Genomic DNA, 67551 nt, shown 5'->3' on the forward strand with positions numbered 1-67551 from the left:
TTATTTAGTAGGACTGATTTTTTTTCAAGAATAAAATAAAATTTTTGTTGAGAAAATGCTTCGCTTCAAAAATTTTTGGCAAAACATTGAGACTTTTTAACCATGTCGTGCACATTGACTTTCCATGATCAGTGAATTAGATCTAGCAATAATCAAGGATGTACATTCACTCACAAAGGCTATTTTTTTGAGGGTATGAAAATGGAAGAAATGTAAATGTTGAGGATTCATTAAAAAATGTTTGCCTTTTTTTTAACTTTGCAAATTTATATCTGCTTAATATGTGATACACTCTGACTTAAACTAAGCTCAACTTTTATTTTATGTTATTTTGGTTTCAGAATCATTTTCTTTTCTTTCTTTCTCTTTTTGAAAGATTATAAATTATTCAGAATAAAATATTTGTTTTATCTTCCTTTTTTTTAAACCCAGTAATAATTAAGAAAATAAGTTTAAGGAAAATTTTAATGTTAACAAAATAAATCAATTTTATAATAAATTTAACTACTAAGGCAAAGAATGAAAATTAGGAAGTTTTATGTTATATAAACCCTGCATGATTTAGAAATACTAAGTACAGTAAAAACACAAGAATTAAAAATAAATTTTTATTGATGGTAATTTTACAATGTAAAAAACAAAAAAAAAACAAAGACTAGACCAATGTTACAAATTTCAGAATACAAAATAGCTTTATACAAGCCATAAAATAATACAAATTTAAAGAAAAAAATAATAAATAAAAACTGTTCTACAACACTAAATTATTCACATATAAATATGGTTCAATGAATAATGAAATAAAAAATTACTCAGGGTGCGATGCCAAATTTCTCACCAAAAAATACACATCTTTTAAGCCCTATTGGGCACTCTGAATATTTTTTAGCTCTAAAAATAACTTGCCCTTAAAGAATGCACGCTGTTATAGTGCAAGACAAAAGTCAAGTTAAAATCAATGTGAAGGTTTAAAGCTACACACAATAAACTTTTTTTTACCACAAATTAATCACTATCTTCACTATCAATTATTCCTTTAAGACGTGAATACTTAGCCAAAGGAACATCTGAGTCGTCGTCATCATCAATGCAATTTGTAGTGTCAAAACAAGCTGTTCTTTTTGGACGACCTATATTGACAAAAATTAAAATTTAAAAAAACTTTTATAATTTTTAAAAACTTAAAAAATTTATGAAAAAATTTTTTTTTTTTTATATTACAGAGGTAAATGCTAAGATCATTAATTTCTTCCCAATTATAATTTAAAAAAAACTATAATAAGAAATGTGACTAAGTAATAAAGGGCAAACAAAATATGTTACTACATACTAATATATCTGTGACTTCGGCTCACCGAGTTACAATTTGAAATTTGTACATCTTCCCTCTTTACAGGGTGTCCAGTGAGAAGACATTTTCAAATTCCCTGAAAATCCTAGATTTTTCCCTAATCAGGCAGATGATATTTAATATTAAATTTTATTTTAAAAACTTTCTTATTTAAATCAGAATAAAATTAAAAACAAATATTGATGGCCAGTTTAATTTTAATATCATAAATAATCTCTCTGTATTTGAAAATAAGGTAGGTTTCATCCTAGATCTTAAAAAGGGCATTATATCCCTCTAAAAAAGAACATCCATCACAAAAAGGAAAACAAAAATTGGCGTCGCTTTCAAGAAATCCAAAATATAGAAAAGTCTATAATTTTATCATCAAAAAAAATTTATTTTTAAAAGGATAATTTAACTTAAAAATAATTTTGTGGATTAGAGCATTCAATAAGCCAGTTTTAAAATTAGCATAATTCTCGTATTTTGAAAATCTTACTTGTTGCAATAGCATATTAAAATTATCAGGATTTTAAAAACCAGGTTAAAATGGCTGAAACAATATGCAACCGGAACAACTGCCAAAAAAGAAATTGGAATTTAATGTGGATTTGAGATTGAATATTCACTAATTAAACTTGTAAGAATATGGTTAGTAATATACGAAATTTTTTAACCATAATATCATATTAAAAATATTGTAATAGAAAAAAAAAATCACCCTGAAAAAGCCGAAAAGAGACATATGCCTATTGAAAAAATTATCTTGAAATGACTTAAATTTATGATAAAATCATTGTGAATTGAGCTAGTCAAAAAGTGACTCTTTTTGCTCAAAAGGCACACTTGACATAATAGCATTGTTATAAATAATGTAAGACTTTGGAAAACATGTGTGAAAAGATCTGAAAAAAAAAATAAACAATTGAAAAATGTTGTATTCATTGACATGAAGATATATATTAAGAATAAATTTTTATGCACAATCTACAACACTATTCACGGATTCAGTATTTTGTGTTACAGAGTTAGATGAATGAATAATGTTTCTGCAAAATGTTTGTACATGATTGTTCTGTAAATTAATAAATGTAAATTTACCTGAAGATATGATATTGCTAGGGTCAAGCTCAGCCACCTCTTTCTTTGTTTCAATCTTCTTTTTCAACTTCTTGCATTTTGCAATTGTTGGTCGCCCTGTTAAAGAAGTTTATTAAAGTGAAGTTTTATTACATTTAAAAGTAAGGTTTAAATAAAAAGAAGAGAATTAAGAACGTTTAAGAAAACTTGCATGCTTAATCATATGAAATAAAGATTTGTTTCAATGAATTATGTTAAATATCCTATTTTTATGATAACTACTTTCAGAGAAAATTAAAATACAATTCTTTTTATTAAAACCTATGATAATTATATTTTAAAAAGAATTTATTTAAAAATTTTCTTCAACGAAAGGTGTCTGATAACTGGATCATTTTGCTGAGTTTCATTAAATTTCTGTTATAATTGACAAAACTTGTCTCTGAGATTCAGTCATACCATTGGCAGAAAACACATACACCTTCAGACATTGAAAATAATTGAAATTGAAATTACTACAATACATACAGGGTATCTGCTACATTTTAGATTTTCAAATTCATGACTTTTCATGACTAATTCCAAGAATTTTTTATGACTTAACAAAGTTACTATTTTCTCTGACAAAAACACAACAATAAATTTAAAAACGCATTATAATAAAATAACATTCATTGAAATGATAGGCATAACCAAAACTGTTATACTCTGCATCTTCACATTAATAGATTTTAAATTTAAAAAACAGAGTAAAGAAAGAGTTGAAGGAATAAAATAGCTGAAAAAAATACAAAAGCAAATAATTTTTTTCTTCTTTCTTTCTGCAGAATTACAGTCTAAAGATACTTTTTTTGTTCATGGGAAAGGAAAGAAATACTCCTGATTTTTCTGTTCTCATTTTGAAATAAAAAAATTCGCAAATGACTGGCTTGCTTCAGTTAAAATTTTAAATTGATAAAATTAAAATAATAAATAATAACAAAAATTCTGAAATCACAGAAATTTGAAAGATAATTCGCTCTAGAAATGATGTTTTTTCTTTCATTTTTTGAAAGAACACCATAATTTTTAAAGAACATGATAAAAACATTTTATATTTCAATCAAATATGACTGTAAGTGGGGATTTTGTTACAAATTCAGATATTCGGAACAATACAAAATTGGAGGGAGGGGGTAGATTCCATTTTAAAAATTATTAGATTTTTCTCTGACCGAAATCTATGTCTTTTCAAGATTTTTTCAAAAAAATAGTTAAAATCATGACATTTCATGACAAATTTTGTTCAATACCGAAATTCATGACTTTCCAGGCGCGCGGATACCCTGTACGTAAATCCTCCATTCCAATATAGCTAAAGACACGACCATTCTCTTCAATATTCAACTGTAAAATTTTTAACAGTCTCTCCCTTTTTTTTCAATGATGCAGACATTACTGACTTTCTGTCTTAGCAAAAATTTATCCATAACTTAAAATTACGCTGAAGCAAAACATTAAAATCAAACAAAATTTGTTGATTAAAGACGCAAAAATGAAAAGGGAAGATTCTGTACTTTTATTAAATTGTGCTGTAGTTTTGTTAAATTTGTCTATATTCCTTAGAAACACTGGAGACTGTAGGTATCAACAATTCTGTTGAAGATATAGTCATATTACTAAAGCATAGCAGATATTTACAGGGTTCTCACTACATTTGAGAAAACAAATTCCCTTTCTTTTCCAGGTATATCACGGAAATTGGTATGAAAATCCATACCATATTTTATCTATACAATAGAATTTTCCATCAGAAATAGCATGGAATCTTTAATCAATTTTTTTTTAAATTAAAAATGTCAAATATTAGATTTTGTGAGCTAAAACACAAGATAGAAAACATGGAAAATTTCACTAAAAAGATAAATTTTATGAAATTATTGCAATAAATGTAAGAATTATTTAACTTGAATATCAATAATTGATTACTGTTACTAACTATTCTAAGACTGGTTATTTTACAGGCGTAATATAGGAATTTTCCAGGTTTTTTGTAAAAAAAAATTGCAACTTTCCCTGACTATTTCGTGCTTTTTAGAATAAGAATAAAATTCCCAGGCAATTCCAGGTTTTCCCTACTCTCTGTGACCGGAGAGAGTTCTGTATTTATGGTTTAAATCTTCAATTGCTGAAAATTTAATTTCAAGCTTGGAACAAGAAGACATATTAATTAGAATGAAAAATGTTGCCTCACTATATAAATTTTAAAAACAAATAAAAAACAGCAATTTGGTTTTGCCATACCTTTTAATCCTTCTTTTTCCAGCAAATGCAAGAGTTTTTCAGACTTCGATTTCATCGACTTACAATTTTCAAATAACTTGTCATAGGATTTTATGTGTATTCCAGCAGCTCTAATATACTTCTTCAGATTCTCTAGTTTGCCAGAAGAGGGAGTCTGTTTCTTCTGTTCCTGTTATTAAAAGAAACTGGTCTAAATATTACAACTTACAAGATTCAAATTATTTTATTTAAACTAAATGTCGCCGAACTTCAAACAGATTTGATTTGACCCCAATTAGAATATTTACAAATATTTGACAAAATCTTGCTGTTTTCGATTTGTTGCTTATCTTTTATCTTCAGCCCTTTGATGCTCGGATAATTTGGAAGAAAACTGCCATAAAAAGAGTATATTTCTTTATGCAAGAAAATTAAGTAAAACTAAGTGAATGTACAATACATGTATTCACTTTAAATTTTTGGGTTAATTTTTAGTTTGCATGTTAGATGGGACCTGACATCTAGTTTCTGACAACTACCTCTTAACAAATTAGAAGTAAGCTGGTATGCCATCTGGTATATAGATTGAGAAATAAACATGATTCCAGGTCTCAGAAATAGATTAATTTTATCTTTATGGCAGGTTACTCTTGAACACTCAGACCCCAGAAATATCATGGCACGAGAAATTGATTGCAAAAATTCCCTCCACCATTTAAACAGGAGCAAGTAGAAAGGTAAATAACAAGATTTCAAATCAGGCTTAAATTTTTAACTTATATTTATGCTTAATAAGTTTTTTGTAAAGATATTTTTAATTTTCAACTTAGACTTTCAGAACTTTTTTTTTTTTTTAATATTTCTGCTAAATATTTTATAAAATTCTTGTTAAAAAGAGTTTTCCCAATATTTCTTAATAGTTAGAAAAACAATAATAAAGGTTTTTAATTTATTTTAAAGATATTTTAAATGTTATTAAGCATATTTAAACATCTGATTTAAAAACAAAACCGATTAGTAGGTATTTATTATTTTGGATTTACTACTTCTAATTCACACACCTTAGCTTTGTTAACTTTAGTTGAACTTTTTGATTTTGAGTTGGCAATTGGTTTTTCTTCATTTTCATCCACAGAATTATCTTCTTCACTAGAATATAAATATTCATTAAAAGGAGGGAAAATAAATGAAAAATCACAAAATAATAACATAACAGTCAAGGCCTACTTGCTTTGGACAAAGCCGTGAATAAAAGTTGTAACAAATTTTAAAAGTATGAATCTAAATTTACAAATAATTGAACTTTATGTAATTTAACATAATTGAATTCACATGTAATTAAAAAAAATAAATAAAAAAAAATCAGATTACAGGAATAACAAAATGGAGCAATTTTTAGAGTGTGTACATAAATTTAGATATGATACAAACAGATTAAAATATGAAATAGAATATTAGAAGCTGTAATGGAAAAATAGAATCTGTTACGGAAAAATATAAATATATCCAAATGATAATAAGAGTAAAGATATTATATAAATAGATACTATTATAGATATATTTATATCAATAGATGCTAGAAATAATTCATTTTTAGATTCAGAAATTTTTCTGGTATATTGATAAAAAAAATAGACATTTTTTCAGTAAATTAATTAAACATATTTGTATCCTTTTATGATTGTAAAAAAAATTCATAATTTAAAAAGCTTTAGTTAAAATTTTGAAGCAGCCAACACATAATAATGGTATTTGATTGAGAAGACGTTTTTTATTTGCTAACTAATATAGTGTTCTCGATAGGTGTTTTTAGAATGGCGGCTTCCACTGCCATCCTGTTGATCTCTATAAATGGGCCCTCTTTGTAAAAATAAGCCACTATGCCTTAAAAATACTGCCTTTTAATTCACATTCATTCATCATTTAATTCATATTCGTTAAAAAAAATTATTGACTATTCAAATGCATATAATTACATATAATGCATAAATTACATTACATATAATTAATGTGCAAATAATTACACATTGGTAAAATTATCTGGGTTTATAGGCTTAATTCTGATTACTATTACAAATATTTACTTAGTTAGGGTTATTCTCAACTGGTTAAATTTTTTAACTTTCTCTCTTTTTTGAGGGGGGAGGGTACATGAATGAATTTCTAAAATTTTTATTTACACACAAAAAAAATTATAACTTTTTTTAAAAATATTTTCTTTCTTAGGAATTCATCTTTAAAAATTTATTTTCTCATAATTTTCAGTTAAATTATAGAAAAAAATTTAAAGTTGTTTATCAATTCATCTTTTTCTTCCTCTTTTGAAAAAAAAAAATTATGCTTAAAGATTTTAGCATGCCTTCAATTATCTTTTATAAATTACAATTTTTCACTACTGAATTAGAATTATGAATAGTTTTGATAATGAATTAAAATTACTTTTTGAAATACGCACATAGAGTAGTATAAGAGGGTAATAAAATTTTTGAGGATCAAATTCAGTTACGGCATACTATTACACATTTTGATGAATTTTTACGATGTTAAGGCGAGTGCCCTTCTTGTGAGGAAACCCCCTGCCCTTTTTTATTCCAAGAGAAAACTCTGCTACTAAAGGAGAGAAATATTTAACTTGTTTGCAATACACAGTACATTTAAAAATAAGTATATTAATAAACAGAACAAATATGAATAAAGCTCTATAGCAATAGCATTTGAAAGAAACACAGGCAAAATAATTTGGAAATGTTTTTGTTTAAAAAATAGACTCCTTTACCTTCCTTAATTACATATTTTTTTATTAGACATGATTAACTTATTTTTTTAATTAGAAGCGTGCTTTCTAATATTATCATCTGAATATCATCAGCCTATTTTATTTTCATTATAATATTTATTCAACAATATAACACATTTTGTAGTGAATTAATATCATTTAACCAATAATATGAGTTATTTAGATTAAGAAAATTTGCTCATATTTTTAATTGAATGTCATGTCTTAATCTTTGTTTATCAGACTTCTTATCTATTTATTGCCTGCACTATATATTTCTTACATAGAATTCCTAAAAAATACCTATCACTTCAATAGTTAATCTAGTAAATATTATTAAGCTTTCACATAGTAACAAAATATCCAGTTTATAAAATTATTCAATGTATTGTTTAGAAAAAAAAATTGCTTGCGTATCTATAGTGCATAAAAATAAAATATACCTGATTAAAGCAAAATATGATATATGCCAGTTAAATCTAACTCAAAAATCACAAATCTTTACATATTTGCTATCTAACAAGATAAAAACTTCTTGGCCAAGTTTGTTTTTCATTCACAATATTGTGAAACCTATCACCTAATCAAAAATAAATGTTTTTGGCATTAGAAGATCTTAAAATGTTTTGTTGAGATTTGATTTCCTGAGACTATTTTTAAATTTATTATATGAAGCATCTTTTGCCACTACAATAAATCAGGAAACTGGGTATGCGAATACACAGTAACCAGACACTATTTACTACATCATTATTGTCTAAAAGCATATCCAGCATACGTTTGTAAATAATTAGGTTGCAGTAAATAAGGATTGGAGGTATTCAAAGTGGGAAAACAGAAGAGTTTCAGTTGGACATTGAACATTGTATGGGCAAGTATTTTAGATTTTAACACTATTTTTCAATTAAGATTAATAATTTTTCATTACATAATTTGAACATAAGAGGCAGGCATTATTAGATTTAGTACTTAAAGATAATTGATCATTATAAATCTTCCACAATAAATAGTTTAACCTGTTTATAATTTTCATTTTCTTAAGTAAATATTTGCATCATATCATATGATTAATAGAAATATCATTACTCAACTTCAAATTTGCTAACATTAATTTATTTAATATCAATGATTTTCAAGAATGAAATCATATGCAAACATTTAAATATTACATTTTTATGACTCAGTATTAAACTTAAAATTTAAACATTTTCATTTTTTTCATTTTGTTCCATTTAATCTAAAAGAATTTATATAAAGAATAAAAAAAAATTAATTATTAAAAATATTTCTTCAAAAAATTTGGGTTAAGCGATAATTAAAAAAAATAATGCATTGTAAACTAACTTAGACTTTTATCAAACTGATTCATAAGCCTGCTACTATTAACTAATTTATATTATTTTATTTCAAATTTAGTGACCAGAATCAAACTAGAATAGATTGGTAGATTCAATAAGAACTGTATCCTTAACTATTAAAAGTCATTGTGGGACTGTTAAATATACATAATACACAGCAACAGAACAATAAAAAAAATCTTTTTTTGCTACCTTAAAAATCATTTAACATAATAACTAAGTAAAAAATTATAATGAGTATAACAAAAAAAAATATAATAATAATACTTTTCAAGATTGCTCTTAATTGAAGCTAGAGGTTCATCTTCTGAGTCAGAAGAAGCTGGTGCAGACTGAAAAGAAAAAGTTTGTGCAAATTTTCTTTTTAGCAGTTATGAATGATATGAATAATGCATTATTATATAGTTATATGAAAAAATTATTGCTTAAGAATATAATTATTTATAATCATTATATAATACTATAAAAATACATTGGTCTATTCAAATATACAAAAACCAATTAGAGGGAAATGGTTTGCAATCTATTAAATTCTGCTGTTAAAGGTAGAGGAGGTGCATGAATAACATTTATAAAAAATTACAAAATCTTGAAATTTAGAGTGATTGTAAATTAAAAAAAAAAAAAAACAAAAAAAGTAAAATTTCAAAAAAAAAAAGTAAAATTTCAAAAAAAAAAAAGTAAAATTTAAAAAAAAAAATTTTGTGCAAAGCAAATCAAAATCGTGTTTGCATTAAATTTTAACAGAAAAATGAGAGAATTATAAAAATAGGAGTTCATTAAACAGTAGTCCTTCCTTTCACTACTTTTTTTTAAACATAGTAATTACATTCAGGAAAAAATATTCCTCGATTTTTCAAGACAGACTTTATAAAATTCCACAGATTCTTTTTAACCGGAAGTATAATTTTTATACTTAATTTTCAATTATGTATTATTCTTTTTCATAAAATATATTACGAAACATTTATATTTGCTATTGGAATTAACGATAAATTTTATTCATAAAAAAATTATTTTAAGATCAATTCTCTTGGAAAAACCAATTAAACTACCTTTGACTCAAATTAATTTATTTTTCTCTATCATTTGGGATATTTTAATTACATTCCTTGAAATTTTCTTGATTTTTCAGAGTGATGAAATTCTTTGGTCCCTTGTAACTACCCTGTTTAAACATACCTAAATTGCATCCATAACATAGTTTCAACATTCAGTACAGTAGTATATAAAAATAAGCAGACTTCACAGTGAGAAAAGGAAAAAATTAGAACAAAAACAGAACATTTTATTTCAACAGTATAACATATACCATACTACTTTTAAAAAGGAACAGCTAACTAAAAAGTATTTTCTCTATCTAAATATAATAAAGGCAATTTAAAAAAACAATGATAAAATATACAATTTTTAATTTCATAATTATTTTGCTCATAACAGAAAGCGTTTATAAGTACCCAGAGTAATTTTATCAATATTGAACAACTTATAATAGTTTCAAATCAATACATGGAAAAATCGTGTAGTGCTGTTGAATTAAAAAAAAAAAAAACACATAACCAGTATCATTTAGTTAATATACATATAATAATACAGACTATATGCCTGAAACATGAACATAATCAGTATACCATTCCTAAATTGTAACTATCGAATTTTGAGATGTCTATTAGCATTAAAGTAAAAAGATATTGAATTAAAAAAAAACAAATCTCTCAATTTCTAGGCAAAAGATTTAAAATTACATTCAAGGAATTTAAATTCACACATTGCCATTTGGGTTCACATGATTTAAAATCACACTTTGCGATATGTGTTCACGATTTATAATGGCACATCCGAATCCATATTTATGCAATTTCTCGTACATCAGCTTGGACATCATGCAGCTCGGACATCATATTTCGTAATTTCACAATATTATCTGAAATACGCATTTTTCGTTCATATGATTTTAAAATAAAACATCAAGATTCATATTTCTATGATTTTAAAATCACACATCAAGAATTGTATTAATACAATTTCAAAATCACACATTGAGGTTTATATTCACACAATATAAATAAATAAAATCTCGCATAGATATAATTTAATTAAAATATTGATAATATTCTGAGAATAAATGGTTCTCATATAAACTTTTTTGTGTAAATTGTTTCTGCACTTATAATTTCTAGTTTTTTTTCTTAAGTATTTTTGGTCTTTTATCAAACTTCTCCATGTGGTATGAATCAATAAAGTCTTATAAAAATTAAAAATACTTTTAAAAAAGATTTGTGATTTTCAAACAAATTTCACTCAAATGAGGTGGCAATAAAAGGGTTGAAATTAGTTACAAGAGTAAATCAATTGCTTGCAGACAGTTATTCCTTTGATCTAAGTCTGTACACACACATGATGTATATATATATATATATATATATATATATATATATATATAAAATATAAATGTACCTTTTGAATGACTTTTTTGACATCTGACTTGGTCTTTGATTTCTTAGCAATTGGAGCTTCACTTTCATCAGAGCTGCTTTCAAATCTACATAAAACATCATTATTATTAGTTACATCATTATTATGTGCTAACTTTTAATGAAAAAATAGGTAAATAAATTGACATAAGGTTGTGGCATAAGGTCCTATTATGACAAGCTATATCATATTATACACATATATGCCATATAAGTAGGTGATGAAAGAAATCATATGCTGCAGGATAATATCCATAAAGAAAAAAAAATTATTCTGTTCTTTCACAAGAAAAATGTTTATTTCTAAAATTATAAAGACGTTTTTTACTGTGCAAAATTGCACATTATTTGTAAGCTAAGATTTTTAGATTTGTACGATGTGAGCTTTAACCATAGTTTTAGCAGTCATATTAGAAACCTTTTCAAATGGTTCGGACAAAAGCCTTAAAAATTACACACTTAAATCAATAATCATAAAAAATTATATTTCATGTCAAGTTTATTTACTTATTCTTTGTTTCAATTTGTGAAAATATTTGCAAAAATTTTTATTAACTTTCTTTTTCTAAATGATCAAAAGCTAAAATTATGTAAAAAAGTTCTGAAATTAATATTCATAACATACCCAAGAAAATATAAGTGAAAGCAAAATAACATGGTAATTTACTTTCTTCTATATAATAAAGCTATATAAATTAAAATAGGATAATTGTTTGAACTTTTTGATGAAGTTTTAAATGGCCAAAATTTAATGATTTACAATTTCTTCACTTTTTCTCAAATCTGCTTCTAGCCAAAAAAAATCTCAGCACACATAGAAAGTTTGAATTATTGCTATTATCTCATAATAATGACAATTATAAGGAAATATTAATGAATACTTATTTTTTAAATTATACTTTTTATGTAACTAACTCAATTAATACACTTTTACAAATAATAAACACAAATTAAATAAAAAATTTCTAATACAGATGGAATTACTTTTTACGCTTTACAGAATTCTTAGGCTTTGCAGCCACTTTCATATCCTTTTTTGCTAGATTTGATAAAGGCTCTTCATCTGAATCACTGGTATCCACTTCATGCTTCAAGGAGAAAAAACATCAAAATATTAATATTAACACAAACCCATTAACACTTACAAAGATATGAAATAATGAAAAAACAAACTTAACAATAAAAATGGTCTTTGCTAAAAAAGCAGAAATATTCTACTGTCTATGCTTGGTATAACGGCTCTTGCGGCACAAACAAAAGTAAACATTATAAAGTGAGGTTTTAAGCTGTGAAGTAGGGCTGTAAATTTAAGCCAGCTTGAAAAGAAGACTTATTTATTTACTTGGTTACAACCAATAAAAAAGACACGGCAAAAAAAGTAAACATTTATTAAAACAAAAAAAATTTTAAAACTTAGAAAAAAAAAGCACAGGCTTTGTACCAGGCCTAAGAAAAATCAGGATAATATTGTTTAAAAAAAAATGAAGACATTTCTTTAGAGCAGTGAACACATACCGGACTAATTTTAAAAAAGCAAATGGCAAACTAAAAACAATTATAGTGATATTTATATTACTTGAAAGTTACGCGTATCATGAATAAAATGTTTGCTTTTTAATGTTGAAATACATATGCATGAACATTTTCAAGACAAATGTGATTTTTTTCTTCAAATTCTTTGAGGAATTAAATTGACATTATTTACAGCCTTATATATCTGTATTTGCCAACAGTTAGAAGAAGTCAAATGTGCTATGGATTACTTAGTGCAGTTGATTGATATTGTCTACCGAAATAAACTTTTGTCAAAATCTATCTGTATCACTAATGTACAATTTTTATAAACTTTAGAGCATGGTCTATGATTAACAATAATTAATTGAACTGTTTTGTTGTTAAGCAGTTTAAGGAAAGATGCTATATCATACAAGCATTTTAATTTTTCCTTTACTGACCCAGCTTATGTAAAATTTGCCATTTTCTTTAATAGATATTTTAAATATCTCTTTGAAAAAGCATGTCAGCAAGCAATTCTTAAGAAGACTCTTTCGAGGCCCAACTGTGGGGCATTCAAAAACTTGCCGCATAAAAATATTAATCTGTTATTGTAAATTTACTCAATTTTAATAATCAATACTATTTGCCAAGTGGAGCAAAAAGACATTAAATTTATAAATTATACTACACTACTAACTGATTCATCAAGAATAAATCAAGCTAGTTAGCCTCTAAAATGTTAAAAAAAAGTTGGAGAAATCAAATTTTTTAATTTGTTCATACTTATCAATATATTTATATACCCAAGTTAAAGGAAATATATTTAGATGTTACAGCTCGATACATAAATTTAGATGTGAAGTTGAAATCCTAAAATCAAAGTAAAATTCAAAAATTTAAAATTTCTAAAAGCTTTGTGAAATATTTGTCAAAACTCTCAATTTTTTCCAAGATCATGGAAACCCTCTTGAAAGATAAAATTAAACGTACTGTTAATTATCTAATCCAAAGGTTATAATAAGGCTGTTAAGTAGTAAATTAAAATAATTCTTGGTAAAATTAAAATAATTCTTGTTTTTTAAGCACATTGAGCAATCAAAATGCATTGAATTAATAAGATATTTTAACACATTTCCTTTTCTTTTCAACTATAAGAAATTATAGTATAGCGATTCTATAATTTTAAGAGCTTCAAAAATGTCATATTTTTTTAAAGTTTTTATAAATTTCAAGTGTATTGATATGAATTGATTGAAAATTTGTTTACATTGCTTTCCTTCTTTTTACATAAAGCATCATTTCTTTTACACACTATAGCATTTTGAAAATAAATCTTTCAGTTTTTTCAACCCATCCTAGTACTTAACAATGTAAATTATAAAATATGTGTATGCGTTTAAAATAAAACTGCACATACTGTAGATAATTGGGAGATGTTACTTTCTGAGAATGTTTTTCCTTCTTTATCGGTAGACTTATATTTGGATGAGCTGAAAAAGAAAAATTTTTATAAGACACAATTTTAAAAAAATCCTTTGAAAGGATATTAGGACAAAATTTCAAAAAACAGTTGGTGTTCAAATTTTTACATACATTAATAAATAGCTTATACATATGCAAATTTATAACAATTCTATGTAATGTAATACCAAACATAAAAACATTCAAAACAGGAAAGGAGATATATTTGGACAATCAAGGTTTGCAATTATGAATTGTCTAACACCTGCATTAAGTAAGAGCAACTATGTAATTTTTTTACTCAGCCTTTAACATAATGGAAAAATTTACAAAATCAAATTTAAGTAACATGACTAAAACAAATGGGGTGGCATCACTAATTCTCATCAATTTGCCTTATAGTGCATCTAATGGTACAAAAGTCAAAGAGAGGACATGAAAAATAAGTTAAGACTAACTCTATAGCACCAAAAAAGAAACTCTACAGCACAAACAAAGAAGAAAATAGATTGCCAGTAGAATTATGTTGGCAAAATTATAACCAAACTTAAAATGCTTATATACATACATATTTATGCGAAAGCAGTGTGGCCAAGCTTGAGAAATAAATGGATATGCCGAAGCAAAAAAAAAAGTTTTATTAAGAAATCATAGTATGGAGAGCAAGAAGCCAAATAGTCCAAAATCGAAGTGCTTCACCACCAGAAGTTGGGAAAATCTTGGAAACAACCTGTTTACCCTAAGATCACATGCTAAAAGAGGGTTAATATTTCTTGTAACTCATTCAAAGAATAGGTAAAGGGATTTTTTCAGTTCTCACAGTTCAGTTAAAATAGAAAACATTAAATGCTAATTCTTGCATACTTCAATCTAAAAATAAAACTAAAAGACAGATGTGAATAATAAAATGTGAGATCGTGTCTAATTTTGAATAATAATTTAAGAAGGAGAACTTAGATAAAAAAAAAAAAAAAACGTTTTGTTAAAGCTTTTTACGTTACACGTATACACACCATATATGCAAAAGAGAACTGATGTTTTAATTAATAGTTGAGGAGAGATTGATAGCTCAAGGATATCTATTTTTGTTTTTTTGTTTTGACACTCTTTGCTCTGTCTACCATTAGATATGCACATAATTATGAATATGCACATTTATAGATAGATAAAGAATTAGAGAATTCATACTTTAAGTGAGAATCAACTTTCAATTAAAAGGGAACAAGAAATTTCAAAGACCTGGGTCCCAAGAACCATAGTTTCTAAATTTCATATCAATCTTCGATAGTATCTATATGTCTCTAATAGCTTCTAAAAAAATTCTCAGATCAATCTGACAGATTTATATATATAGAGTCGAATCCCGTTTTAGCGAATACCTCGGGACCGAAGCAATCGCTACGCAATAACGAAAATTCGTTAAACCGATATTACGAATTTCTACATCAACCAAAATTATTTTGTTGCATTGGAATTTTTCGTATAAAAAATAATAAATCTTGCATTTAATGACATTTTTGATCTATTTGTACTACAGCATGCAGAAAATATCAAATCAATATTTTAAAAGCTCACGAAAACAGTTAAATTAAAAGGAAACAATGGATTTATTATCACTCATCAGAAATAACGTAATCCGTATTTTTTTTCTGCGCAAATGATTTAGAACCAGTAGAAATTACAACTCCTCCAAAATCATGCACATTTTCAAACTGAACCAAAATCATGCACATTTTCAAACTGAACTGAACTGGAAATCACTCTTTTGGAAAGCCACGTGTATTTTTACTTCTTCAAACATGAATAGGTTGAGGTTTAGTCTTTTCAGGTCCCTTCCGCGTCTTTTTTGACGTGTCTCTTTCATATCTGAAACTTTTTAATTTGAAGATGCGCAAAAATATTTGAATTCTGAGATCATTGTGTACTTTTGAAGAACGGAAAAGTGTCTTGATCATGAGAGAAAATGAGAATTGTTGCTTATTTCCACCTTCTTTAAATCGGATTACCAATTTCGTAATACCGGTATTTTTAATTCATTGTTTCGATGGAGATTCATTTGGGGATTCGGAAAAAATTCGTTACATTGTAATTTTCGCTATTTCGGATTTCGCTAAAATGGGGTTGGACTGTATATATATATATATATAGCTCAATTTATGCTTTTGTTTTCCTTTTTTGCAATCTGGCAATCTTGTTACGAAAATATTTTAAATCATTCTTGAAAAATTTCCCGTTCATGTAAGTGCATTTGAATTCGCTACTCGCTTTATAGTTTTCATTTCATGTTTTATTCTGTTTTTTCTTTATATTTTATTTTCTGTTCTTACGTGATATTATTACTTATTGTGTTCTATTTTATTTGTTGTAATTTTTTGTAAAATTTTTTTACTGCTTCTCACACTATTGTATTGATATATTTTGCTTTGGCTACATTGTTGCAATATTAGAAAGCACTCTTTTTTGCAGATATAATCATGTGAGCTGATGAAAAGAGTATATCATTTACTTTCCGAATTTTTAACTTTAAAAAAAAAAAACAGTTTTTTTTTCACCCCCCCCCCTTTTTTTCATTGTTCTGTAATTTTCCCCTTGTTTTTGAACTTATACATATATATATACATACTTATATATATATACTTGAACTTATATATATATATATATATATTAAAAAAACGTCTACAGTAGGGGAAAAGTTTCGTGCCTTTAACATATTTGGTATCAGGTACTGCATACAATTTCAGTTTTAGAATTTAAATAATAAAAAAAGTAAAAAAAATAGTGAGTTACAAAAAGATTAATCAGCATTTTAAATGCATTACTTAAAACTCGGTATCAATAATTAAAAGGGTAAAAAATGATTTGAAACTAATAAAGTTTAAAAACAAACATGGATAACATTACAGGAAAAGTGCAACATTAATTACCTTTTTTTCATTGAAGTCTTATTTTTATTGAAAGAAGCTAGTGGTTCTTCATCTGAACTACTAATATTTGAGCCTGAAAGACTATTGGAAAACTTAGTTTTCTTTGTAGCGGCTAACATGTCTTCATCTTCATCCTCCACAGTTATATCACTGGTTTCCTGAGAATTTTTGTTTTCTTTTTTTAGGTTGCTTTCTCTTGATTGCTTATTGTTCTCAACTTCATTATTGGTCTGCTCACTTGTAGGTTTAGTCAAAGACATTTCCATTTTGGTTTTTGTTTTTAAAGAACTTAATGGCTCATCTGAATCACTTGAGCTTGCACCGTGCTCACTAGACCCAACATTTGAAGACAGAAGTTCAGGTTTTGACAATCGTTTTCTTTTTTTGGCTGGTAAAAATGAGTCTTCATCTGAATCACTCAATATTTTGCGATTAAAATTATTTGTAATGTTTTCTTTAGTTTCTTCATGGTCCGAATTTTTCAAAGAATTTTTTCGATTACTTTTTGCTTTTAGAGAAATTAAGGGAGATTCATCTGAATCACTAGAATCTAAGAAAGACTTCTCAATTCTTCCTGAAGATTTAAGCTTTCGATTGGTTGGTTGAGAAGTAACATTGTTCTTTGAGTTTTTGACAACTTTGCTAAGTGACTTTTTCTGATGTTTAACTTCCTTACTAGGCAGTAATAATTTCTGCTCCTTCTTCTGTCTTTTAGACTTAATAAGAAGTTCATTATCAGAGTCACTAGAAAAGTCATTTGAAACAGAATTTTTAGTAACTTTTTTCTTAGGCAATAAAGGCTCATCATCTTCAGAAGTATCAGCAACATGTTTTATTTTCTTTGCCTTAGATTTTTTATTAGCATCTACCTTAGGCAGTAAAGGTTCATCATCAGATTCTTCTGAAATATCAAGAACTTGTTCATTCTTTTCCTTAGATTTTTTAAGAACATCTTTTTTAGGCAGTAAAGGTTCATCATCAGATTCTTCAGAAGTATTAGCAACAGATTTTTCTTTCTTTGCCTTAGATTTTTTAACAACATCTTTTTTAGGCAGTAAAGGTTCATCATCAGATTCTTCAGAAGTATTAGCAACAGATTTTTCTTTCTTTGCCTTAGATTTTTTAACAACATCTTTTTTAGGCAGTAAAGGTTCATCATCAGATTCTTCAGAAGTATCAGCAACAGATTTTTCTTTCTTTTCCTTAGATTTTTTAACAACATCTTTTTTAGGCAGTAAAGGTTCATCATCAGATTCTTCAGAAGTATTAGCAACAGATTTTTCTTTCTTTGCCTTAGATGTTTTATTAGCATCTACCTTAGGCAGTAAAGGTTCATCATCAGATTCTTCTGAAATATCAAAAACTTGCTCATTCTTTTCCTTAGATTTTTTAACAACATCTTTTTTAGGCAGTAACGGTTCATCATCAGATTCTTCAGAAGTATTAGCAACAGATTTTTCTTTCTTTGCCTTAGATTTTTTAACAACATCTTTTTTAGGCAGTAAAGGTTCATCATCAGATTCTTCAGAAGTATCAGCAACAGATTTTTCTTTCTTTTCCTTAGATTTTTTAACAACATCTTTTTTAGGCAGTAAAGGTTCATCATCAGATTCTTCAGAAGTATCAGCAACAGATTTTTCTTTCTTTTCCTTAGATTTTTTAACAACATCTTTCTTAGGCAGTAAAGGTTCATCATCCGATTCTTCAGAAGTATTAGCAACAGATTTTTCTTTCTTTGCCTTAGATGTTTTATTAGCATCTACCTTAGGCAGTAAAGGTTCATCATCAGATTCTTCTGAAATATCAAGAACTTGCTCATTCTTTTCCTTAGATTTTTTAACAACATCTTTTTTAGGCAGTAACGGTTCATCATCAGATTCTTCAGAAGTATTAGCAACAGATTTTTCTTTCTTTGCCTTAGATTTTTTAACTACATCTTTTTTAGGCAGTAACGGTTCATCATCAGATTCTTCAGAAGTATCAGCAACAGATTTTTCTTTCTTTGCCTCAGATGTTCTATTAGCATCTACCTTAGGCAGCAAAGGTTCATCATCAGATTCTTCTGCAGTATCAACAACAGGTTTTTCTTTCTTTTCCTTAGATTTTTTATTAGTATCAACAACTGGCTCTTTTTTCTTTTTTGATTTCTTTATAATATCTTTCTTATGCAGTAAAGGTTCATCAGAAGTATCAGCAATTGGCTTTCCTTTCCTTCTCTCATCAAAGTTCATAGCACTATCATTATTATCATTGCTTCCATTTAGAAAATGAGAAGAGCCTTTTTCTAAAGATTCACAGTCTTGAACACTCAAAGTTTCATTGTCATCAGTTGGATTAAGTTCATTTCCATTTAATTTGACTTCTACAGCTTCAAGAGATTCTTTATGACTTACACCTAGACCTATGGAATGAATTAAACATTATTAAACCAGAATTTTCTCATGAAAAACAAGAGTAAAACTTTCCTTTCTACATAAAACAGATTGATTATTCTTAAATTTTGGAAAAAAGAAATAGATAAGCCTTGAAAAAAGTCTTTATAGGTTCCTATATGCATGACTCAGGTACATAAAACCAGTATAATAATATTTAAGCAATATAAAATTTAGTGACCAACTTATCCACATTATTTAAAATAAGAATTTACTCCCTAAATTTTGTGTGGATAAAATGTTTAGTACCAGCTTAAAATAACAAAAATTAAAATCCTAAGGTTGCAGTTCTCTCTCTCTCTCTCTATATATATATATAGCAAAATAAATGAATACATGAAGGACAAAAAGGAAAGAAGAAAAAACGAAAATTAAGAAAAACAATAAGTTTTATTTACTGCACATAAGCTGCAAGTAAACAGAACTCATAAAATAATATATATATTTATATATAGTGTTCTCCCACATTCTTTTTTTTTTTTTTTTTGAAGATCGGTCAGTCCCGCCTGCCCTTTGATCCTTATAAATGTACCCTTTTTCTAAAAATTAGCAGTCATCCCTTAACTACACTACCCCCCCCCCTTTTTTTTTATTTAGGAAATGTTGTTTTTTTTTAAATTTTGTATCAATGAAGAATCCACTTGTGATTTATTTAGTTAATGATAACTATTTAAATGTAATTTTAAATTTCATTCCACTCTATAAATCTTTTTTATACTGTCTGTCTAGTTATATAGCTAAAATTCACTTGATATTCAGCTTCAGAGATACTCAAATCTTTTATTCAGGGGAAGTTATATATTAATGATTATTTTGGTGTTTTTAAATTTTACCATTATTTTTCCTTAAATGAATACCTTTAATTTATCAAAATGCTTCTTTAAATGTTTATTTTCTCATTATTTTCAATTTAAAATTTAAAAAAAAAAAGCTTTAAAGTTGAATATTGATTAATCCTTTTTTTTTTAGTATATTTTATTTTAAAGAAAATTAGTAAAAACTTTTATTTTGATTATGAGCGAGAATTACTTTAAATACACTATCAAAAATACACTATCAAATGATTCAATATTTTGTGTTAAGAAGATAGGTGAATGAATAATGCTGCTGTAAAATGATTGTAAATGATTGCCCTGTAAATTAATGAATTTGCCTGAAAATATGATGATGCTAGGGCTTTTCCAACTTTTTAATATACATTTATTTTAAATTTTTTTATGTTTTATTTATGTTACAGTTTATGTTATTGTCCTAAAATTTATACAGCACATAAAAAAAAGAATTTAAGTCCTTGATTTTAAAAATTATGAACAAATTTTAATTAGTTCATTCAAATGAGACATTTGAAAAATGAATTTTTCTCATTTGTTTAGCATTACTTTATTTCATTATAAAGGTCTTGTTTTTCAAATATTTGAAAGATAATATCAATAATGTACAGTTCTATTAAATAAAAAAATTTATTTGGAAGACAATAGAAATTAATATGAAAAAATTATACAAGAATAAATAAAATAACAATAATTTGCAAAATGTTACATTTCCAAGCAAATCTTATTTAACATTGAAACTAATTTTCAAAATCTATCTAAATTTCATTTCACCAAGAAGCTAACATAAATAGTAGCATTAAAAAAAAAAAAAAAAAAAAAAAAAAAAAAAAATCAGAACATTTTTTGGAGCAGTATACATATACTAGACTACTTTTAAAAAACAAACAAAAGACAAAAAAAGAAAAGTATAAATAGCTCTACTTAAGTGAAATAAAGTAAACTTTATTTAAAAAGTATAATAAAATATACTATTTTTAATTTTAGAATTACTTTGCTTAAAACAGAAAGTTTCAACAGTTACTAGTATAATTTTATCAACATTGAACAACTCATAATAATTTTAGGTTAATGTATGGAATTTTTTTATACTATATTGCATAAAAAATTATTAATTACCAGCATCAATTAGTTAATATTCCCTCATACCAATACATAATTAAAATTAGCAATTGATTTAAAGATTTATTTAATTAAATAATTTTATATGTTGATTAAAATCTATCATTTTTAAAATCAGATGAAAGAGAGAAATTGATAATTGTGAAACTAATTTAGCCCACCCTATATACAATCGAGAATACAATACACCTCTGAATTATGAACCCTGCTCAAAGCAATTATTTTTTTCTGGTAAACTCAAATATGGGCATAAAGAAATGTGGTGCTACTAAAATTAATAATATTAATATGATTTTAAACATAATTTTCACATGAACTTTTAAATGTTTGTTATTTTATTCCTTCCTCATAAAAAATCTTAAATAAAAGCCTGGTTGATAACAAAACACAGCATCCTTTCACAACAGAAATAAATAAAATTATCTACCTACATGAAAGCACAATTTTAACTTAATTTTGTAGAGATCATTTAGTTAACAGTTTAAAAAAAAATTGCTTTAGAAATTGAGTTTTTAAAATCTCTTTAAAAGTAGTGCTTATTTTATTTGCCAATAGACTAGACAAATTAATTCAATGTAAAAAATTTATATTTAAATATATATAATTTAAATACATATAATTTATATTTAAATTAGTTAATGTTACTAGATTATATCTTTTTATTTGTTTATTAAAGTTAAATAGTAATATTAAGTTACAGACTTTTAACACTCTGTATTCAATGTTTAGTGTAAAAAAGAATCATGTTATGGAAATTCTTTACTTAAAAATAATATAATGCAATATTAAAATGTCAGTACCTGAATCACAAGAATGATCATCCGTAACATCAGAACTTGTACTTTCAGAAGCACTTTTAGAGTCATTGACCTGTAAAGAAAGCAAATAAATACATATTCTTCTGTTTTTTAATCTGTTGCTGTTTCGATGCCTATGTAACATTTAGGTATATTCTATGTACCTACGAACATTCATCGAGCCATCATGAAACGTAAAATATAAGTACAGTACAACCGAGCGACAACAATATTTTGGAGTTCAAATAAATATATTGTTAAAACAAGGGCCTACATACTTCGAGGGCACAATAAGATTTTTTTAAAATTTTAATTTAAGATATGCATTAACTATAAACATTTATATATTATATAAAAAATTAATTTATAGAGTGTTATTTAGGGTTTAACAATTGAAATAAATTCAGAAAATAAGATCACAAACATACCAGAAAACCGTTCTTATTAAAAATAATCCAATATTTTTGTTTGTTTGCAAATTTTTTTGACTGTTAAGTCAACCAACAAAGTATGCATAGGGTCAAAAGCGCGAAAATGATATTCGTTATTGAAAATTTTACCTATGACAATAAGGATTAGGATTAACTTGGATTATCATCATCATCTTCTTTCTCATCATCATAGAATTCTTCATCATTATTTTCTATTTCATCGATAATTTCAGAGAGAATCTCTTCATCCTGGGAAAAAGGTAAGATCGTCATCCGCAGTTAAATAGTTCTCCATGTTAGCACCATATTTTTTACCAATATTTTCCTCATGTTGGGAAAAAGATTTTTGGTGATTCAAAACATGTTCTTGATCATCTGAAAGATCATTGTCCATGGAATTTTCATCATAATCAGATACAATTTTATCTTCCAAAGCACATAAGATGGCCTTTTTTCAACAATTCAAAATGATTTTCTCTGTTAGTTCTCAACAACGTCACTTGCATCCTTAACATTTACAGCTTTAAAAGGGTCTTCTACTTTATTTTCAAAGTTTCCTGTGATATCTTTTAAAACACTCAATTACGACCATATCGAAAGGCTGGAAAATGGAGTTTTGGAATCGAGATATGATTGGTACAGTTATCAATCAACAATGTAATTTTTTTCCTTCCTTTTCTTCATTTTTTCTATCTTACTTCAGCAACCATTCAGAAAAAAATTTAGACGTCATCCAAGTTTTTTATTGGTCTTATATTCCACGGGGAGGTTTACCACATTTTTAAAGCACCTGGGCTTTAATGATCCGCCTATAACAAGAGGTTCTTATCCTTAAATGCCAACATTTGATCTAGTAGGCTTCATCTGCATTTTCTGGTTCATACTCTTGAAGAATATCTTTAATCTTTTTTTGCCTACATTCATTTGCCTTGTTAATCAAAGCAAATTTTTTTCCCTCCGCGAAATTCTTGGCAAGTTATTCCAGACAATTGACACAGTGAATATAATGTAAATCGATTAACACAGATTTAGAGGAAACTTCTAACATATAGATTTTTTTTTCAGATGTAAAGGTAATTTAATACAAATCTGTTTATATTAAGGTTTTTATTTTTATTTTGAAAAAGATTAGATTAAATATAATTTAATTTTTAAATAGCAGAAAATATTCATGAAAATTTTTGCATGACAGATAAAGTAATTTGTTATGAAATATGAAAAAAAAAAATATGAGAGCATAGTGTTGCAAATATTTTAATATATATATATATGTAACATAAAAAGCTTCAATTGATCTTTTTATGTTATCCTAATTAATTATTCTAATCGAAATACTTTCTCACACTTTTAAAAGCCACATCCTGTTCTTAAATCTATTTTTGGCTCAAGTATGCATTTAATTAAAAGCAGGACATATTTCCCTTTGCTCTGTGTGGGAAACATTCGATCTATTTCATAAACCAATAGCAACTACTAAGATTTCCCTCTTTCCCAAAATTAAGACATTTTGCGGATTTTACTTTGCAAGATTTTCCCTAACATATAACCAAGGAGCACAACTTTTCGTGTGCACTTTTACTCACTCTCATGACTGCTGTTGTCTAATAATTAATAAATAAATTTTGTACCCTCCTTCCCGACCTATGACCTGTTTTAATCCTTCCACTCGGCAAAGACGTTATATATATATACAAATTATTGTTTAAAATATCTTAATTAAAAGAATTACCTGATATTAAAGCAGTTTGAGAAAGCAATCAATATGATAATAAAATAATTTGTTGAGAAACATGAATTAATGCTATTAACAATAAAAAATTAAGGGGGACAAAAATTGAGCATTAAAAATCTAACCTTAAACATTTTATAGCATAAACATTAATCTTAAACATTTTAATAAATAGATTTATACAAATCAATATTTAAAATATTGAATTGGATAAGTATAATAATTATAGAAGAAAAGTTAAAAAAAGTTACATAAAAGTATATTTAATACCTCAATATTATTATCTGTAATAGCGTCTTCAGAATTCGAAGGCTTCTTTTTCACGAAATCAGTATATGCAGATACAACAGCAGCAGAAAACAGTTTTTTTTCTTCCTTAGACATCTTGGCAATACCTTGTTTTTTCAAATACATTTGCTTCAATTCTGCTTTGGTAACAGTACTGTAAGAAATAAGGAAATATTCAGCAAGTACTTAATATAAATGTAATGAACTAATTACAGAAAAAATAGTAATATATTTATATTAGTAAAAAATTGCCAAGGAATCAAGAATTTCAGCAAATACCTTCAAATTATACTCAGGGGTCTGTCTAGGTTTTTCTGAGAGGTACCTGTTTTGTGAAAATTTCGACAAAATTTGCGAAAAATTAAAAATTATAGGTATAAAAAAATTAACACAAAAATATGGTAAAAACATGGATTTATTGTTTCTTGAGAGATACAAAAATAAAATTTCAAGAAAAAGTATTTTGTGAAACTACCATTTTTCCTATAGTTGAATTTGTGAAGGTACCGCTAAACGGTAGTAAATTCGGCCTGGACAGACCCCTGATACTAATCTTTGATAGATGTTTTAGCAATTGCATAGCATCAAAAATTTTATTCCAAAGTCATACTATATCTCTACACATTCAACTTTCCCGGCTCCATTCATAACATAACACCTCTACAGATGTATGACATATATCTCAGACATATGACATATTCAGCAGCCCCTTAAAATTAATTTGAACATTCTAATTTATCCAGGTAGTATATATAGATTGAAAAACAATACACGCAATTCTTTCACCTCAAAAAAACATCAGTATAGTGAATTTACAGACTAGTTTATACAATATCTATATTTATATAGAATTTTAACTTATTGTATCGAATTTTAACTCAGATAACAATTGTGATATGCGCATCGCTTAGCGTCACACTTATATCAGCACAATCCAGATCCCACAAAAAAAAATTTTTTAAAAATTTAATAAATAATAAAAAAAATTGAAAAACAAGTTCACAACAAATCATAGATAAAAAATGTAAAAAGATATTGCCTGCCTTTCTATTTCTTTATTATGATTTTTATTTTAAATTCCATGACTACTTTATTTTTCTTTCTGTAGAAAAAGTTTTAAGAATATAAAAATTAACTTCGAAAACACTATTATTCGACAGAAACAGATAGAATAAAAAGTATTTCTAGCATATAATGCATATGATTTTCATTCAATAGGAAGATGTAAAAAAATTTTAAACATCAAACATTAATTTCTATTAACTCCCAGACAAGTTTGTATATAAAAGAAATCGTTGTTGGTTATTCATAATAATTGCAAAACATCAGGTGTAAAGCTAAGCAACAATTTTTATCACTTTTATCTTACATTTCCTTTAACATAGAATAGTAAAATATAAAAAAATAATAACGTAAAACAGGCATGAATGTACATGTTTTTATCTGGAAAAACAGGAAATCAAATTTGCTCAGAATTTCAAAGATGAAAAATAATGAATTACCCTAAATCAACTGTTAGCAAACTCTCTTTCAGAAACTCTTGTATAGACTCCATTTTTCATATGAGATATTAATCTCTGCAATTAAAGAGTATTTTGGACATAAGAGTACTGACAGACTTAATTACAGAAACTACACTTGATTTCCCGCACAAAATTTGCCGCCCGTTCTAAACAATTGTGTTGCGGTTGCATTGCGTTTCCAGCCGTCTATTTCTGTTAAGATCAAAGACCCATATGCACAACATTTCTACAATGTAAGCTAGAAGTTAGTTTAGTTATCTCCCTTGAGATATTTATATGATCGTACATCCATGGACCTAACTTATTTCTGACAACATCTGATCGATTTCTTCTATTTTACTAACCATTTTTTTGTTATTATTGGGAAGTTGTTATTGTTTTGTTATTATTTGTGGTTTTTCAGTCCCACATTGGACAGATTGTTAAGACACGGTTTCCAGCAGATCACCGAAGTCAAGCATCACTGGCTGCGGTCAGTGTGCTGGTGGGTGACCACTTGGATCAGTCTGTGAAGAGACCGAGGGTGTGTGGTATTGGTCCTCGTTAAACTGCTCTGCCGTAAAGTGCTCGACTTCGCTTGCAGGTCGTCGGGCTACCGAAGCGGGGGAGCCACCCCTCTGCTGAGGATCAAAATTGTTATGGCATGTCTTCGGATCATCCTCAGCTCAGAGATGTTTCCCAGACCGTCGCCAATGGCCCTTTGTGCAGCTCTAGTGCGACCTAAATGAACAACAACTACAACAGCAGTTTTTGTTGTTAATAATTGAAGTGCGAGTTAATAAAATTATTATGACAGTTGAATTTTTCGACAACAATGGATAAATAATTACTATTGTATGCAAAAAGGGGAAAAATCACGAAGAAATCACTTAAAATTGCATTTACTTTTGAACTGATTGGATATTTCGAAAAAATACTCTTGTTGAGTTTATAATTGAATGTGGTCCTTTCAGCATATCCTTTAAAAAACTTTAAGGTATATTTGAGGTTGTTTTGAGATATTTAACCTCGATAACTGCAGTTATCGAGGTTGTTTTGAGGTATATTTGAGGTTGGCAACAACCATACAAAGTATACCTCAAAAAAGGTTGTAATTGAGGTGTACGAGATTGTTTTACTTGCACTTCAGATCATTTTGTGGTTCTTTGAAATTCACTTCAAATCAACCAGGCTGATGAGGTTATTTTCAAGGTATACTGAAAGTTTTTCTGTCACTTAAAACAAAAAAAAGGCATTCATGATGAATAAAAAAATTTACCTCATTTCAACTATAGAGTGTGAAGTATTAATTGAGGTGCATGAAATCTTATTATTTATACCTAAACTCATTTCGATGTTGTTTTAAATTCACTTCATATCAACCAAACTGATAAGGTAATTTCTGAGGTATACTAGGTTGTTTTCCTGACACTTATAACAAAAGAGGTATTCATGAGGTATAAAAAGTTTTACCCTGTTTCAACTAAAGAGAATCAGGTGTTTATTGAGGTATATGAAGTTACACACATTTTATTTATACCAAAGTTTATTTTGAGGTTGTTTAAAGTGCACTTCATAATTAACTAGCTCACTTCCTAGAGTTCCGTGTGAACCGGCGAATAGCGTGTGTTTTGACAATAGAAAGTCTATGCGAAATTCGGTAAGAGTGTTTGATATTTATTATTTTAGTTTTATCACTTTAAACATATATGCTTCAAATTTCAAATTTAACTTTTATTATTTTTGTCTTAAGGACGCGTCTTACAGGCTAATGTTGTAGACTTAACAATAAAAGAGAAAATCTGAATATTTCGCGTCGCTGTTTAGGGTGACGCTACTGGTGAATCGTTACAGCAGGTTACACACAGTATATTTTATTGTTTGCTATTTGTTCAAATATAACTATTTTTTTTAATTTTGCTTAAATGTGTATGTTTCAACATAGTAGTATGCAAGCTGATTAATTGAATAAAATGTTCATAATTTCTCTTATAAATAAATCATTCAAAAATTTAAAGATTTTTAAATAGTAATTTTGCTTTAAAATTCTACTACAACTGTATGCTAATCGTTTGCTTGGATATCTGTATGTATATGCAGAGTTAATATTGGTTGTTTATGAGTGAAAATATGTATAATAACACTGCATTTTAAATCTGATTAACACGATATATATATATATATATATATATATATATATATATATATATATATATATATATATATATATATATATATATATATATATATATATATATATATATATATATATATATATATATATATATATATATATATATATATATATATTACAGAGCTTTTATCCACTAGTAGTTCCCTAATATTGCTGAGATGACCTAGGCTTAAATAGCGCATGTGCAGCATCGATGAAGAAGTGGCTAGCAAGCTACTGCTCAGCCTTCCCCTGGGTAATAGTTCTGAATTTATACCAAAAAGAAAAAGTAATCTCACATAATAAACTACTGAATTTATGTAATTTCTTAACAGTAGTTTGCCTGATACTCGATAATTGAAAAATAGTAACTGTACTACTTCATTTTTTCATGTTCGATCACAGAACTGTTATTTTTCACTACATGTTATTTTTTCGCAATTTACCCATATTAATTATTTACTAAGCAGACTGTTATTACTTGTTAGAATATTAAGCAAAATTAAATAAAACCCGATTTCAAGTTCATATGACAATTTGTATCAAGGTTATGAGCATTTTTATGCAGCTGCTTATGGTTCATATTACTTAAAAAATTAACGAATTTCGGAAATCTTAAATTTTTTAGAAATCGGTCAATATTGTTTCTTATTTAATTTTAATGCTAAATTGAATAAAAATCAATTGCAAATAAAAGCATTCATTGTTTGAAAGTTATATGCAGTTTTTTTTAAAATTTCTTCTGATGAGATAGGTTTTTATATTTAAGCAAATTATTGTAGCAACTAACAATTAGTTTTATTTTCTCGGTATTTTAAGTTACATAGGAAATATTTTACTCAACTTCTTTTAAAAGCATTATTTCAAATTGCTCTCTCTTAGACATTTTTTTCTCATAAAATTGATCACAATTTTAAAACAAATGCTCCCATCAGTTTGTGGATAGTGTAATTCGATTGAGCGTGAAAAATTCATAAACTTGGTACATAAATTTAAAATTTTAGGTTATTAAACTATTGTTAATTCTTGATTACATTGATTAAAATATTAAAATTCTCAAGAAACTCTGATGTGATTGACAATATTGAAAGTCCTTTTCAGAATCAGTGCCAAAAATTTATTAAGAACTACTTGTTTCATGAAGTCTGACAAAAAATTCTAAAATATAGACTTGTCTTATTGAGTTTAGAGATTTGTAAGAAAAAAGGAAGGAAAATCTGATAATTAAACTTTCAAGTACCATAATCAACGATGTAGGTTCAATTATGGAAAAATAAAGAGTGTTAAAATTTCCAAATAAGATTGAAATTATCTATTTCAATTTCTACAAAGATTGTTAATGGTAATACTTTCTTCAGCGTATTTTATTTTTTGACTGTGGTATCTGACACACTTTTAAACGCTTTCAGCTAGGAGGATTAAATAGAAATGGCGGAAGTGGAATGGCATTTAACTGGAAAGGAAAATTAATTTCATTCAGTTAATTTAAGTCTTGAAAAAAAAAAAAAACAATTTCTAATATTTTAAAAACCGCCGCTATAATTGTAAATATGACTTTGTTACTAATTTATATATTTTTTGTTTTAGGTTCCAATACTTCCAAGTTTCTACAGGGAGACAAAATCAATATTTATGATATTTTTGTTGGTTTCTAAAAAAAAAAGAAAAATGAAATTTTGGTTTTATATAAAAGTATTTTGAACTTCAGTTGACAAATTATTTAAATTTATATTTTTAAATTAATTTATATATTCACCTTAGAAATCTATCTTATAAAAATGTAATTTCCCACAAATAAATTTTTTTTAACTGTAGAATTCGGATTAGCGTCATTTCAGGATGATTTCATTGAATCTATTAAAATTACAGGAGAATTATAAATTTGAAACTTTCTTTTACTAACAAAAAAAAAGCGATTACTGCCGAAAGTGTAATATCAGGCTGATAAATGAAGATCTCTACTAGTGAAAAAATCTAAAGATACACATTATTCCTTATATAATATATATAATATGTTTAATAGTAAGGTTAAACATTAATAAACTTGGTGGACCGCATAACACCTCACGTTTGGGAATTACTACCTTCGTAAATATTAAAAATACAGCTTTAGGTTGAGCTAGACAAGCATGAAGTGTAAAATGTCGTATTTTTATTTTGATAAATTAATACTTCTAAAAATAAAAAAATATATACTTGAGGTTACGAAATAATATAACCTAGGATAGAACATGGAACACCTCACGTTAACCCACTGGCGGTTTAGCGAAAGGGCAAGATTCTGAGAGTATTTCTTCCGATACACTATTTCCCGATACAAAATTGGTTGATTTATAACAACCAAAACCAAAAGTGTTACCTTAGGAAGATTAATAATTACCTCGACAACTGTATAAATCTATACTTGAGGTTGAAAAATAATAACCTAAAGTAGAACATCAAACACCTACGTTCATTAAAAACAACCTGTCTAACGGTCGAAAAATACACTTGTGTTTGATTTATTAATAACTTGATGTGTGAAATGACGCATCTTAAATGACAAAAAAATACCCTTACTCTACATCATAAAAATATATACTTGAGGTTGAAATATAATAACTGCACGTTAGTAAAAAATTACCTTTACAACTGTAAAAAAAAAACACTTGAGGTAGTTCCAGAATAACCTGAAGTGTTAAATGAAACACATTAGGTTGTTGAATTAATACTTTCACAGGTTTGAAAAAAGATACTTCAGCTAGATAAGTCATAACCTAGGTTGGAAACGAAACACCTTCATGTAGTAAATATCTACCTCTCCACAGATGTTAGATGAAACACCTCACATATACTTTACTACAAGTGTATGTAGTTAACAACGAACTACTTTCAAAATATAGTCACTATACTTCATTACTTTCAGGAGAACTTTGCTTGAGAATACAATTAACATCCATGTTCAAAATGGTTTTGAATAAGAAATTGAACTATTTAAACAGGATTAATTAAGAAATTGTTATTCACATTTACATGAGACTTTTTGTTTTTCTAAACTTTTTTTTTTGCGAATTTTTCCTTTTACAATTCAATATTTTATGCCTTTCTCGAAAGCAAATATTTAATTTAAGAAATGCTGGGAAATTATCGAATATTTTCTGTTTTGCTAAGCGTTTAATGCTATTTTATTTTCTCAAAGAAATTAAATAGGGTAAACTAACCATTGAAGGAACACTTAAGCTTCGTTTCCCTTTTAAAAAATCATAATAATTTCAAAATTCGTAATTTTAGTTAAATGACAGTGTCAACATATTTGTTAGTTATTGCAAATTATGTAACAAAAATTGTAGAGAACTGACATAATATTGCCTTAAAGTTTTGGAGGTTCAAATAACAAGTAATAAGAAGACCCAGTGAAGGAACAGCTCTTACCAGTGAATGAACTCCTAGTAAAGGAACACTTAATTTTGGTTATTTTTTAATGCTCTTTATGAATTTATAAGCCATACAAATATTTAAAAGCAAGCCTATTCTTGAAATTATAACACACAAATACTAGGAAAATTTTAACTTTTTTTTGTAATCATGAATTGAAAATTAAAGTATCAACATATGTATCAACATATGTATCAACATATGTAAAGTATCAACATATGTATCAACATATGTAAAGTATCAACATATGTATCAACACATACTGTTCATTCACTGGGAAATCTATGCCCAGTAAAGGAACATGAATGTTCCCTCACTGGTTAGAAGTTGTTTTTCGTATTTTTAACATACTTTTGATGCGGAACATCACTAAAGGTACAAGAAAATTAAAGTTTATCTTTTATCTTCATTAACTTAGAAAAACATCCATTAAAGGAACACTTGTTCCTTCTCTGGTTTTTCATCGTTTGGTGATCCAGTGAATAAACACCCCCTTATCTCAGTACTTTATTATGCTATGATGCTCTACAAAAAAATAAAACGTAACTTCAATAACTATCTTTTGAATTCTCTTTTTCACAGTGAGAAAAATAAAACTATTGCATGCAATTAATTCCACTTCAAACATATACATGCAAACACTCACCTTATAATTTTTTCAAAGAAACAAGGTGTTGCAGAGATAATAACAAATTCAAAAATTTTTCCAGAGAAGTCTATTTGACCAGGTAATGCAAAACATCGCTAGATGACTTCCTATTGTTTGGCAGTAAGCTATTGTTACCAATCAATCTAAAGAAAAACTTTCAAATTCTTATTTTTAATCAATATATATGAAATGTTCCTTCACTAGGTAGTGTTCCTTCACTGGTTGGTTTACCCTATATTGAAAATTACCGAGAAAATATGTTCCCTTCCTTTGAAATAGCATCAAAACTTCACGAGCGTCAGAGATTCAATTGCGAAGCATCAAAGCTTCGCAATTTCCGGTGTGGTCAAAATGATAAATTAGCTGTTATGGCCAGTTAAAATATTATTTATTTGTAATTTTATTAACGCTCGGCTACAGGGGCATTCAAATAACGCCCATTGACTTACCAGCAAAGATTCGTACCAATCAAAACCGAAAAATTAGTTACATTTGACCCTTGTTTCGTTACAGCACTAACGTTAAAAGAAGTTGCCACAAATCGCTACCAACTACTTTTTTTTGTACTCGCGATATTTATTTCACCACTTTTTAAAAAAAAACGACAACTTTTCACCTCTGTTGTATAATTTGTATGAATAAGAATTACAAAACGATTCCCTTCGATTGCAAAGATGTTTTTTGTTTAATTGAAAATGGTTAATATATAGCAAAAAAAAATGGATTATGAAGATTTTGTCTCCAAAAATATTTGCTGTATTGACTGGGTTAAATTGCTTTTCCTGAAGTGATGCTAAGAGCTTAAAATCATGATATATAATAATTTTTAAATTATGACTGATTGTGTTGTGAAATATTTGGAAGCATTTTAAATAGAATAAATATTTTAGGAACTTGTTAGAACTTGTAGTTAATATCAATTTAATACATTAATTAGGAGACAATATAATTTAGTTAATTATAAAAACAAATTGAGATGAATTAGTAAATATTTTTAGTCTATTAAGAGAATATTTTCGGTTTAAAATAACGATTAAATATGTTTGATTGAATTAAATTAATGAAAATTTGCACTTATTTTTACAAACACCCAAATTTTAAAATATTAAAGCAATTTTTTTGTTGTAATTAATTTCTTAAACTTATAAAGGAAACAAAATAGCTTTTGTACCAGCATTTTCTTTATATACTTCATCATTCCAGGTTAGAGCATATTGGACCTTTGTTATAATTTTCCAAAAGTAACTCCGAATTCCGTAATTTATTAATGATCTTTAATTAATTATTAGCTATCTTGCACCGAGTTTTTTTTTGTTGCTTATTTTCTTTTTATGTTGTAATTATATTTAACAAAAAAATTTTTACTTCTGTAAAAATAGTTTCTTTCATGTAAATATTTGGAAAAAACATTTCACTTCTATCGTAGATGAGATCCTTGTAATAATCCAAAGTTCTTAAAATAAATAAATAACTTACCCAAGAAACCTTTAAATTATTCATTTCTTATTTATTTAAACGTTAAATGATCTTTTAATACAACAATATTATTTTAACATATATACATATTTACATATATTTAAAGCACTCTACTGAAAGTCTCTAATGAAAATTCATTATAGTTAACTTTACAAACATATATCAGAGATCAATTTTATGTGTACGTAATTGGTAAAAATTATAAATTAAAATTCACGTGTCATATAATAATTTTTATGTGATTTTATAAACTTTTACCTTATTAATTTACAATTTATTTGTAAAAAATATGCAACTAAATACATATCTATAGCAAAACAAATGCATATAACAGGTAAAATAAAAGTCAATTACGATTATCAACTGTACAATAATTTTCACATATTTACATATATACAATCTAATATAGTCAAAGAATTTAAAAGAATATCGTTGGTATTCAAAATATCGTTGGTATTCGAAATATCGTTGGTATCTTAAATTGAAAATATCGTTGTTATGATTCTTATGATTCTATGAATTACGCAACTTACGTAACTTATGAATTACGCAACCTATTCAAGACCAGAACCGCGATAAAACATCTAACTAATGTTAATTTCTAAAAAAATAAGTGTAAATTTCTAAATGAATTGCGTACCGAGTTTTGGTTATAAATTACAAATATGGAAGAAACGTTAAAAATTATCATTTGAAAAAGAGTAGTAGAGAAAAAAAAGTTTTTTTTTCTTCATTTAAGAAATTGTAGTATTCAGATTACATATTAAGTGAATTATCCAATTGAGAATAATTTTGTAATAGCCAGATAAAAAATATTTGGGCATTTCAATGACATTAAAAAAATTAGACTAGATTTTACACAATTTTTTTTTCCGATACTGCCTTAAAAGAAGCAAGAGCAAAACTTTTTTTCTATATAATTAAAAAATTAAATAAGTGCTGCTAATAATATTTCTTAAATATAAATTAATACATAATTATGAAAGTAGACGAATGTTAAAGTAGAAGAAAAATTAAAATGAAGGAATTAAAAAAGACACTTCGACTTGGAAAGTTTTTAAGATATTAATCCTAGAGTAAAAGAAGTTGTCGAAAGATGTTAGTCAGGTTAGTAAATAAAATAAAGTTAATTGCTGTTACATGCAAGACGAAAAGGAAACTAATGACCGAAATATTCTTCGATAAGTTGATGAAAATAAGTGAAAGAATAACTGTTTTTAAGGAAAAAATGTAGTAATATAACCAAATTCAGGCAGTAGAGCAGTAATTAGTTGTAATTAAAATAAATACTTCAAAAAAATTACATGAAAAATACTAACACAAGATTCATTGATAAGTGATGTAAATTACCGAGCATTCTGAAGTAGAAGAAATATCCTTATTATTTTTGATGCTATAAATTATCGAAAATTGGGCAATAATTTCTATCGAGGGTCTTAAGGTTGAGCTTTCAAAATATCAAAACTTATAATAGTATTCCTTTATGTATAAGAAACACATCAAAATTTAAATTTCCATAATTTATGAGCAATAAAGTAAAATTATTATCTTCCAAAAAGTGTTTTTTATAGAAAACTAGATTTTATACCAAAATAAAAAGTTCAAACCTGTGTATAATGCAGATTTTTTCCCCGACTTAAAATCGATGTAATGTTTCAATGCTAGTAGAGAGTAGTTGTTATTTTTTGAAAAAAAATTACACTTTAATGAGCAAAAAGCAATTTTTTTAAAGAAATTAAATAATTCTAAATTTGAATATGAGGATACATTTGTTATAAGAAAATGAAATGAAAACTGATGGATTAATACATAAAGAAAGAACTGTTTTTTAAGAGCTTGATTTCGAAAGAGCTGTTAATTCATAAGACTGTACTACTCTCCCATTTCCCTTCGATTACAATTCTAGTCTTTCATTTATTTATTCTTTTGGAGGGGGTTTTACCTTTTGCAATTCGTAATTTATTTAAAAATTGCAAGCTAAGTCAAGCATCATATGAAGTTTAACATTAAAGGACTTTTTAAATTGTAAATATAACATAAATTCTTAAAATATTAAAACACAAAATGGTAGTAAGAATCATAACTAAATACAATGAGTTGAAAGAGGTATTGCTTTTTTTGTATTTTTGAAAGATTATTTACGAAATTTTGTTTAAAAAAGTATTATGTTAGTACAGAAAGAGTGATAAAGTATGAAAAATAATATGAACTAAATTAGACTCAATAGTAAACAATTCATTGAATTATTTGAAATTGTTAATCACTTCGATAAACGAAAAAATTATTTGCAATTCAAATCATTATATTAAATAACCAATGTAAAGTTTGATAGTTAAATTTAAAAGGAAGAAAGTATGGAAATATTGAAAAGTGTCTAACTTAATTTGTACCAATTAATATTTCAGCTCACTTATCATTAGTTTAATTTAAGTTACGACAGAACTTGAGGAAATTTTGACAGATGTATCACCCATTTGTTTTTGTACTTATAAAAGAGTGATACGGAATTACATTCTCTTAAATAAAACACGAAACCTCAATAATTAGCAGCAAATTAACAATCTTTATAATGCCATGCATGTTTTAGTTCTTTTTGATATGATTATATCATCCTACAAATCCTTCCTTCGTGTAAATCGTTAGTCGTCTTAATAATATCTTCTCCTTTCTTCATGCAAATCGTTAATCATCTCAATAATTTCTTCTCCTTTTTCTTGTAATTTATCGGTGTTGCTCAACCCTCCTCATGATTCGTTGAACAAAGTGGCGAACAATTCGTGGCAATATATACCTGGATTCGTTCTCACTTCCGGATGCCTCGAAAGTCTCTGATCGGTTTTCAACTTGCTTCTCCGGAACTTCTGAAACATCATTTACTTCTTCCTTCATTTCGACTTCCGCCTCTTCCTCTTCATCATCTTCCAAAATGTCGGAGTTGAGAAGAAGAGTTGCTGCCGAGAGTGCTTCATTTGTTAATAAAGCCTCAATAAATGGAGGAGTGTTGCGTTCTTGCTGCACTGGAAGGTAGGCATTTACAAATGTTTCTGATCCACGAAGGTCTCCATAGTGTCCATTCCATGGTGCTGCAACTATTGGGTGACGGGCTTGTTGCATGTAGGAAGCTTGACTCATCAAATGGACTGGATGACGAGGAACCATGGGGTAGACGTATTGCGCGCTCATTGCCATCGGAACTCTTGGAGCAATCATGTGAGGGTAGTGGCGAACTTGATGATGGACAGGAGGATGACGTGGACTGTATCCGCCAATGAACTGATGACGCAATGACTGGAGTAGTGGAGCACCTTGAATATGAAAAAAGTCTTCCATCAGCATTTTAGTAATAAGTCCTGCGGCTAATATCTCAGCAACATCGGAGCCTCCCCCACCACCACCACCTCCTCCCCCGAAGAAATCAAACATAGCATGTGATGGTGTCAAAAGGCAACATATTTGGACAGTTGCAAGAAAAATACTGTATTTTCTAATATTTTTACTCATATTGGTCAGCTGAAAATAAAAAAAAGAAGATATCATCAGGTAGATTTCCGTACCTTTAGAAAAAAAATTTGAAAAAAAAATGAAATATGAAGTTACACAAAACAAATGATAACGAAAAGCATTTTAATATTGTTTGTGCAAGCATAATTAATTTGAGTATAATAATGGAGAAAAAAAACTTTAAAATGCTTTGCGTTGGTTATATTAAACTATTTTTTTAATCTACTTATTCCGGTACAATCTTTTAGTTTTTTTCCCCGATGTTGCTTTCGTATATTTGTTTAGATTTTTTTCCTGTTAACACTGCAGCACAGTGTTAATGGTTATAAGCCTCCTTATATTGCAAGAGGGGTACACCTAGATTTCTTTCTAGAGGGGCTCTTTCTAGAAAATTTCAGTAATTAAGTAAATTTAGATAGGTGATATCTTTTTAGACACAGAGAAAGGCCAAGAATTAGATGAAGACATCAAGTCGAGATAAACTTGGAGAAATTGAAAGTTAGAAGAAAAAGTGGTAACTACTAGCGTGGAAAGACAAAAAGCCTTAAAGGAAGTCAGGGCTTTACAATGATTGTAGCACCAATAATTATATGATTTCAATTGCTCTAATTATTACTTTTTGCTGCAGAGCTTAAACATATATTTAATAATTCTTTTAAAAAAATAAAAAAATTTAAACAAAAAAAGACAGTTTGCGTAGTAAACATAGCAATTTTTTTCAACCCATACACCCACGATCTAAGCTTCAACTTGTATTCTGTTTTAAAATCAAGTTTGTCTTGTGTTTATTTTAATAACCACGTAACAATCCTTTATCTTTCATTCTCTTCTAAGGTTTAATCAAATTAACTCCACAGATAGATACAGTGAAATAAGCTTGGTAAAATAATAAGGAACCCCTAACCATTTCAGCATTCGCATATTTCTTTATTTGCGAAAGTTCATTAGTGAGGTTAATTTAATGAGTTGCGTTAACTATTATAATTGTATGATTTGCAATTGAAAGTTTTCAGAAATAATTGTTTGAATGTTTCATTTTGTCAATGCTTCACTTAAAAATTCTTTTATTCATATGTTTCTAATTTTCAAACCCTTACACTAGCCATTTTAATGGCTAAATTAATGAATCTTCAACAACAAATTTAATAATAATAATAAATATAAAAAATACAAAAACTACACGCAAAAATAATGAAACAATATTCTCTTGTTCTTTTATTCTTTTCTTTTTACGTTCTTCTTTTCGCGCACACGTGCCTCATTTTCCTCAAAAAAATCAGCAGCAAAAATAATTTGCGTGATAAAATAAATTTGGTGTTGCAAAAGGTTCAATTAAAACATTAAATTTTGAGGATTTCATTCGAGCAATAACATTTACAGTAGTAACGTAATAATAAAATTAATTTATATCAGTAGTATTTGAGCTTTAATGCCGAGTATACAATTATAAAGAGTGCCGGTATTGGTCGTTTATTGTTCACATAACTGAGGTTGGTAAAAGCAATAATACCTCCTAAAGAAGTTGAATTCAATTTATTATGGTTTATGTAAGACAGAATTCAAATATTTGTCTAAAAGAAAAATTTGCATATTTTTCCGAAACAATATTGATTTATAATAGAGTTTATTAGTTTCTCAACGTTGTTTTAAGTTATAAGAGGGTACTTAGGTTAGAATAGAATTAAAGTATACTTTTAAAAAAAGCAATACAGCTGGTTTAAATTTTTTAAAAAATTAATTCACACTTTTTGTTTGAAAAATGAAGCTCATAATATATGAATTAGAGAAGAGATAAGCCACTGGAAGCTATTTAAATTTTATCACTTCCGTGGTGCAAAATCTTAACCAATAAGCAACTATAACAGTTTAAAAAATGTAATTTTCTTTTATCTTAAATTCAATAAAATGTCAATTTCTATAATTATCCATTTATAAAGTTTATGTAATAATCTCTTTATTTAAATGTGCCATTTTTATCCTTTGAAAAATATTTTAAGGAACACAGATTGTTTTTTACTCATTAAAACTTATGTTAATAGCACATTTGAAAAACATTTATTAAGGATTCCAATTAGACAGAAAAAAATATTCCACTACCTTCATCCTTAAGTATGGGGAATAATATTTCTGAAACTTCCTAATTTATTACTCAAATAATTAGCATATTTGAACATTTTACTTAATTTTATTATTGAAATTTATTTTTTATTGAACAAAGAAGTCGAAGTTTTAGTTTATAAATATTTTTAAAAGGTTAATTTTGAAAAACTTTTAACTTTAAAAATGCTTGCAACCTTAAAATTTAAAAATGTATAACTGTGTCCAATGAAAGATATTTAATAGATTAAATATATCAAAAATATTAGTTTCTTAACATATAAATAAATTCTGTGCGTATAATTATCTACGCAAATTAACAAATAAAATTTCTTTTCTGTCTAAAGGTGACGCTTAAGGGCGACTTATACTTATTAATCACAAACTGCAAATTTTTTTTAAAAATGAAAGGTGACTTGATTTCGTTACTTGATTTCGTTAAATTTCTTAATTATTAGTTAACTATAGATAAAAATAGGTTATTTATAAAATCGTACAAAAATTCAATAAATCAGTATAAAGAATAAATAAATCAACAACTTGAGTGAAGAATTAAAACACATTTTTGAGATAACAAATTGATATTAGTAGTCACAATAGAAAAAGAAAAAAATGGAAAGAAAAAATCGAAAGTTTTAACATTTCCCACTTATAAGAAGTGACCACAATTTTTTTTAAAAAAAATTCAAGTACCCAGAAATCGTTTTAAAAGATTAAAACAGTTCTAACTAATTTAGTAAAAAATAAACTAAATAATGATACGCTTTCGTACCTTTGTAATAACATTGTAGTTTCTCTAACCATCATTATATTTTAAATTTTTTTTTCGCTACTATAATTTTAAAAAACATTTGGAGTAGATTTAAAAATAAATTTCTAAAATAAAACGAATATTAATGTTTTATTTTCTTGGCTCAAAATATTTCCAATTCAAAAGTCGTTTGGCTTAGAACATTTTCATTAAATAATAATAAAGGAAGAATGTAAATTTTATATGTTCAAAAATAAGAAACTTCTCTGAAAAGAATTGTAAGCTAAGTCAAGGGCTTACCTTTTTAATATTTGATGTTTATATAAAGTGTCGAGAATTTTTTAAAATTCAATTTTTAAGCAACTCACGATGCCGCGATTGCAGCACAAAGAATGAAACTGAAACTCTCACACCTGATGTTCTTAAGTCACATTGAGAAGAGGGAAAACGATTTTCATTAAAATATAGAGAGCATGGTTTTACCAGGAAACAATGAACTACTCAACTTGTCCACCCAATCACGGAATAGAGATGGAGGGAGGTGTGGGGGTGGCTATGTTTTTATTCATGGTCTATGCACCCACAACATTCTCAATCAGTAAAAAGAATGTTTTAATTTTTTTCCCCGCTTCTTGAAGGATGTTAATTCATCGATTTCCGAAAACGATTTTGTTCGACAAAAAAATGGCGAAAGAGACAGGAAGCTGACAACTTCTTGCTCTGTTAAATGCCGATCTCGGAAGAGACCGTTTTACGAATATTCTATTTTAGGGGTTGGAGGAAGGAAGTGTGGAATTTTAATTTCTTAAAAGCGAACTCTTTACTGTCACCGGACAATAATTAAAAAGACTTATGTCAGTTTGTTTAGTGGTTGTCGGAAGGAAGATATTTTTTTTGTTGTTGTTTCCTAACGACATCAGGAAGAAAATAAATACTGATTTATTGGAATCTCGAGTGTTGTGGTGGTTAAATAATTTTGTAATGCATTTAAAAGCTCTATTAAAAGGTGTTGAGCGCACGTTTTCAACGTGCGTTTGTTGAAGCATAAATATAATGCTTTCCATAAACAGAGCCTGATTATACCGTTAAGAGGCAAATACAAGCTAAATATTTCTAAGATGCAAGGCGTTTTATACGTTACATTAAACCAATAATTTATAATTAGCATAAAAATAAAATTGATATCATTCTCTAATATTATTAGTAATTTTTAATCACCACGTCATTTAAAACTAATAAAACTTTTATGAGCAAATTTCTATTATTTAAAATTTAAATTTTTTTATATTAGCTTTATTGATTAGCATTCCCCAACAAACTTTCTTAGATCCAAAGTTTTGCAAAACTTTGCAGCTTTTCTGTGCAACAATGTTACCTTTAACATTGCTTCAATCTGAGAAACTTTTTATTTTAAAGCTGCAGAACTAATTGATTCCTACGGCCTGCTGTTACGCCTTTCAAATGTACTCGCTTGCAGGTGCGAGTTTTGGAGTAGCAATAATAATTTTTGTATTTTTAAAATAGGTTTTAGTATTTAAAAAATATTCCAATTCCCTTACAAATTTATAAAAACTGTCAATCACATATTTTCCGACATTTAACGTCATGTTATTTACAATATTCCTCAAAGAAATGAATTGGCTTAAAAATTCTATAATATATTGAGATATAGTGCTGATGAGATATATTTCATACGAAACGATTCCTTTCTATACCCAAATTTAAAATATAACTTTTTTTTTTAAAAGAAAGTAGAAATATTGAAGCATTCCTTAGATGTATGATTTTCCTTAGATGTATGACTGGGGAAAATATACACTAAATTTCAGTTCTACTAGCCAGACTGATAATTTTGCTCACCACTATTTTCACAATAAATATAAATATTTTTCAAAATAATAACAATTGTAGAATGAAGAACGTTTCGGTAACCAAAGCCATGAAAGGGAATTCGAAAATTTTAATTATTAAAATAAATTAGTTAAAATAAAACAGCCATAAGATTTCAATGATTCCAATATAATCCACATATCAATAAAATTCATTAAAATAAAATTATAAGTCATTTAGCAGTCTAAAACAAAATAATACTACTAATTTTAATCGCATTTTTCTCTAAAAATTTTTATGATTACATAGTTTCGAAAAAGAATTTAGTTTTAATTAAAGGCTATAAATGGTACTTTAAAAAATGTTTCTGGGCTCTTAATTTTTGTCCTTTCTGTTTGAAATTTTCTGAAATAATGAATCGTTTTTAAGGTTCTATTTTCATATAATAATCAAGTGAACAGAAATTCTATCAGAGTTATTTTTTGGGGTATCGACAATTTCTAAAAACCTTATGGCAACAACAGAATAATTTTTTCTTCGAAATTTGACTTTAACCATTAGGCAACATCACAACAAAAGTTACAATTCTATGCATTCATACATTTACATAAGAAAAGAAATTTCATAAATTAAAAAAAAAAAAATATTTTATTTTTTTTCTTCCTGAGCATGGATTTATGAAACTAATTAACAAACTTTCATTTTGTCATAAAAGAGAAGATTTACAAATGCTTCAGTCATTGTTCATTTAGTAGATAGTATTTTTGAACCATGTGGTTATTAAACCTAGAAATATGTACCAAGGTGCCACCTGTGCATAATTTTTAATAATTTCGATACTTTTTGCTTGATTTTTTTTAAAACCTCCAGCACGATACTGGGCTCTCGAGATTATTACAACATCAGTAGATTATTATCTAAGTTTTCTTTTCATTTTTAAAAAACAAACAAACGAAAAATTAGGACAAGTTTCTGAGACTCCTTCTTAAAACATCTCTAATCTTGTTACTCATACTAATTCAAAAGTTGAAATGAGAGAACATGGCAAAGACTTAAAAGTGAGTTTTTTTCTGTTACCTGATTGCAGACTTAACTTTATATTAAATGTTTTTTTAAGAATCATTGTATCTCAACTTAAATTTAAACAGCTTACAGCTTTTATGCACATGTATGGTCTTTTTTTTTAAAGACCATACATGTGCACATTTTGCTTTAAGTATGTCAAATTAAGATGAATTTCGTGCAACAATAATATCTGTCTTATAATCGAAAAGCTGCTAAATTCATCATTATTGAAATGCTGAAAATGCTATGTCAATTGTACTACTTTCCGCAAAAAAAAAATCTGCATTAATAAATTAATCCTTCTTTTTTATCTGAAACGAAGAAAACTTGTTTTTAGTTACCAGAATATTTTTACTTTCATCATAGAATAGCAAATAACTTGCAGATATACCACACGGCTGACCAACACTATTCACAGTGATAGTTAAATCGAAGATTACTGTCCTGTTGGTATTGAGAAAAAGACGGAAAATTTTAGTAATCCTCCTTCTAACCTGGAGGTGCTGCAGAATTTACCGTAAATGCTACCATCGACATATCACAGAAGATGAGCCTACTTACACGCTTGTCTTCATAACTGGTGTCGTGAAAAGTAAACGTATGAAATATAAACTACATTAGATAAAAGTGGGAATAAGAAGTATTTTTATTTTTAAAAAAAATTTCTTGATAAATATATCTTCTTGATTGACGAGAATTTATTTGTTTTTCGTGAAAAATACCAACGTTTTTTGGTGAAACAATGATAAAAGCGAAACTATCTTGGAGATTGATGTTAATACTAACCGGTCAGTATTAATAATAACCAAATAAACCGGTTAGAGTGGATAATTTAAACAAATTTATCAGATAAACAAGTTAATTATTAATAATAAACGATGAAGTTTGGCAAATGTCATTCTTTTACGTTTTCATTGGGGATATTTCAGTATCGTGATCTGCAACGGCAACTACAATAGCCAAGGAGCAAAAAAAAAAAAAAAAAATTTAAAAAAAAAACGTGTAGATGTTTGCCCGGGGGTGGCTACGAGTTATACCCTTCAAGTTGGTCCATTTTCGTTTTTTTTTTTTTTTTTTTTTTTTTTTTTATCTTTTTTTTTTTTTTTTTAAAGTTTTTCGCAGGCCGTTGCCTGGAACTTGCCAAGTCTTGGCGATTATTCTGCCACAGATCACGATACGGAAATCTTCCCTTTTTATTTCTCACGTTTACCGAAAGAAGCGGTTATTAACCGGTTAGTATTAATGATAACCGGATTTATCAATTTAACCGTAACACGTATGCAAAGCGACACACCCATGTCCCAAAGCTATATAAACCGTTTAATCACATTGATCAAACTTCATTGGTTATTATTAATAATAACTGGTTAAAGTGAATAAGTTGCAACGTTTCTCACTTTGACCAAATAAAGCAGTAATTACTAATATTGACCGGTTAGTATTAATAATAACCGGATTTATTACTTTAACCGTTTATATATATTAAAAAAAAAGAAGAGAAGAAAGTAGAATCGTGCTATAGAAATTTGGTCTATGCTTTCGTCTGTGCTTTTTGATTTGAATGAAACAAAAATAAAGCAAATGACAAATGTCAGAAAATTCGGATCGCCAACGTCCTTTCGAGAAAAAGAAAATGACGCCATAAGTAGATCAAGTTGATTTTACACACTGTGTTCCTTAAATGAGGATAAAATATCCTAAAAGACTTCTAGAATTTTCCAACTTAAACATAAAAAGAAAGTAGTTTTAGTGAAAGACAATTGAATAAAGAAATAATTCAAGAGATTATTTTACAAAAAAGGTCATATAACCATTTCTTAAATCTTAAAAACGCATAAATGTTAGAAAATGCATTGTTATTTAGCTATGAGAATTGATACATGTGATACACTATTTTCATTCGAACTCGAGAATTATTAATATCTTTTAAGGCAATAACACGTAGTATCGCGAATCATTTATTTAAATAATTACTTTTTTTATGATTCGCAATAAAGTTTTTTTTCCTAGTAATAAAAAACTTAACGATTGACATGGTTCGTTAATACCACATTTTTCTATTAATTTTACTTTACGGATTTCGTTAAGTTTATTTTTAAGGAGGAAAATATTTAACAGTGATTAAGTTTGTGTAAATTGACATTTTTATTCACTTATACCATTAAAAATTTCACAAAAAAATGCGCAAATAGATCAATGCAATCATTTAGGATTATTTAGACCACTTGTCAATTTAAGACGCTTGCCAATTTAAAAGCATTTACTTTAGATATTAATTAATTGTTACAAGAATTGGTTCTACAACTTCACTCTACATGTAAGAATGTTTTCTAAAACATGTATATTAAAGACAGTAAAAAATTATGGTGGTTCTGCAATTTCACTCTACATGTAGGAATGTTTTCTAAAACATGTATATTAAAGACAGTAAAAAATTATGGTGGTTCTGCAGTTTCACTCTACATGTAGGAATGTTTTCTAAAACATGTATATTAAAGACAGTAAAAAATTATGGTGGTTCTGCAATTTCACTCTACATGTAGGAATGTTTTCTAAAACATGTATATTAAAGACAGTAAAAAATTATGGTGGTTCTGCAGTTTCACTCTACATGTAGGAATGTTTTCTAAAGCATGTATATTAAAGACAGTAAAAAATTATGGTGGTTCTGCAATTTCACTCTACATGTAGGAATGTTTTCTAAAACATGTATATTAAAGACAGTAAAAAATTATGGTGGTTCTGCAATTTCACTCTACATGTAGGAATGTTTTCTAAAACATGTATATTAAAGACAGTAAAAAATTATGGTGGTTCTGCAGTTTCACTCTACATGTAGGAATGTTTTCTAAAACATGTATATTAAAGACAGTAAAAAATTATGGTGGTTCTGCAGTTTCACTCTACATGTAGGAATGTTTTCTAAAACATGTATATTAAAGACAGTAAAAAATTATGGTGGTTCTGCAATTTCACTCTACATGTAGGAATGTTTTCTAAAACATGTATGTTAAAGACAGTAAAAAATCATGGTGGTTCTACAATTTCACTCTACATGTAGGAATGTTTTCTAAAACATGTATATTAAAGACAGTAAAAAATCATGGTGGTTCTGCAATTTCACTCTACATGTAGGAATGTTTTCTAAAACATGTATATTATAGACAGCAAAAAATCATGGGGGCTCTAGAATTTAACTCTACATGTAAGAATGTTTTCTAAAACATGTATATTAAAGACAGTAAAAATCATGGTGGTTCTACAACTTCATGTAGAAATGTAGGAATGTTTTCATGTCGGGATGTTTCGTCATGGGGGTCCTACAACTTCCCTCTACAAGTAATAATGTTCTTTAAAACATGTATATTACAGACGGTAAAAAATCATAGTATTCCATGTTACCAGCAATATGTGGTAACTTAGACGAGCAATAAGAAGGAATCTTTGACTAGTGTTAGTAAGTGATATGTTAATAAAGAGCTAAAATAAGTGAGCATTTATTTATTAAGTGTGCTCAAAACATTTATTAGAGAAAAAAAAATTTTTTAAGCGCTTTCGTTATAAGAAGTTTAGTTACTAAGTAAAAATAAAATTAATCAATTCCTGATATTTCTCTTTTAATCAATGTATTTTAAGTAACAATTAACACAAATTTGATCAGTAAGAATTAAAGAATAATAAAACGTTAATTTAGGGTAACAATAAACTCGTTTCCTTTTATGTATTTTACTAATAATATCAATATTATAAACTAACAAGAGTAATCCTTTGATTTGAATCCAATTATAAATCCTATAATAAATCCTATAAATGTAAAATAGAACATTTACTAAGTCAAATAAAAGATAAAAGTTTGAAAACAAAAATTTAATTAAAGCCTTTTTTAAAAACACTTTTCAGTTATAACTGAGCAAATGCCCTCAGCTTTTTATATAAAACTTTAAGAAAACTGAATGTATAAGATGATTTATAAAATTCTTCAGACTCCTAATCTTCAGACTTGCCAGACTTCAGACTTGCCAGAACTTGCAAATTTTATAAATTTGTGTTCTATAAGACGCCAGCGATCAATATATGTTTCTGATTTATCTATTCAGCCTCGCACATCTTCATCACTAGCATTAAAATTGTCTCTGATTTTCAATTCAGTATCTATCAATAAGTTTGCTTTTTGTTTAGTGAGTTTAAGTTTAATTATCGATAGACATTTAACAAACATGATTTTGTGAAAATAACTCAATGAAAGGGTATACTAGCTCAAACAATGGTTCTGTAATAAAATATAACAGTAAATTACTCATTTATCACATTAATTATAGTATAATTGAAGGAACTTGATATCAAGCAGGGCTAAAGAGAGAATATCTTTTTCTTTAGCTCTGGATATCAAGAACATATTCTGCATTTTTAAATTGTTTTATTATTATCCATGAACTCTGAGTCTGTATTTACTCCAACCTTTATTCTTACATTTTGAAACTGCACTTCTTGTTGTTGTTTTTATTTTTTTATTTTGTTTTTATACTAAGCGCATCGTAAATATTTGGTGCCTGATTTAAGCAAAACGCACTATATAAATGTATGTAAATGTAAATAGCATTTATTATATGTATTTAGTTTTTAAGCTATTCATTTCGCTTCATTGGTGACCAGGACGTGATTTATACTTCCTCTTCCTTGATGATGCACTTGTAGCTTCCAAACCCGAAGACGAATATCCTTTAGATCTAATAACTTAATTGAAACCTACAAAAACCAACAAATTTTGACATAAAAATTACATCTTCAATAACGTTTAAATTTTATAAACAAAAACAGTGAGTATTGATCAATAATATTTGCCTACATTTAAAAGAATATTTCTTTTTCATATCTTCAAAGCATCAAAAAAATATTAGCTGGCATTTAACTGAAAAAAGCAGAGTATTTTCGCATATTTCATTCAATATGGCACGTAACAAGCATCACTTGTCATTATTTAAAAATAAAAAATGAAACATCAGCTACAGCAAACTATAATTTTTTATTGATTAGATTTCCAGGAGAGTGCAAGTGTAATCTTTTGACTTCCACACCCCTTTTGCTGCCGCTCATGTTCTGTATAGCGTTTTTTCTGCATATTAATACTTTCAATGCATTAGAATGAGTTTCTAAATTTATACAGAAAGTAAAAGTTTGCTTATTTGACGTGCTGGGGTTGATCTGGACAATTAATACTTACGAAATTTATAGTAAAGTTACATGTTGACTCTTTAGTGTACACGAAAGTGTCCGATTTTCAATTTCTGATTTCACAATTTTTGAAACTGATTTTTTACGTTTTTCTATAGAATTATTTATTTCCGATTTGCATAATTTTTTGAAATTCAAACTATATGCACGACAAGCTGAAAAGCTTTAATTTCGTGAAGAAAGATCCAAACATTCTGTGCAATGCTGCCGAATGCAGCAATATCAACTAAATTTCAAAGGTGGCAAGTACATTTTCTATATACCAACCAGAAAAACGATAAATAATTATAAGATCGAAGGAAAATTTCAAATTAAAATTATGTATGAATTATGTCACGAAACAAAATAAACTGAAATTTCAAATTCTAAAATATAAATCTATTCTTAGTAATTAAATTTTGTCCCATCTAAAAACTAATAAGGAGTTTAATCGTATGCAAGCGTCAAAGTATTCATCGTTTAATAATCGAAGTTTAAACAATTTTCAAAGCAGTTAAATTTAGATCCGCACGCGAGATCATTAGGATTAAGATGGTGTAACGCTTGACTTGATTTAAAATAATTGCTATCATTACTCATAATATTTTCTCAGATTTGCCAAAGCTAGTATACCGTCCATTGCTCAAATAAAACAATTAGTCACTTTAAACTGTTTATTTGCTCTAAAAAGAGTATAATTAAAGTGAAAGCTAATGTTTCATTCGTAGCAAAAAACTATTTTTGCTTTTTCTCAACTAATTGTTTTTGTGTTCAGAGGCCGATAGTATATCTTCTTAATATTACGTAATAGCATGAAAAATTTCAAAGAAATTTGAATTTTTATCGGACAAAGACCGATGAAGTAGTGAGAATCTTATAAAATATTACCTTTTTAACTTTCAATGCACTCATTTTATTTTGAAAATTACGTATAAAATTCTCACCGAAAACGATAAACAGTTCGTAAATTATGTTTTGGTTCAGTACGCTTGTCCATTAATATGAATTGTAGACAGATTGACCAGTTCTAAGGAAAAGAAATCTGTTATAAATCATCATCATTCGAAATCTTTAGAGATATGCAGTCAATTATTTGCTGATAGTAAGTTTGGATGACAGCTACTTTTGATAGCAAAAGAGTGCGCAATGAATGTAATTTAAAGAATTTTCTATTTTTTATTTGCATTTTTCATAACCCTCTTCATTCTACTGCGAAACCATGTTTTCGTATATAATTTTATGGTCTGGGTAACTGTTGCTATAGTATTTGAATACTATATTTAGCATATTAGCTTTTGATTTACATACGGAAAAAACGCGTAATTTTTCTAATTTTTTAAATATTTAAATTTGTATGCTTACATACATTTTTCTTTAATTATATTTTGTTTTACAGAATAGAGGTTTACATGAATTACACTTTTTTTTGCATTTATACAAGTACTTAATCTTGAAAAGTTTAGGTTGATAATTCATGTAAAAGTTGCAACAATAATCTCTAATATAATCTTGATAATTCATGGTATAAGGTTGACAGCTCATGAAGATGATTTAACATCTTTGGATAAGCTGATTTTAAAATGAATATTGCAGTTATACTAAGAAAATTCAATAATTTTATTAAATCAAGGTATTCTTTTTTTAAGTCATGCCATTATATTTCCTTTCAAAATTATTTTTACTGAGAAGCAACTTATTTTTTATTTCATACTGTTAACTAACATAATTTTTAACATAAAAAATGTTGAGGGTGTTTTTTGTTTTTGGCGTTAAAACAATAAAAAAATGTTTTTCAGCCAAAATAAATCAAGATTTTTTTTTTCTTCGCACTAGCAATGCTCCGTAGTTGCCTTTTAATTATTATTATTTTATTCCTTAAAAGTGAATTTATTTATAAAATATATAAGTTAATATAACTTCATGTAAGCACATTTTGTTAATATTAAAGACATGAAAGAATGTTTGGGCTTGAAAAATAATCAACCGTACTAAAAAATATAATATTTAAATTTAGAAATATAGAATGTGAGACGCAATAAAAATTAATAAATAACCATATTACATTGATGATTAATTCGTTATAATTTTAATTGATCATAAAATTATACATATTAGGTATATATAATATTTAATGTAATATTACTATAAATTAATCAATAAGCTACTTAAGTTGTTAACAACATATAACGATAGACTTTAGTTCGAGTGAGAAAAAGTTTTTATTCTTATTGAGTATTTAATGTTATAAGGAATTTTGATAAAAATGTTAAGAGTGTTAAGATTCTGAATGAAGGTTCTTATTTCGAGAATTAAAATTGTTAAATTCTATGCTTTATTTGTGCTTTATTCACGTTGTTTGTCACTTCAGCACAAAGTATACTTTTGGATGTTTATATCTAACATCCAAATCTAGCATCATCCTATCTTGTTTCATAATTATAGTAATTCTTATTTTTATTAACTTTGACAAGCACTAGCTTATAAAATGAATATTTCGAGGAAGTTAAATTTTTTTACAACAATTTATAAATAGATATTATTTAAAGAAAAAAAAGTTTAACAAAAAATCATTGATAAAAGTTGCAATAATTCTCAAACAGATTCAAATTTTCAGTTATTTCATAAATTAAAATGTCTCTTTTAGCACGTCAAGTTTCAGCTGTGTAATTGCATTTCTGCGGACTGCAGAAAGGTTGAAGTGAAAAAAAGAAATATTTTTTTAATTCAAAATTAACTGTTAATATTTCAATAATTAACAATAGAATGTTTATTCAATTTCTTGTACATTTTTCTACACATCCCAGTAATTTCAAGTTTGCTAGTCTTGTAGTCAACAAAACAATGTTAATTGATAAATATCGGGGAACTTTTTTTCATTTCACCTTAATATTTTTGCGAAATATTAAGGTGAACTAAAATACTTAAAACCACTTTAAATTTTTTAAACAATAAAAAAAAAACTTTTTTTGAGTTCTGTTACAATGAAAAGTGGAACATTTAACATTATGTGAAAAAATCCATTTCATAAGATTAAAAAAACCTTGAAGTATTTGGTCGAAAATCCAGTTTTTATTTTTTTTTACTGACCTAAAACAAAAAAAATCCCCTTTTCAATATTTTTCATATAAAAAAATTTAGCATAATGAGAAAAAAAAATTTAATTCAAAAAACTTTGTTTTTGTGCTAAAGATTTTGAATTATTTTTCTGAAAATTACGTTTTATTACTTTACTGACAAAAACGAAAAACGCCCTCTTAACTTCTTTCTGCTAAAAAATATGATATTCAACATTACGAAAAAAATGTATGTAATTAAAGTTGTTACTTCTCAGTAAAAAAGTTTTGAAATTCGCCGAAAAATTCCTCAAAAACTTTTTAAATGAGGTTTTTAAGACCTTAAATAAATATTTTTTAGCATTTTAATAGCTTAATTACATAGTGTTGACTTTTGCTTTATAATGACACAAAACTTAAGAAAAATAGCTCATAAATAAAAAAGATACAGACATTTTTTACAGACAAGCCACCATCCTTAGTATCATTTTTTTAATTCGAGTCAAATTTCAAAAGGGTCCCTTAATCGCAGTTTTGGTTCAAAATTTCTGAAAAAATTATTCTAACAATTTTACACCAAAAACCTTTAGACAGTAAATTTTCATGGACATCTGTGAACTGGTGGCAACGAGATTTCTTTATGCTGATCGATTTCTCTTGATTCGATCTTCCATACATGATTTGCTAATCGATTTTAATATAGTACTACAATTCAAATATGAATGAGATTTTCTTCTATATTTAACTTATTTTAATGTTTTACAACCGAAAAACTACATAAATACAGAAGTTACAGTTTGAAATCATAAAAGAAATAATACAGACATTTCTTCAAAAAAAAGTTGAACGGTATACTTTGATAACCTGACAAAGACGAATCTTGGCGTCAGATAGGAACTGTTGGAAGATACTTATTGAGACGGCTTTGGCCTGCAGTGCACGTGAAGATAAAGAAAAAGAGCCCGACAAAAAATTTGTTTCTTTAAAATTTTTTTAAAAATTTAAATTTTCTAACTATTTAACACTTACATTTAAAGAAATATAAGAAGTAAAATAAATAAGTCTACAAATAAGCAAAGCGGGTAGTTATTGTGAAGTTTAAAAATTGTGATCAACCAGTTTTGAAAAATTCTTATATAACTTTAAACATAACTGTAAGTGCTTTTAATAACTTGGAACAACAGTATATTTATTAAAAAGCCATATTGTTATTGTTTCCTTAAACTAAGTTCTTAGTCCCAAGCTGTCAGTTTTTGTGGTAGCGAGGATAAGTCACTTCGAATAGGTAATGGAAAACGCAGGTAGTATATCCAAGTCAAAATTCTTGATGGCTTTCCATTGATAGACCAACGTGATCTTGATGGTAACCATCGATAATTCCATCATGAACCATTATATTTTTGATGGTAACCAAGATAAGTAACCATCACCCCAAAGTAGGAATTCTGACTGATCTATGATGGTTCAACATAAGAACAGAAAATTTTTTTGATGGTTTGTTCATGTTGAACCATTAAAAATTTTCATCTTACTTTCTAAGAAATCAAATGTTGGAACAATCATGAAAAATGATCATCCCAATGTAGGAATTCAGACCGATTTAAAGTGGACCAACATAAATAAAAAACAAATTGTTTTGATGGTATATTCCCGAGAACCAACAAGAATTTCCATTAAACCGTTGTGGAAATGTGTAGTTGGAACCATCATGGATTGTTGGTCCACGAGAATCAAACTTCTCTTGATGATTAACCATCATAGTATTAAAGTATTACTGGCAGTGGGGTATTTATTGAAACACCTCGAGAGAACTACACTCTTCATCAACGAAACCCCGATTTTTGCTCCGTCTTTCGAAGCGAACTAATTGCAATCGACAGTGGACTAGAGAAAATCTTGAGTGAAGGGCACCTTGGAAATACTTGGATACTATCTGACAGCCGTAGTTCAATTCAACACCTCAAACATTGGGCTCTCAATGGAGATAAAACCAGTTTTTCGATCTTACAAAAAGTAAAGCTCATTTCCCAACAGCATGAGGTCCACTTTCAATGGATCCCGTCCCACGTGGATATCCACGGCAACGAGTTGGCTGACACTCTTGCAAAGAAGGGACTAGACCATCCAGTCCCCTCCACCTCAGAGCTTACATACCTTGAACTTTTTGCAAAGCAAAAGGCCCAGAACAAACAAAAGTGGCTGCTTCCACCTATTCACTACTGGTATATAGCAAAAAGACCAGGACTCTCTCTATCTCTTCCTGGTGACAGGCGAACCAACACCTGCTTATTACAACTGGCCAGTGGACACCTGAAAAGTCTCACATTTTCTGCAAATCAAAAGATCTTTCCTCTTTGCCCTAAATGCCAACAAAACCAGGCATCACCTGAGCACATCTTGAACTGTTTAGGGCTGGACTGGAACGACATTCATTCCTCTCCCATTCTGGTTTCGGATTTTCTTAATGTGAACGGATTCATTGATCAGCTGGTCTGACCCCGTCAGACCAGATGGGAATTAGCAACAACAACAAAGTATTATTTTCCATCATAGAATGATGTAAGTTTGTTGGCATATCAAAAACCATGAATGCATGATGGAGAATTTTGAATGATGGTGACCATCAAATGATGTTGGACCATGATGAATTGCACTGAAACCAACAAAAACCATTATAATGCTTGACGTAACCATCAGGGATTTTGACTTGGGTACTTTAACTCTTAAAGGGCTGAGTACAAGTAAAATTTCAAACTGTAACCTTTAATGGGATTTAAGATTCATCGTTTTTAAGTTGGAAAAAAAGCAATTTTGAAAGAAAGAAACCTTCTAAATTTCAGCATCAGTTGAAGTTAAATATAGCAAGGAAAAAAACTTGTCTCGTACTTAAATTGAGGCACAAAAATAAGGTTTTTCACCATTTGAAAGATAATTAATTACATTTTTATGCATATAATAAAAAAAGCACATGATTTTTAAGATTTTTTTGTCACAAGCTTGTTTTTAAATTCAATCGCATTTCCATTTCAGGAATCCAACTGGGTGAAAAACGAAAATTTCGATTTATTTTTTCGTATTTGTCTGTATTTAAAATTTTTTTCATTAGTTCTCTGAACTTTTGCTCTTGATTTTCCAAAATAAAGTTATGGTTGATTTTTTTCATGCTGACCAATATTTTTTGGCAATTACATTCCTCAAATGCGTTTTAAAAAAACATTGATTAAGAAAATCTCTTTACACACATTACAAAAAAAAAAGTTTATTATAGAATTCCTTGAAAATTTGTATGCAGATTTCGCATAATTTTAGACAATTTTTGAACTCAGGAGGAATTTTTTATTTTTATCATGTTTTATGTAAGAATGTTTCTAATTTTCCCTTGGAAAATCAATATTGGCAATATATTTATTTTATTCTGTTTCATCGAGCATTTGAAATTTTTTAAACACATTGTTCATTGCACACAACACAAACAAATTATTTTGATATTAATGCATTATAATTTGATGTAGGGCTGTAAGAGTGATAGAAAAAAATCGTATTTTTTGTGCTCAAATTTTAAAGTCTACTCTAGATTTAAAACTTTTGGCCCCTGCTTACCAAAATTAAAATTACAATTTTAATTACGCTTATTTTATAAGAAATTTGTTTAGCCCAGTCGGATACTTTAAATTTTACCAAAGAATTAGGAAATAAAATTCACCAAAGATAAGTTTGCACTTTAATAAAGTTCAACATAGCTCCATATTAAGGCTGTAGCAAACCTGCAAGATATTATTTTTCGACTTTTTCTGAAAGTTCAAGCCGTGCACCGAAAATGCTGTTTAAAAAAATTTTATAGTTGAAGAAAATATGAAATCGAACCTAAGAAAAAAATTAGTTAACTGAATATATAATTAGTCTTTTTCATTGTAGATTGAAATGAATTCAAAATAACAATTTGGTGTAGCTTTTAATTATTATATTTGTTCTGTGGTGTTGGCCAGAAATAATGTGTATTCAAACGCGACGGAAGAGCAACGGTGCATGACACATAGACAAAAGGGGAAAAAATGAAAAATAATGCGGAACTAATAAGCTTATAGAAGCAACCTATTCATATGCCATTTTTATTCACGCATTTAGGGAAATTAGAGGAAAGTAGTTAAAGAAGAAAGCGATATTATTCATAGACACGAAGATATTTAATTTTAAAAATAACGCAGTTAACGCTTTATTGTTTTTGTTTTTTTTTAAGTTTGCAATTCTCTTAATGATAAAATCGTTTGCTTAGAAAACGATGTTTAGTTTAATTTGGCCAAAATGATTCTTTCGTGATCTAAAATGACGATCATTTTTAGAGCAGTTTCCGAGAAAGTAAATTAGACTTAAATTTAGTTTTACTTATGACATATAATTGCGAAATTATTTCCTTTTATAATAGTTTATGCATATAATATATCTTTTTTACACACTTGCATTATTACGAAAATCAAATTACAGTAAAAATACTTTTTTAATATTGATTTTTGTAAGTACTTCAACTTTAACAGTTATAAATTTTTCAGTTTTTGCCAAAGGTCATTAGTTTAGTCATTAGTTTAATTTTTCAGTATTTTGAATTTAAGTAGTACATATTCTTCATATTCATGTGTGGAACTATTTTTACAGTTTTATTACACTTTTTATTATTACTTAAAATGTTGTGTTAATTCATAACATGCGTTTGGTATGTAATTCCTAACTTGTCCTCTGAAAGATGTAAGCAAAACGGCAAAATGTAAAGGAAAATACATATTATTAGTTGCTTCGCGTAATCTTTATTTCATAAAGTTCAAGTAGGCCTTATATGATATGAAAGAAAACTGAACTTTGAATGTAATTTCGTAACTATTGAACCTGGACGGAAACAAAACTTATTTAATTTCTATTCTAGACTTAGAAAAGAAAACTGTAGTAACCATGCAATATTAGCACCAACAATACACGTAAACCTATAGGTTAATATAATAGTTGCAATTTTTTTTAATAACTGAAAGTTGCGCAACAATATCTCAAATTATCAGAGCTCAAATCTATCAATATCAAATTCTATTATTTTAATGTTACTATCTGCTGAAAATGTTACTGCTGTTTTAGTGTTACAGTATCATTGTTTAATTGTGCTTTATTGTCACTAGGAAAACAGTTAGCCAATACACTCGATGAAACAATAATAAATTCGTTCTAAATGTTAACAACTAACTACACTGTAAAAAAAAATTCAGATCAATAAACCGTTAAAAGTACTGACACCGGAGGTGTCAGTACTTTTAACGGTTTATCCACCGTAAAATCCATTTTACTGTAAAATCCATTTTTACCGCAAAATTTTGTTGCACAATTTTTACAGTGATATTTATATAATTACAACAATTCAGTGATTTCATAGCAAATATTATAAAATTGACGGTATATCAGAATTTTACCGAAAAAATGGATTCTACGGTACAAAAACTCTTTTTTACGGTATTAAAATTTATTTCGCTGTATAAAATGAAATGACTACTAAATGAAATAAAAAAAAATTTGTCAGACTTAAAGCAAAAAATTTAGAAATTCTCACTTTCGTAATAGACTTTTACCATGGAAATTTTTATCCAAGTCTATTGGAAGCATTGAGCTTTGCGTTCTTCCTTTTAGTTGCAGTAAATATACTTTTTTTAATTCCTTCTAGTCTACTTGAAAAACACAGTTGCTAAAATGTTGATTTAATTTTACATTGTTTTTTTAATATTAATGTTGATTTTGATTCTGTTTTGCCTGATAACAGATTACTTTGGCAATAACATAATATCCCACAAGTTCATCGATTTTTCTTCTTTTCCTTATTTAATTGTATTGATTTCGATTGTGTAATATCCAATTACAACTTACCTTTAACAATATTTTAATATTTCCAGACAGTTTTAATATTGAACATAATGATTTTCAATTTCAAGCTTTCGGAAAAAATAAATCTCTAATATGTCAAAATTGACATCTGACTCAAAACTATAAATAATTTTTAGGCTAAGCGCGAGTATTCTTTATTTTTTTTTCCAGATGCAATTTTTAGGAAAGGTAATCCTTATTAAATGACGTCGAATTTTTGAACTAACTATGATTCTTCTTAAAAACTGCACCCGATTAAATGCTCCCAATCTGTCACATTGGTCAATTACACGCCATACATGACATTGATTGATGAGATTTAAAAGACTAACTTCAAAGATAGAGACTTTCTTTTAGGATTATCTTTCATAAATTGCACCAATTTCTCAAATGAATGCCGCTGGTGTTAGTGAGAAAAATTGTTGAGCGTGTAAAATCTAAACTGTTTTTTTTTTTTTTTACAGCTTTAAGTGTCCATTTAATTTTAAATTTCTTTTCCCTACTACTCTCTTAGTTTCACAGATAAATTTACATGAATAATTTATTTATTTGTTTCTTTTTTTGTATTTTGCTTTGTGAGTTAGAGAGCGAGCTATCTTTCTGCATGAGAGGACATGTTTAAGGTGCTTCATGATAGCGTCCATTCTAGCGTTGTTAGGTTAAATGACCGTAAAATATCTGTTAATGATATGCATGGATAAGAATATGAGCGAGAATAAAATTACTATTAAATTTACGATAATCAATGGTTCAGATATACCATAATAATGACATTGAGGTTTTTAAAAAAGTTCTTCTTTTAGTAAATTACTAATGAATGTCGTTTGAATAAATTGAAATTTCATAAGTTGAAATTCTAGCTTTTTTTTTAATTTTTCTACTTTTTTAGACTGCTAGGTGTTTTTTTAAAGCTTTCTTTAATGTAGCGTTAAAAAATAAGGATAAAGTTTCACTTAGAAAGCATTAAAATAAGTTTAATTTCGATTAATTTCACGAAAATTGATTTCAGATTACGATGCTGAAAAATTTTGAAAGGTTTCCATCATAGGCTAATTGCTAGTGACTATCTTTTAAAAAATAGAGATTTCTTTGGAATTTATAGCTTTAATAATGCTCTAGAGTTTTTCCTAGAAAAAAATAGGATGGAAATTATGCGGAATAATGTAATAAGTTATTAGAAATTATGTAAATGAAATTATAGTTTAGCTTTTAAAAAAGTTGTTATACAAATAATTTTCCATAATTGTAAAATACATTTAAGAGAAAAACACGAAAAAATATACCTATACATTTTTTCCCATACGAACCCATGCATTTTTTTCAAACAATAACTGTAGCCTTCTTGTTGAACTATATCACGTAATGTTAAATTGCTTGCTGCTGAATTTGTATAAAAAATTCATTTTTGAAAATTAATAAGAAAAAAATAATAGCATTTTTCGCAAGGGAATAACTTTTTGATTAATATGAAGTATATTTTCTCGATAAGTTTTCAAAATAAAACTTATTCGAGACTAATCTGTTACAGAATATCTCTTAAATTGCTGTTAAGCCAAAAGGAAAATAATCTTTAAATATATTGTGTTTAGCAAAGCTTACTATACGAGGGTTGCTATTTATATTTCTGGCCAAATAATGAAAAAACAAATATGTAGGATCGAAATTGGTTTTATTGTTTTTCAAAATATTCTCCATGATGATCCTTTTGAACCAATTTTCAAAGCACTTTTTCCAGTCCGATTGAGGTAACTCCAAAACATGCGTCTTGAATGCATCAACCGCTTCTTCGGGGGTCGAAAATCGTTGTCCACGTAATTTATTTTTGATGTGTGGGAATAAGAAGAAGTCATTGGGTGCCAAATCAGGGCTGTACGGCGGATGACCCATCAGTTCGATCTTTCGCTCGGTCAGAAATGCCTTTGTTTGAGTCGATGTGTGAGAGCTCGCATTGTCATGATGAAGAATGATTCGCCTGTTCTTCTGCTTTTTTCGAATTTCTCCGATGACTTCTGGCAAACAAATGGTCGTGTACCATTCAGAATTGACCGTTCTGCGTTGCTCTAACGCCACTGTTGCCACATGACCGTTAATGCCGAAGAAACAGGCAGTCATTTGTTTCGATGTGCTTCTTCCTCGAACAACTTTTGTTGGTTTTGCCTCGTCTTGGAAGACCCATACAGTTGATTGCTGTTTTGTTTCCGGCTCATATGCATAGATCCATGATTCGTCACCTGTGCAGATGTTATACACAGCCTTTGATGTACCTTGAACGTATTTTTCCAACATTTCCTTGCACCTATCGACACGAGCCTTTTTTTGAGCGTTTGTCAGATTATGCGGGATCCAACGCAAACAAATTTTTTTACGCTCAAATGTTCATGCAATATTTTATTGATGCTAGTCATACCAATGTCCAAAGACGCCTCTATCTCACGGTATGTCACATGACGCTCTTGCTTTATCAGTTCACGCGCAGCATCGATCTTTTCAGGCACAACAACGGATTTTGGACGACCTGCACGGGATTCCTCCTGGATCGAACATCGACCACGATTAAATTCGTTATACCAATTTTTTACAGTGCTGTAGGATGGCGCTTTATCGCTGAATAAAGAATTAAGTTCATCGAAGCACTCTTGTCTTGACAATCCACGTCGAAAGTTATGAAAAATAATGGCACGAAAATGTTCACGATTCAATTCCATTTTTTGAAAGAGAAGAACTTTTCAATTTACTGTCAACACAAATGAAGCTATAATGGTAAATCGTCTGCTGAATTTATGCTTAAAAATATCAAACTTTCGATTAAAATCGTCTGCGGTCGCCTAGCAACACTTACTGTTGCCAAGGCCAGAAATATAAATAGCAACCCTCGTATAACTTGGCAATGTAATTAACATCGTTTTTAAAATATCTGGCAGTTATGTTTCAAATTTATTAAAATTGTCGTCAATATTTTCTACGCATTTTATTGACGGACAGCGCAGATCTAGATTCAATAATATTATCAATTTTGGAAACTATTCATACCATATTTTTCTATTAAAATAAAAATAAATAAAATACCGATTTAGAATAAAATACTTTTATTTTAAATACATAACATTTCAAAATATAAACTTTTCAATAATCATATACATTGTTAACAAAAAGAAAAATAACTAATTTGCATGGATGAAACATTGGTAATTACAGATGAATTTACATTATTAATTATGATAAAAAGATTTTTAAGAACCTGATTGGATTTCTTAGACATGTTATTATTAAAACTGAATTGTTTCATATAATTTAATCAGATACTGAACTGAGAAAAAAGTATAGTCAAAACTACCAGGATATAACAGTGATTCTATGGGAGTACCAAAAAGCTCGGTAAATTTTTACCGAAGTGTTTTAGTAAAGATTTTTGTAAAACTAACAATAAAATATTATTTCATAATATGCTATAAAATTTGATAGTGATAAAATTTGGAAATTTAATCATGCTATCTTAGAGCATGGCATGCAAATCATTTATTCGGTTAAAATTAGTTTTCAGATTTGTATTTTTTAACTAAATGTGTGGTTTTTTAAAAACAGAAATGTTATTATTATACAGTACGGTAATTTTACCAGAATTTGCTTCCTTGTGAGGTTAATCGTTAATTTAATTTAATCAAATATTTCAGAAATATAAATGGAAACAAGAATACTATAGTAGTTTTGTTCACTTTTTAAAAAAAAATAATGTAAGTTAAACTTTAGTATCAAGAAAATTTTCAATAGCATTTGGGCATTTCTGGTACTTAAGCATAAGATTTATTTAATGAGTAAAAATATGGTTCGTTTTCTACGAAAATGATAATATTCAACTAATCATAGTTCAATTTAAATTGGCACGTTAGTTAACTCGTTACCTATTGAGTTCGCTAAATTTGGACTATGTTACTATTATTCTAAGTTCAAACATTTTGATTTAAGGAAAAAACATTCATTTCTGAACACTATACAAGTCTGAGCATTTTACAATGAGTTTGAAGTAATTTACAATGAGGTTTGAACTATGTTTAACGAGATTTGAGCTATATACAATGAGTTTTGAACTGTGTATAATGAATTTGGCATAATCTACAATGATCTTCGAACAATTTACTGTGAATTTTTTACAATGAACTTAAAGCAATAAGTTTATGCTCAGTAAAGTAGAACAACTTAAACTGGCGTACTTCAAGCCATGATAATCATCATCATCGATTAGATTCATGATAATAATTAGTCAAAAGCATAATCTTATCATGTATTGATACATATCTTTAGATAATGTGCGTTAATAGGTGAAACAGGACAGTTTTGATGCTTCAGCCATGCATGGGGAATGGGATGTAAATTGGATAGAAACCTCCTCCGTGGCCTCCACCTCCGCCATTTTCTTGAAGCATTTTTGCCACGAGACCCGATACCATAATATCATAGTTGCTATGGTGATGCTTGTGGTGCTTGAAGCTGCTCACAGTGCTCAACATTACAAACAGCGCACATACAAGAGCAATAACAATGTTGATGTTGAATCTCATGATTTATACAGCTGAAACATAATGTTAGTTTTATGAGTTTATATCAATATTCACAGATAAATTTAGAATTAACAAAAAATCAGAGTAAAAAAAATTAAAATGTGTTTAAGTGTTTTTAAAACTGCAGGATCTCCTGATTTGTGGTCGTAATTTTTGAGTTAACCATTTCTCACATAGTGGGGTTCCTAAAAAATGAAATTTTATGGGATTTTTACAAATTAATATTCTTGTAATTGCCCAATTTTTTTTCTTTAAATTACATAAAAAAAGCTAGTTTTATGTTTGTTACCTTTTGTATTAGGGTTTTGAGTTAGTTTAAAAATATTTATAACTATAATGAAAAAAAAATTTTTTAAAAAGAAAATTGCGCTTCAGGAGCTAAAAGTTATTTTATAAATGCACATTTTTGTTAGCGTTTCTGAGTTATTTTTTTGTCCATTTTTGACAGTAATTTTAAAGCATCATTCCTCGTTAAAATGACATTCACTTAATTATACTAAAATCAATTTCATTTGATTACTGGAAATGAGATTCAAAATTTGAACATTTAACCTTGTTTTCGACATAAACAAAACAGATAAAGTGAAAATAAGTAATTTTTCTGATCTTTAAAATAGTTCATGGCAGAAAATATTGAACTTACTCTTTTTATATGGAATCATGTTAAAATATTTGTTATAGTAAAACATTTATTAATTTGCCTAATATGTAATATTTTTAATTTTTTTTATCGGAAAATGCTTTTTTTGAAATTTTCTTTTGAAAATGAATCTAGCGACATTGACCGTTTCAGACTTGCGGCAAAGGCGCATTGAGTAAATTTTTTCACTCCTTACATTGGATTTATTTCATTATTATTCTTATTATTACGATTCTTCTTCTTCTTATTACTATTTTTATTCTTATTATAAATATTATTATTCTTATTATTACTATCATAATTACTATTTAAAACTAATTATTTACATAAAAAATCGATTTCCAATCTTTAGAGACATTTTCTATGTTATTTTCACTTTTTACGTTATTTAAAAATGCATGATAAGCCAAAAAATAAAAATTATAGTATTTAATTCAAGATTTTGTAGGTAAAAAAGACAATTATTTGAAGTTTACATTTTTTGAAAAAAATTCTACGATTTTAATCTTGTAATTTTCAATAAAATTTATAATAATGACTGTAGTCTCCTAAACTTCAAATTAATTATAAGTTTAACAAAAAACTACGAAAATAGCAATTGATAATTTGTGCTTGAATGTGAAATTAGCTTTTATTAAGAAATATATTGCTTTTAAGTAATTATAATTTCACCTTTCTTTATAAGTTTACAAATTAATCAAAGAATCTAACTATCTCCCAAATGAAATTACTGGGAACATTATTTAACTAACATAAGTATTTGCTAATAAAAATCAATCCTTTACAGATCTATTATTACCCGGTTTATTTCACTTCGACGTTAAGCAAGTCATGTGATAAAATAAAGATTTTAAAATTAGATTTAGCAAAAAAAAAAAAAAAAAAAAAATACTTTCTGAAGTAGAATTTAAAGTATTTTAGAAATGTTTAAGGCAAACTACTAATGAAAATTATAAATTTTTTATTAATTTTCAGTAAATTTTTTTTCCATGTAACTTTGTTTTAATGCTAACCAATCCATAATCATATTCTTTGGTATTAATAATAATATGTAAATTATTTTTCTTCATTCTCATTTTTTCGGGGACTGTTATCTGAATAAGCTTTATGGAAGTAATAACACTTCTTTACTTTTCCTATATTTAGCTTTATTGGGGTACCCTTAAACATGAATTATGGAATAATTTTCGTTTTAAAATTTTTGAACAATTTGTTTTGGGTTTTCTTACTTTGACAATATTTATCTTGTGAAAAGAGTGCATCTCTAGACAAAATTTGTTAGGTTAGTTATTGAAAAATACTTTTTCCTTACATTACCAATTTTTGTTTAGAACATAAAACTGTAAAGCCATTTTCTTATGACAAACGATTACTTTAACTATTTCAATCGATTTTTTTAAATGAGTCAAACGATTTCTTTAAAAAATATGTTATGTAAGTTATATTGTCAAATAATTTCCCTGGTCTTCGAATTCCATTTCATCTATAAAAAATACTTTATTTTTTAATCCTCATTTTTTTCTTTAAATTTTTATAGAGATACTTTCTATTGCAGATGAGGTAAATAATTTTAAAAGTGCTATTTTTGACAATTTGAAAATAAATATTTTTGATGACAATTTATTTTTGTTAACTATTTTATTTCAAGGTATGAAATGCAATTTCATAAAATAAACTTGAAAGTAAGGTTAAGAGAATCTTAGTTGAGATATTCACTTAGAAAATATCGATTGAAAAAAATAAAGTAACACAACTTTAGACGAATAGTCTTACCTATGTCTTCTTCTGATGATGAAGTAATATGACAATGCTCTTAGGTAAGAACAATAATCGGCTTTATGAAGTTCGGAACACAGGAAGGAAGATAATATTTACGCTAAGGGCTAAAAATTATTCTATTTTTACTTTATTGACATTTATCCCACAAAAAACATTCGAGTTTAAGCACCTAATCCCTTTCGGTTGATAATAAAACAATTTTGTTCCATAAGAGCGAGTCAGTGGAAGTTAGTAACAAAAACCGGACAGGTAAATTTAAGTATCAGTAAATCTTTACTGGGTGAGGGTGGAGAGAAGATAAGGCATAAAAAAATAGAAAGGCAAGTAATATTTAAAATTACATTAGGAAATGAAGAAAAAGTGCTGCATCAAGAATTGTTATAACAATATATTTTACAGTTTTCCTGAAAATAATCAGTGCTATTCGGGTCAACAAGGTGATTTTCAGATTTCAATCGTTCTCGCTAATCCAGAAATAAATATTTTTTGTACGAAAGTTTCCTGTAGAGTTTTACTGATTGTCACTCCAAAGTTTAAATAATCGTTTTGTTTATTCTCAATAAATTTCCCTAACTTAAGAAACTTAGTTTAATAATATTCACAAAAGAAATATTTTAGTTTATATAAATAAGTAATATTTTCTGCAATTCATGACGAAAAAAGTATGCAAATACAAATAATTTTCCAGGTTTTGTCATTATTTTGCCAATTTACTGTACTTAATTAATAGAAAGTATCCAAAGTTTCCTTGCTTAATTCTTTTTAAGAAAAGTTACTTAAAGTCAAGCGAGACTTAAGTTGAAAATTGTAAAGTTTCTTTCATCGATGAAGCTTAGATGAAGTTTTTCGGAAACTTTCAACAATTAATTGTTTAAGCTAAGCTGATGTTGTTAAAAAAGAAAAATTTAGATTGTATCTTAACACAAGTATATTTTTTTTCCTTCTCTTTTTAACTTTAGCAGTGCTAGCGAAAAAATTATTTTAACTCCTTTTTTTATTTTTAAGAATTCAGATACAGTTAAATAACTACAAAAAGCTTTGTGATATTTATTCAACAAAAGATTTAGAAATCTTTAAAATCTTTTCATAAAGCTTTTATCAACCTTTCAGACAATTAGTGAAAAAAAAGCCCCTGGGCCAGAATATCGGGAAAAAATAGATTAAAAGCTTTAGGAGAAAAAAGTTATCTTTTTGCACAAATTGATGGATATTTGCTAATAAAAATATTATAGCATCTTAAAATACCATTGAATATTGGTGAAATATTTCGAATGAAGAAACAGAAAGGAAAATATTTCAACTTTGAATATCGCAGTTTCAATCACTTATCAGTGTTTTATCATTATTTTCTTATTGTCTCAAAAAAGTCTTAAATTATCATTACTTAATTTCATTACAAAACATAAAGTGTATATTTATGACGAGTTTCCGTGTAAATAAAACGGGGAGAGTTAAAAGAAGTTTATAAAAATTCTAATTAGTAAATTTGTTCTACATCCCTGCAACCATCCCTGCAAATATAATTTAAAACTAATTACCTAAATTACATTTGTAGTAATTTATGTTTATAATATGGGTAAATTATTTAAATCTACTGAATTTTTGAATGAAGGAAGAAATTTTATAGTACTTCGAAAAAAAATGTCGGGATAGAAATTATTTTACAATTCGAAAACATATGAAGTTTGTATCGCGTTTTGCCATTTTTTTTAAATATTCCCCCTTTTTTTTGCTTGAAAAAAGGAAGTATATACTATTTTTAAAAGGAAACAAATATAACGATAAATAAATTGTTACTTACGCTTCATTAAAAGTCCGAAATACTACATAAACTTGTTTATCGGCTTAAAATTTCCCGAAGAGCTAAATGATTTCATGCCTTTTGTAAGCGTAAACATTTCGACTTCTGGCTTTATTCGGTACGTTAATCTGAGAAAAAAAAAGTCTTTATCGTCCTCAAAAATCGGTTAAAGTCCTTCCAAAGTCATTAACAAAACTGCGTCTCAATATTATTTTATAGCTTTAGTATTATTATGTTATTAAAATACACACGCCTGAAATATAAGCTAATAATGTAATATGTAGGTTTATTTCAATGAACGTTTAAATTGATTTAACGCGTTCGATTAACAGCTCTAACTTTCCTCCGATGCTTGAGACTGATAAAAATATGTATTAACGTTTGTTATTTTTTCCATTAAAAAACATGCGGTTAACATAATTTAACATACATCTGAAAACTCCATGCACTCATGTTTTTTTAAGCTGCATGAAAAATGATTTTTGAAGTTATTTGTACTGTGCGCTAGAAAATAAGTGGACCATCCTGAATAATTTTTGATCTAAAGATTTGATAAATTTAGAATAAAAATCACGTTTTCAAAATTCGATTCCTCAGGAACTATTCGATCGATTTTGAATTTTGCTTTGTTAAACCTAACAATTCAAAAGTTTTCTCCGATTACGAAATAAAATAATAAAAACTGCTAAATATTCATTAAAAGTTATTTTTTTGCGTGGATTTTTCTTCGGATAAACAAATTTTGTAATTGTGTGCAAAAAAAAATGTCAGTTCGCTTTAGAAGTTCTCGAGATATGGCGAAATACGCAAAAAATAAAAGTAAGATCAAGGGGTCAAAACTTTGGACCCCTCTCTTGTTTAAATTATTAAGACCATATTTCACAGATTGTCACTTTCCCCTATATTTTGAGGATCAGAAATTCGACGTTTGAAGTACGTCTGTATGTTCGTAAAAAAATATGTTCTAAGTACTTCTCTGTGCTTGATTTCGTAACTTAAAATATTGTCTGCACTAACTAAATCCGGTTATTAGATTAAAAGTTGTTCAGAGTAATCCATTTTTTAAAATTTATTTATTTAATTATGCGCTGTACACAAGTTACATAACTGATTTATAATAGAACAAAACTTTGGTGTTTACTGCAGAAAAATGTTTCTGAAATTTCGGCTAAGACATGTCAAATTAGCTCCGAAATAAATATAATTGAATTTTAAAAACCCCATGTAATTTCTTAAGTATAGTGACTTGTTCAAAATTGAAACAGCTTTGAATTTGTTATAATAAACATTGCTGTAAAGTAGAAAAGTGTTGATTACAGATCTGAAGTCATTCTCTATTCGTGAAATAAATTAATAAGTGCAGTAAA

General features: G+C 27.4%; 2 protein-coding genes across 2 annotated transcripts; both read right to left on the reverse strand.

Annotated features, from left to right (window-relative positions):
* Positions 1 to 594: 594 nt before the first annotated feature.
* Positions 595 to 26491, reverse strand: LOC107442853 (uncharacterized). Its single transcript, XM_087156896.1, has 12 exons — positions 26297 to 26491; positions 24777 to 24948; positions 22350 to 22419; positions 17166 to 19566; positions 14198 to 14270; positions 12268 to 12371; positions 11267 to 11351; positions 9077 to 9141; positions 5737 to 5824; positions 4697 to 4865; positions 2435 to 2530; positions 595 to 1130 (listed from the first exon to the last, which is right to left on the reverse strand). Exons 1-12 carry the CDS (start codon positions 26347 to 26349, stop codon positions 1006 to 1008), a joined length of 3501 nt encoding a protein of 1166 aa, XP_087013022.1. The 5' UTR covers positions 26350 to 26491; the 3' UTR covers positions 595 to 1005.
* A 7642-nt stretch (positions 26492 to 34133) lies between these two features.
* LOC107438983 (uncharacterized) lies at positions 34134 to 41079 on the reverse strand. The gene is made up of 2 exons (XM_016051418.4): positions 40658 to 41079; positions 34134 to 37518 (listed from the first exon to the last, which is right to left on the reverse strand). Exon 2 carries the CDS (start codon positions 37507 to 37509, stop codon positions 36730 to 36732), a length of 780 nt encoding a protein of 259 aa, XP_015906904.1. The 5' UTR covers positions 37510 to 37518; positions 40658 to 41079; the 3' UTR covers positions 34134 to 36729.
* Positions 41080 to 67551: the final 26472 nt, after the last annotated feature.

Source organism: Parasteatoda tepidariorum, chromosome 2 (genome assembly GCF_982258835.1).
Source record: "Parasteatoda tepidariorum strain Cologne lab strain chromosome 2, Ptep-v5.0, whole genome shotgun sequence".
In the NCBI taxonomy this organism is placed as follows: Eukaryota; Metazoa; Arthropoda; class Arachnida; order Araneae; family Theridiidae; genus Parasteatoda; species Parasteatoda tepidariorum.

Coding starts and splice junctions, on each gene's coding strand:
- LOC107438983 (XM_016051418.4), bottom strand. CDS start 37,509: ATGAGTAAAAATATTAGAAAATACAGTATTTTTCTTGCAACTGTCCAA.
- LOC107442853 (XM_087156896.1), bottom strand. CDS start 26,349: ATGGAGTCTATACAAGAGTTTCTGAAAGAGAGTTTGCTAACAGTTGAT. Junction 24,949..26,296: donor TTGCTAACAGTTGATTTAGG/GTAATTCATTAT, acceptor TATTTCTTACAG/TACTGTTACCAAAGCAGAAT. Junction 1,131..2,434: donor TAGCAATATCATATCTTCAG/GTAAATTTACAT, acceptor TTGTCAATATAG/GTCGTCCAAAAAGAACAGCT.